General features: G+C 42.6%; 2 protein-coding genes across 2 annotated transcripts in view; both read left to right on the top strand.

Moving 5' to 3' along the window:
• LOC139544153 (uncharacterized) overlaps positions 1–6,200 on the top strand; it is an 11,196-nt gene extending 4,996 nt beyond the window's left edge. Inside the window, exon 2 of the mRNA XM_071350953.1 lies at positions 4,036–6,200. Within this exon, the coding sequence (XP_071207054.1) occupies positions 4,436–5,809 (1,374 nt within the window). The 5' untranslated portion in view covers positions 4,036–4,435 and the 3' untranslated portion in view covers positions 5,810–6,200. The remainder of the gene's footprint in view (positions 1–4,035) is intronic.
• Positions 6,201–41,988: 35,788 nt separating this feature from the next.
• Positions 41,989–64,637, top strand: LOC139544152 (septin-5-like). Its single transcript, XM_071350952.1, has 11 exons — positions 41,989–42,280; positions 53,387–53,477; positions 53,581–53,667; positions 53,777–53,900; positions 55,615–55,749; positions 55,988–56,105; positions 61,812–61,913; positions 62,170–62,266; positions 62,377–62,512; positions 62,746–62,848; positions 63,251–64,637. Exons 2-11 carry the CDS (start codon positions 53,468–53,470, stop codon positions 63,314–63,316), a joined length of 978 nt encoding a protein of 325 aa, XP_071207053.1. The 5' UTR covers positions 41,989–42,280; positions 53,387–53,467; the 3' UTR covers positions 63,317–64,637.
• The last annotated feature ends 7,452 nt before the right edge of the window (positions 64,638–72,089 follow it).

The raw sequence follows: 72,089 nt of genomic DNA, 5'->3' as shown, positions 1-72,089 counted from the left end.
TGGTATCTCTGTTTTGTTCTATTCACATTCATTTGTTCACATTGTTACTATTCTAAGCCAAACTGGTATTCAGTATTTTTGTTTGCATGCATGAATAACTACGCTACTACTTTCAGCATTTAGTTTAAATTATTTTGGTAAGAAAGCTGTGTGTACGGCTGCATTCACTTAGGCTGTTTGTAATAGGGGAATTGCTCCATCTATCTATCTTGTAGCCTATATTCTTTACCAAACGGCCTTGTTGTAGGGCGCTGTCCATTGTGCTGATACAGCGCAGCAGAGATAGGCTACAGATTTCAAAAGCACTCAATGATTTCGGAGTCTCTGCATTTAAACTTTGTTTATTGTGCAGTGGCAGTCGGGGACATTTAAGATGAGGGAGGATGATTTTTTGTTGTTGTTGAGCATGGCCTTATTTCTATTACAGCATATTGGAGGACTGTCATTCATGATCCATTCACCCAGCTCTATGTAACATCGGTATGTTTAGGCTACTACATGATACTCAAATTTTCCCTACACCTATCATGAGGTTGCTACAACCTAGCCTAAGAATGAACATTTACAACATAGGTGCACAGGTTGAGAGAAATTTGAGAAATCAAGGTGACAGACACTGACACATTCAATACTGCCTTGCACACTCGTTTCTGCATCTAGCTGATCTAGGGTGCAATCATTAGTCCAACAGTTGCAAAAAATAGTTTCTATTGGACAAATTAAGGTATATTTATCCCCGTTTCGTTCTGTTTAGAAATGTTTTTCAACAGAATCGGCGGAATGAATACACCCCTGTGTAAGAAGGTGAGTGTAGCTGGTGCATGAAGTCAGGCGCAGGAGAGCAGAATGAGTGAGCAACGTACTTTACTCAACAAGGCACAAGGTAACAATTACACTTGACCAAAACAAGACGGTAAAGATAACGCACGGGTGAACCCAGCATCCGTCAAAAAAACAGCCATCAAAATAAACCTAACTGAACAGGTAATAATCCAGCACAACACCATGGGGGAAACAGAGGGTTTAAATACAGGAACAAATAATTGTGAAATGGAAAACAGGTGTGTGAAAACAAAGAAAAAAACAAAGGAAAAAGAAAAGTGGATTGGCGATGGCTAGTAGACCGGCGACGCCGACCGCCGAGCGCCGCACGAACAAGGAGAGGCAGCGACTTCGGCGGAAGTCGTGACAGTAGCCTCCCCTTGACGCCGGCCTCGGGGATGACCCGGAGGACGAGGTGCAGGGCGATCCGGATGGAGACGGTGGAACTCCCTCAGCATTGACGGGTCCAACACGTCGTCCACCGGCACCCAGCACCCAGGACTTAGAAAACCGATCCACAATGACCAGGATCGTGGTGTTGCCCTGTGAGGGAGGAAGATCCGTCAGGAAGTCCACCGACAGGTGCGACCACAGCCGTTGCGGAACGGGTAGGGGTTGTAAATTCCCTTTGGGCAGGTGCCTGGGAGCCTTGCACTGGGCGCACACCGAGCAGGAGGAAACATAAACCCTCACATCCTTGGCCAAGGTGGACCAGCAGTACTTCCCACTAAGACAGCGCACCGTCCGACCGATGCCAGGTTGACCAGAGGAGGGTGACGTGTGGGCCCAATAGATCAAACGATCACGGACAGCAGACAGAATGTACAGGCGCCCAGCTGGACACTGGTGGGGAGTGGGCTCTTTGCGTAACGCCCGCTCGATGTCCGCGTCCAGCTCCAACACCACCGGTGCCACCAGGCAAGAGGCCGGAAGTATGGTAGTGTGATCCATGGACCGCTCCTCTGTGTCATACATCCGAGACAGTACGTCTGCCTTAGCGTTCTGGGAACCTGGTCTGTAGGATAGAGTGAAAACAAAATGGGTAAAGAACATAGCCCACCTTGTCTGGCGAGGGTTCAGTCTTCTCGCCGCCCTGATGTACTCCAGATTGCGGTGGTCAGTTAGCCCCCTCAAACAAATGCCTCCACGCCTTCAGAGCCTTGACAACAGCCAACAGCTCCCGGTCCCCCACATCATAGTTTCGCGCCGCCGGGCTGAGCTTCTTCGAAAAGAAAGCACAGGGGCGGAGCTTTGGTGGCGTGCCCGAGCGCTGAGAGAGCACGGCTCCTATCCCAGCCTCGGAGGCATCCACCTCCACTATGAACGCCAAAGAGGGAAACGGATTAGCCAGCACGGGAGCCGAGGTAAACAGAGCCTTCAGGTGACCTAAAGCCCTGTCTGCCTCAGCCGACCACGCAGCCGCACCGGTCCACCCTTCAGCAGTGAGGTAATGGGAGCTGCTACCTGACCAAAACCCCGGATAAACCTCTGGTAGTAGTTGGCAAACCCCAGAAACCGCTACACTTCCTTTACCGTGGTGGGAGTCGGCCAATTACGCACGGCTGAAATGCGGTGACTCTCCATCTCCACCCCTGACGTGGAAATGCGGTACCCTAAGAAGGAGACGGACTGTTGGAAGAACAGACATTTCTCAGCCTTGACGTACAGGTCATGCTCCAACATTCGACCAAGCACCCTGCGCACCAGGGACACATGCTCGGCGCGTGTAGCAGAGTATATCAGAATGTCATCAATATACACCACTACACCCTGCCCGTGCAGGTCCCGGAAAATCTCGTCAACAAAGGCCTGGAAGACTGATGGAGCATTCATCAACCCGTACGGCATGACGAGGTACTCATAGTGCCCTGAGGTGGTACTAAATGCCGTCTTCCACTCGTCCCCCTCCCGGATACGCACCAGGTTGTAAGCGCTCCTGAGATCCAATTTTGTGAAGAAGCGCGCCCTGTGCATTGACTCGATCGCACTGGCGATGAGAGGCAGCGGGTAGCTGTACCTCACACTGATCTGATTGATCCCTCGATAGTCAATACATGGGCGCAGACCCCCATCCTTCTTCTTCACAAAAAATAAACTTGAGGAGGCAGGTGAAGTGGAGGGCCGAATGTATCCCTTCCCCAGGGATTCGGAGACATATGTTTCCATAGCCACTGTCTCCTCCTGGGAAGTGCTGTGTCTACCAGGAGATTTATCGCACAATCCCCTCGTCGATGAGGTGGTAATTCTTACAGAAGGCGAGAGCCAAATCGGCATATTCTGAGGGGATGCGCACGGTAAAGACCTGGTCTGGACTTTCCACCGTAATCGCACTGATGGAAACTCCAACACACCTCCCTGAGCACTCTCGTGACCACCCCTTGAGAGCCCTCTGTTGCCACGAAATAGTGGGGTCATGACATTCTGATCACATGCAAACACAGTTCACTTTCATAGCAGCCACATACAAACAGCATGATCCCTTTGACCGTTGTATAATTCCTTCTCGCATCAACATGCTCTTCTCCTCTCACCTTTTCCCTTTCCTTGTGGAAAGTGCAGTGCAAAACACATCAGCTGTCTGTGACCAGGCAAAAAAAACGTTCCAAGCCAAACCTTCATATCATAACCGCTATCCACTACACATAGCCTACATCGTTATTACCATATTATCTAACGTCATAATCAACAGAACTAACACATGCAGTACAGTGTACAGTCAGCAAGCAGTTTAGCAGTTACACCGGCGGGCCCGGTGGCAATACATTTATAAAACTCAAAGCTTACATTGACTTGGAAGAGTTCCACTGTTGGATAGCCATAGCCAGCTAGCTACCATAGCACCCCTCTCTGTTTGAGCTGGGTGTCACGCCCTCACCTTAGTTCCTTTTTTATGTCTCTAAGTTGGTTTGGTCAGGGCATGAGTTGGGGTGGGCATTCTATGTTTTGTTCTATGTGGTCCTTTTCTATGTGTTTGGCCGGGTGTGGTTCTCAATCAGAGGCAGCTGTCTATCGTTGTCTCTGATTGAGAACCATACTTAGGTAGCCTGTTCCCACCTGTGTTTGTGGGTAGTTGTTTTCTGTTTTGTGTCTGCACCAGACAGGACTGTTTCGTTTCGTTCACTCTCTTTGTTGTTTTTTGTTGTTTCAGTGTTCAGTTTATTTATTAAATAAAAATGAACACTTACCACGCTTCGTTTTGGTCTCCTCCCTTAGACGATCGTTACAGAACTACCAGCCACCAAAGGACCAAGCAGCGTGGTGGAATGGACTCCTGGAAATGGGAGGAAATCTTGGACGGCAAGGGACCCTGGGCACAACCGGGAGAGTATCGCCGTCCTAAAGAGGAGCTGAGACGCTACGAGGAGTTGGCTCGAGGAAACGTGCACGAGAGGCAGCCCCAGATTTTTTTGGGGGGAGGCACACGGGGGGATTGGCGGAGTCAGGTAGGAGACCTGAGCCAACTCCCCATGCTTACCGTTGCGAGAGAGTGACCGGGCAGGCACCGTGTTATGCGGTGAAGCGCACGGTGTCATCAGCGCGCACTCATAGCCCGGTGCGCTACATCGCAGCTCTTCGCATCGGCCGGGCTAGAGTGGGCATCGAGCCAGGAGGGATGATGCCGGCTCAGCGCATCTGGCCTCCAGTGTGTCTCCTCGGCCCGGGTTATACTGCACCAGCCCTACGCACGGTGTCCCCGGTTCGCCAGCACAGCCCAGTGCGGCCTGTTCCAACTCCCCGCACTTGCCGGGCTACAGGGGGTATCCAGCCAGATCGAGTTGTGCTAGCTCTGTGCTCGAGACCGCCAGTGCGCCTCCACGGCCCAGTGTATCCGGTGCCTCGGCTAAGGAAGAGGCCTCCTGCATGTCTCCCCAGCCTGGTGAGTCCTGTGCCTGTGCTAAGCCCTAACCCTCCTGCATGTCTCCCCAGCCTGGTGAGTCCTGTGCCTGCTGCCAGAGCCAGGCCTCCTGTGTGTCTCTCCCCTCCAGTGATGATCCATGGCACGAAGTCTCCACTGATGATCCATGGCACGAAGCCTCCAGTGATGATCCATGGCACTAAGCCTCCAGTGATGATCCATGGCACGAAGCCTCCAGTGATGATCCATGGCACGAAGCCTCCAGTGATGATCCATGGCACGAAGCCTCCAGTGATGATCCATGGCAAGAAGCCTCCAGTGATGATCCATGGAAAAAAGCCTCCAGTGATGATCCATGGCACGAAGCCTCCAGTGATGATCCATGGCACAAAGACTCCAGTGATGATCCATGGCAAGAAGCCTCCAGTGGTGATCCATGGCAAGAAGCCTCCAGTGATGATCCATGGCACGAAGCCTCCAGTGATGATCCATGGCACGAAGCCTCCAGTGATGATCCATGGCACGAAGCCTCCAGTGATGATCCATGGCAAGAAGCATCCAGTGATGATCCATGGCAAAAAGCCTCCAGTGATGATCCATGGCAAGAAGCCTCCAGTGATGATCCATGGCACGAAGCCTCCTGTGTGTATCTCCACTCCAGTGACGCCCTTCAGTCCGGAGCCTCCAGCGACGATCCCCAGTCCGGAGCCTCCAGTGACGATCCATAGTCCGGAGGCTCCAGCGACGATCCCCAGTCCGGAGCCTCCAGCGTCGATCCCCAGTCCGGAGCCTCCAGCGTCGATCCCCAGTCCGGAGCCTCCAGCGTCGATCCCCAGTTCGGAGCCTCCAGCGACGTCCTCCTGTCCGGAGCTGCCAGAGTCGCCCTCCTGTCCGGAGCTGCCAGAGTCGCCCTCCTGTCCGGAGCTGCCAGAGTCGCCCTTCTGTCCGGAGCTGCCAGAGTCGCCCTCCTGTCCGGAGCTGCCAGAGTCGCCCTCCTCTCCGGGGCCCGCTGCGAGGGTACCCAGTCCGGGGTCGGCGGCGAGGGTCCCCGCTCTAGAGGCGCCACCTAAGTGGGCCAAGCCAGAGGTGGAGCGGGATCTACGTCCCGCACCAGAGCCGCCATCGCGGTGAAATGCCCACCCAGACCCTCCCCTATAGGTTCAGGTTTTGCGGCCAGAGTCCGCACCTTTGGGGGGGGGGGGGGGGGGGGGGTACTGTCACTCCCTGACCTTAGTTCCTTTTTTATGTCTCTATTTTGGTTTGGTCAGGGCGTGAGTTGGGGTGGGCATTCTATGTTTTGTTCTATGTTGTCTTTTTCTATGTGTTTGGCCGGGTGTGGTTCTCAATCAGAGGCAGCTGTCTATCGTTGTCTCTGATTGAGAACCATACTTAGGTAGCCTGTTCCCACCTGTGTTTGTGGATAGTTGTTTTCTGTTTTGTGTCTGCACCAGACAGGACTGTTTCGTTTCGTACACTCTCTTTGTTGTTTTTTGTTGTTTCAGTGTTCAGTTTATTTATTAAATAAAAATGAACACTTACCACTCTGCGTTTTGGTCTCCTCCCTTAGACGATCGTTACACTGGGTGTTTTATGTAGATTAAACTAGCTAGCTGCATTGGCTAGCTAAGTAAGTGAGAGTGAAAGTTAAAAAATATACAACAAAATATCTTTCTCTCTCTCTCTCTTGCTTCTACTTCATTTTTTAAGAAATTAATTTGTCTAAAACTGTTCAACTGTTGTCTTTCTCTCTCTTTGAGTCAACTACTCACCACATTTTATGAACTGCAGTGCTAGTTAGCTGTAGCTTATGATTTCAGTACTAGATTCATTCTCTAATCCTTTGATTGGGTAGACAACATGTCAGTTCATGCTGCAAGAGCACTGATAGGTTGGAGGACATCCTCCGGAAGTCTTAATTCGTGCTGTTGCTGTGAAGATACTGTTGCCACACCGGCGGTCAAGAGTCATGAAGGCAGTCAAATTCCATGTGACCGTTTAATCACAGTAATTAGGCTTCTCCAAGCACTGATGCTGCTGCTGGTCATTAGTAACCTAACAAACTTGCTAACTGCCTGGTAATCAGCGCTCTATTGTCCCTCTAATCACTCTGACATCAATGCAAATGTCTTCGAAAATCGAATCAAACGCTTCATGAGAGCCCATGAGATGTTGCACAAAATTTCTATCAGCTAGGCAATTGCGCAATTAAAAAAAGAGTGATGGCCTCTACTAAAAAGGATCACATCAGCTTTCTATAGGCTAGGCCTACTATATTTATTTCTCAACTTTCCTAATATTAAGCACATTGCTTATATATTCAACAGGAGTATAGCCTACCTGGCTGTGCATGAAAATAAACCATGGGGAAAAGCATCCTCCATTCGCTATTTAAGTGCATAGATGACATGTAATTTTTTCCACTGCTCCTGTTTCAATATAGGTGCATGATAATGGTTCGTTCTAAATCAAAACAAATTTCACACATATATTATTTAGTGTATGTAAAGACAAGATTAAATCAAGAACAGTTTGATGGGTAACAATATTAGCTTATCACTTGTGAATTATATATTATCACTTGTGAATGATGCCCAACATAAGAAACAATGCGTTTTTTGCGACTTTTTCTAATCATAGTTGCACACCCATAGGCCTATATGTTTTAATAAGGTTTGTATCACAACTATCCGCTTTACAAGGGGTGTAGAGCCTAGCTGGCATACATAAGCATTGACAAAGGCCATCTCCCGGGTGGCGCAGTGGTCTAGGGCAACTATGCTAGTTGCGCCACCAGAGTCTCTGGGTTCGCGCCCAGGCTCTGTCGCAGCCGGCCGCAACCGGGAGATCCGTGGGGCGACGCACAATTGGCATAGCGTCGTCCGGGTTAGGGAGGGTTTGGCCGGTAGGGAGGGTTTGGCCGGTAGGGATATCCTTGTCTCAGTATGTAAAATAATTTAATAAAAATGTATGCACTCTACTGTAAGTCGCTCTGGATAAGAGCGTCTGCTAAATGACTAAAATGTAAAATAAGCAGCATGTTTGTTTCAAGTTTGGGGGAAGATCATTTTCACCATAAAAATGCACCTTTATAATAAAATAATGACATGCATAATTGCATTTGCGATAACTTTTGATAATGGTGTTTTCTGCTCATGGAACATTTGCTCTTAATGCTTCTACCATGTGCGCATTGTTGCACTTATAATGTGAAGAAATAGGCTAATAGTTGATCAACATTTTAAGCTAAATGTTCTGATCTGTTGTGTCAGCCACATAGGGATCTATTGCATCACACAACTGTCCCAGACAATGTTTGGAATATTTATTTCTCGCACAGAATAGAATAGTTAGACTTTTGTACTATGGGGGATAGTAGATTGACAAAGGCTAGTGCTTTTGCTGTTCGTTAGGCCTACTCATCTTGTTGGCTGATAAAAAGTAAATGTGGACAGTTCTTCCAATATTTGCAATATGCACCTCGGAATTGGATAAGGATGCATGCAGTTGCGTCCTTGGTGTGTCTGTCTTCACTTGTAGCCTGTGAGAAAGACCTGGGCCCTCATTTATCAATGTTGCGTATGAACAGAAAGGTTCGTAAACCTAGTGTGCAATCATTTCTAAGCAAAGTGTGGGATTTATCAATTTGTACTTATACTTGAGAATGTGTGGGATTTATCAATGTGTACTTATACTTGAGAATGTGTGGGATTTATCAATTTGTACTTATACTTGAGAATGTGTGGGATTTATCAATGTGTACTTATACTTGAGAATGTGTGGGATTTATCAATGTGTACTTATACTTGAGAATGTGTGGGATTTCTCAATTTGTACTTATACTTGAGAATGTGTGGGATTTATCAATTTGTAACTTATAATTGAGAATGTGTGTAAATTGAAGCACACCTCTGACCATGCGTACCCACAGCACCTTGTGGTAGAAAGTCAAACTGCTAATGAAATACCATCCACCAAATGGAGAAAGGATTGACATACTGGACCAAATCATAAAATATGAAGAAAAAAGATAATACATGAATCGTTTATTTCGTATTTATTTTATAGACACTTAAGCTACTAATATTTTTCTCAGGGTGCTATCGAATTCATAAACATGAAACCATTTAAGCCTAATTGAATAATAATTGAATAATAAAGTCAATTAGAAAGAGAGTGGAATGTAAGGTTGGAGGCAATTTAGTTAAACCAGTTAAATAATATAAAAGGCAACACAGGCATTGTGACTTGTCCAAAATGGCAGATCTTGCATTGCTGGAGGATCTGGCACAAGCTGCATTACGCAGGGAGCGTGTTTTCAATGAGCGTGCAGATTTTTTTGCTGAGAGTGACGCTTGGCTTATTAGTAGATTTTGTTTTCCAAGGCATATTTTATTGTATCTCTGCAACCAACTCTCTCCAGTATTAGAAAGGGAGACGAAACGCACCAATGCCATCCCAGTGCATACCCAAGTCCTCTCCACCCTGGGATTTTTGGCCACTGGAACATTCCAACGGGAGATTGCGGATCGGTCTGGCATTTCACAACCAACCATGAGCCGAATATTGCCTGCAGTCCTTCATGGCATTATTTCATTGACCCCCACAATACATGCAGTTTCCGTACACTGCTGTGCAACAGGCCAGAGTGAAAAAGTATTTCCATACCATAGCTGGATTTCCTAATGTCATTGGAGCAATTGACTGCACCCACATCGCAATAAAATCACCATCAATGAATGAATTCAACTTCGTCAAAAGAAAAGGTTTCCATTCTGTCAATGTGCAGGTCATCTGTGATTCACATTTGGCTTTGTTGAATGTAGTGGCCAAATGGCCAGGTGGGACACGATTCATTCTTTGTGCGGAACAGTTCAGTCGGCCTTAACCTCCAGGAAGGAGCTGTTGAGGATGGATGGCTTATTGGTAAGTGACTTGTTTTTTTATTTTCAAGGTTTTATTTGCCATGTTAGACCTCTACTGGGAAACAATATCTGAATGGTGTGTTTCATAACTGCAGGAGACCGGGGTTACCCGTTAAAAACATGGCTGATGACTCCCCTCACAAACATCTCAAACCAACAAGAGGCAAGGTACAACCAAGCCCACGCAAGCACAAAAACAACAGCGGAGTGCACCATAGGCCTGCTGAAAGGGCCTTGTGCTTGTCTGGAACAGGAGGCACACTGCAATACTAGCCGAGCAAGGTTTGCCTCTGAAATGCCATTCTTTCAAATGCCATTACGTGAATGTAATACAATGTGCAAATTCCTTTTTAGGTTTGTTACATTGTCAAGGCTTGCAGTGTGCTCCACAACATTGCAATCAAAAATGGCATTCCACTGAATGATCCACCAAGACCCGATGAGCCCATGCCTGACGGAGTGTTTCCCACAACCCATAGCTCTGGCACTGAGGACAAGAGTCAATATCATACAACGGTTTTAGATATCTGTTCTTCCAAATATTGTAATCAAATCGACAAGGAAAACACATTTACATTGCACCAGAATTTATTGTCTCACATGTTTGACACAATCAAACAGTTCTTTCAATGATTGATTTATCTCTCTTAGGCCGTTGCATACATCCTCCAGCTGCTGTTTGAGTCCAATAATTGATACGTTGATCTCTTGTTTCAGGACTGCGTCAGTCAAAACATGCGGCGCAGCTGAATCGCTCCATAAAGAGGACACCCTTCTGGTAGGCCTGGGACTGAGGGGTCAGGCAAATTTACATTTACATTTTACTTTTAAGTCATTTAGCAGACGCTCTTATTCAGAGCGACTTACAAATCACCCACATCTGTCAAGATTTATTTTTTTGTTATTTTTGTAATATTCATTTTGTTACATTAATTTTGCTATATATATTTCTTACATTTATTGTCAACAAAAGATATTTAAATGTGGTCCATGTCTGAATATGGTTGCGAAAATAAAGCTTGACTTTCTAAATTTCATTAACTGTTCTGCACTCAGATGAGGCAGAATTTACCATAGCTCAAGCCTGCTCCCAAGCAATATTTTGTTTGTTATTTGTCAAGCCATTGCTGAGGGCTCCAAAAGTATGGCTTGTTTTGCTTCCACTTCAGTGATCAAAAGTAATATTTCTGTGTACTAAAAAAGTTTTTTTTCTTTGTCTTCTTTGATTTCTCCATGTTGGCGGACAGAAATTAGTGACATTTCTTGCAGCTTTAAAGGGAAGGTTTGTGACCATAAATGGTCATTTAGGGCGGTTCTTTATGTAAATGAGACTTCACGTGCACTAGCTGTAACGGGTGTCATCGTCTGAAGAGGAAAAATCGGACCAAAGCGCAGCGTGGTAAGTGTTCATGACTTTTATTTAACTTCTTATGGCTGCATCCCTCTACCGGGATCGATATGACAGCAGCCAGTGAAAGTGCAGGGCGCCAAATTCAAACAACAGAAATCTCATAATTAAAATTCCTCAAACATACATGTGTCTTATATAATTTTAAAGTTGATCTTGTTGTTAATCCCACCAAAGTGTCCGATTTCAAATATGCTTTTCAGCGAAAGCACTACAAACGATTATGTTAGGTCACCACCAAACGACAATAAGCACAGCCATTTTTCCAGCGAAAGATAGCTTTCACAAAAAGCAGAAATAGAGATAAGATTAATCACTAACCTTTGAATATCTTCATCAGATGACACTCATAGGACTTCATGTTACACAATACATGCATGTTTTGTTTGATAAAGTTCATATTTATATCAAAAAATCTGAGTTTACATTGGTGCGTTACATTCACTAGTTCCAAAAACATCAAGTGATTTTGCATAGCCACATCGTTTCAACAGAAATACTCATCATAAATGTAGATGATAATACAAGTTATACACATGGAATTATAGATATACCTCTCCTTAATGCAACCGCTGTGTCAGATTTTAAAAAAACTTTACGGAAAAAGCAAATCATGCAATAATCTGAGATGGAGCTCAGAACAATAGCCAAATTAGCCGCCATGTTGGGGTCAACAGAAACCAGAAAATACATGATAAATGTTTCCTTACCTTTGATGAACTTCATCAGAATGCAGTCCTAGGAATCCCAGGTCCACAATAAATGCTTGATTTGTTCGATAATGTCCGTTATTTATGTCCAATTAGCTACTTTGGTTAGCGCCTTAGTGGTAAACAATTCCAAAGTCACAAAGCGCATCCACTATAACGTGACGAAATGTCCAAAAGTTCAGTCAGTAACAGTAACAGTCAGTAGAAACATGTCAAACGATGTACTGAATCAATCTTTAGAATGTTGTTAACATACATCTTGAATAACGTTCCAACCGGAGAATTAGATTGACTTCAGAAGAGCGGTGGAACGGAGGTCCTCCTCATGTGAAGGCGCGTGTTCAATGCGTGGTTACCTCATGGCAGTGATTACTAATTCCTGTCTCCTTCGGCCCCCCTTCACATTAGAGTCATCAGACAAAGTTCTATTGACTGTTGACATCTAGTGGAAGCCGTAGGAAGACTCATCAATATCTCGCTGTAATGTCAATGAGAGCTTGGTTGAAAATCTGCCTCCTCAGAAACAATTCAAACAGGAAGTGGAACTTCTCAGGTTTTTGCCTGCCATATGAGTTCTGTTATACTCACAGACAATAATATGCATATATTAGCAACTGGGACTGAGGAGCAGGCAGTTTACTATGGGCACCTCTGTGCACCTTTCATCCATGCTACTCAATACTGCTCCTGCAGCCATAATAAGTGTTAAACTGAACACTAAACAAAATAACAAAGTGCAAAAACGAAACCGAAACAGTCCTGTCAGGTGCAGAAAACACTAAACAGAAAACAACTACCCACAAAGCATAGGTAGGAAAAAGCTACTTAATTATGATTCCCAATCAGAGACAACGATAGACAGCTGTCCCTGATTGAGAACCATACCCGGCCAAAACACAGAAATACAAAACATAGAATGCCCACCCAAATCACACCCTGACCAAACCAAAATAGAGACATAAAAAGCTCTCTACGGTCAGGGCGTGACAGTACCCCCCCAAAGGTGCGGACTCTGGCCGCAAAACCTGAACCTATAGGGGAGGGTCTGGGTGGGCATTTCTCCGCGGTGGCGCCTCTAGAGCGGGGACCCTCGCCGCCGACCCCGGACTGGGGATCACTCGTAGCGGGCCCCGGACTGGGGACCCTCGTAGCGGGCCCCGGACTGGGGACCCTCGTAGCGGGCCCCGGACTGGGGACCCTCGTAGCGGGCCCCGGACTGGGCACCCTTGTAGCGGGCCCCGGACTGGGCACCCTTAGCACCACTCCTCCAGGCTGAATGCCCACTTTAGCCCGGCCCCTCCAGAGTGCAGGCACAGGTCGAACCGGGCTGTGGGGGAGCACTGGAGATCTGGTGCTTACCACTCGCACCTCTCCACTTGGCTCATTGCCCACTTTAGCCCGGCACGGGCGGAGCGCAGGCATAGGACGAACTGAACAATCCCAGCGCCCCGGAGACACAGTACACAGAGCCGGCGCAGGATACCCTGGGCCAAAACGGCGCACCGGAGACCAAGCGCACTGAGCTGGCACAATCCGCCCTGGCTGGATGCCCACTCTCGCATGGCGCTCCGGGCTATGAGCGCGCACTGGAGACACCATGCGCTTTACCGCATAACACGGTGCCTGACCAGTACCATGCTGCTTCCGGTAAGCACAGGGAGTTGGCTCAGGTCTATCGCCTGACTCCGCCAATCTCCCCGTGTGCCCCCCAAATTATTTTGGGGGGGGCTGCCTCTCGTGCCTGCCGTGCTGCCTTGCCTCATATCGCCGCCTCCCATTTTTAGCTGCCTCCAGCTCCTTTTTCGGGCCGGCGATATTCAGGGCGTGACAGTAGCACAGTGTTTTAGAACGTGTCTGATTTATCAAGGCAAAATAAATACAGGTGTGTGTAAATCTGTAAACGATGGGTGCTGAGAGTCAGGAAGCAAGTTCAGGGAGTGAGTGTTTTAATAAATAAACGGAACAGGTGAGTGTCATAATGCGCTGCTGCACGTAACGATGGTGACAGGTATGCGCCATAACGAGCAGCCTGGTGACCTAGAGGCCGCAGAGGGAGCACATGTGACATAATCAAGCGTACGAGCAATTGATTAATACCACAATTTTTGTACTTGTAAACATTCTAAATTTTCTTTGTACGAGTTAATTTAAAAGCTTTCTATGCAACATTGATAAATGAGGGCCCTGATCACGTGATGGAGTGCGCAGCACTAAGGGAGAAGGCCACAACGGCCACTGGCAGCAAAAGGCATGGATTTTTTTAGGGTGCATTACGGCCAAACAAAGGGGATGCCGCCGTGAAATTCTAGGCATTATCAAGTGCTTGTCAAATTGTGAATGAGTGACTGATGTAGTGTGTACAGCCTGCGCAAAAATCTGAGCTCATGCCTTTCAAGCAACTTTTTTCAAATCATCATTAGAGTCGCATCATGCAACTTAACATGTATTAAAAATCAAAACATATAGCCAGACGTTTGTAGAACAACTAAAGTTGCATTAATAACTCTAAATTAAGCACATAGGAATACCTGTTTCTTTGTTAACCGCTCAACACAGACTAGCTGCTTGTGCGCACTCCCTCAAATTGTTTGGAGAAAACATCCTTTCTATTTTATTCAGCTATGTTCAATTGTATTCTTCATACTATAAAATAATGCCATGGAATTCTAAGAAAATCTTGACTGCTAAATTAACTAGTGTAGCACACAGCCATTTGGAATAGCCAGATCAGGATCTAACATTGTAAGGTTCTGCTTTTATTTTCTTAGTCAACCTTGTGTTCTTTTTCTTCATGTTCTTGAACTTAGCCCTGTTTCTTTGTATTCTGGAACGTAGTCTGTCTTTCATTTTTGTTAATTGATTTCACCTGTGTTCGTTTCTCACCTGGTCTCATCAGTTCCCTATTTAGTTCAGTTCTTTCTGTTTGTATGGTTGTAAGGTATTGTTTGTTTTTGACTGCCTACCTGTGTTTGACCATTGCCTGCCTGTGACCACGATTCCTGCCTTCTGTGAAGGCGTAATAAACATCTGCCTGTGAATCTACACCTTTTTCTCCCTGAGGATTCATTACAAACATAAGGACAACTCAGAGTATGCTATTCTGTTCTTCTGAAATATATGACATTTTATTAATATCATGCTTCTTTAGACCTGTCTAAAATAAATAAGGGATTTATTGTGAAGGTGTAGGCTATATTGCATTGATTTATTAGACTTTTTAAATGAAGATGTTCAAAAGGTCTGCATTAGTGGCTTGTATACTATGTGTGGAAGCCAGGAGATGCTAAATGTGTTTATGTTAATTAACAGTCAATTACCGTGAGACCGACAGTTATTTGCTTGACAATCCCCCACTGACAACATTTTGTGACCGCCACAGACCTAGATAATTACTGTGTAAGTCTACGGAAGGGGGTGAGAACCACGAGCCTCCTAGGTTTTGTATTGAAGTCAATGTATCCAGAGGAGGACTGAAACTAGTTGTTCTTTGGCTACACCATGGTGCTACCCTACAGAGTGCTGTTGAGGTTACTGTAGACCTTCATCGCAAAACAATGTTTTAGTCAATTATTTGGTGAGGGGAATATATTTAGTATAGTTTTATCTAAAAAGGATAACTTTTTTAAAACTTCTTCAGCCTAGGGTCCTTTTTTCTCTCAATTTCTGCCTGACTGACATGCCCAAAGTAAACTGCCTGTTGCTCAGGCCCTGGAGACAGGATATGCATATAATTGGTACCATTGGAAAGAAAACACACCACAGGGTGTCAGCACTCTATGTTCAAGATTTCAGGCTTGTTTCTTCCAAAACAAGTAAGAAATATGAGTTTTAGTACTGGGACACAATATTAGAAATTCGTGTTTGGGCGCACGAGGAAGACAAGACGCACCTGCTAATATCGGTTTCCTATTGAACATACTTCTTTCCATATGAAATATTATAGTTTGATTACATTTTAGGGTATCTGAGGAGTCAATAGAAACGAATTGTAATGACTCTGGGTTTATAAGCGCGGATATCGACTCTGCCGCTCGAGCATGCTTTTGCGGTATGGTCGATAGCGCGCTGGACTTCGAGCTAGAAGGTTGAGGGTTCGAGACCTGCTCCCTGCCGGTTTCATTATAGTATTTTGACTTGTTTTAACAAAGTTTAGAGGTAGATTTTTGGATTCCTTTCTCTGCATGTTGAACGGGTGGATTACGCAAATCGATGACGCCAACTAAACAGACTTTTTGGGATATAAAGAAGGATTTTATCTAACAAAACGACACTACATGTTATAGCTGGGAACCTTTGGATGACATATCAGAGGAACATTTTCAAAAAGTAAGTGAATATTTAATCGCTATTTGTGAATTTATGAAACCTGTTCCGGTGGAAAAATATTTTGATGTGGGGCACCATCCTCAAACAATCGTATGGCATGCTTTCGCTGTAAAGGCTACTGTAAATTGGACAGTGCAGTTAGATTAACAAGAATTTAAGCTTTCAACTGATATAAGACCTATGTACCTACATGTTTAATATCCATAATTTTTATGATTATTTATTTGAATTGTGCACCCTCCCGCTAGCGGGACGCCTATCCCAGAGAGGTTTTTTAATGTTTCACTATTTTTCTTTAAGTAAATTCACTGAGGATGGGCCTCCCCTTCCTCCTCTGAGAATCCTCCATTGTTATTGTGGTAGAGCGTGTTTATATAAGCAGAATTCAATATAAATCCAATGCAAAAAACAAATAAAATGTAGCCCCTGAGCCGATTTTAACTGCCCCCTTCTCCTGTTCTTCTCTGCAGATCCTCTCAAGCTCTGTCAGGTTGGATGGGGAGCGTTGCTGCGCAGCTATTTTCAGGTCTCTCCAGAGATGTTTGATCGGGTTCAAGTTTGGGCTCTGGCTGGGCCATTCAAGGACATTCAGAGACTTGTCCCGAAACCACTCCTGCGTTGTCTTGGCTGTGTGCTTAGGGTCGTTGTCCTGTTGGAAGGTGAGGTTTCCCAGTCTGAGGTTCTGAGCGCTCTGGAGCAGTTTTTTAAAATTAATTAATTAATTATTATAATTTTTTTTACCCCCTTTTCTCCCCAATTTCGTGGTATCCAATTGTTAGTAATTACTATCTGTCTCATCGCTACAACTCCCGTACGGGCTCGGGAGAGACGAAGGTCGAAAGCCATGCGTCCTCCGAAACACAACCCAACCAAGCCGCACTGCTTCTTAACACAGCGCGTCTCCAACCCGGAAGGCAGCCGCACCAATGTGTCGGAGGAAACACCGTGCACCTGGCTACCTTGGTTAGTGCACACTGCGCCCGGCCCGCCACAGGAGTCGCTGGTGCGCGATGAGACAAGGATATCCCTACCGGCCAAACCCTCCCTAACCCGGACGACGCTAGGCCAATTGTGCGTCGCCCCACGGACCTCCCGGTCGCGGCCGGCTGCGACAGAGCCTGGGCGCGAACCCAGAGTCTCTGTTGGCACAGCTAGCGCTGCGATGCAGTGCCCTAGACCACTGCGCCACCCGGGAGGCCCTGGAGCAGGTTTTCTATCAGGAATCTCTCTGTACTTTGCTCGGTTCATCTTTATCTCAATCCTGACTAGTCTCCCAGTCCCTGCCACTGAAAAACATTCCCACAGCATGATGCAGCCACCACCATGATTCACTGTAGGGATGGTGCCAGGTTTCAGACATGATGCTTGGCATTCAGGCCAAAGAGTTTCATCAGACCAGAGAATCTTGTTTCTCATGGTCTGATTCTTTAGGTGCCTTTTGGCAAACACCAAGCAAGCTGTCGTGTGCCTTTTACTGAGGAGTGGCTTCTGTCCAGCCACTCTACCATAAAGGCCTGATTGGTGAAGTGCTGCAGAGATGGTTGTCCTTCTGGAAGGTTGTCCCATCTCCACAGAGGAACTCTAGAGCTCTGTCAGAGTGAACATCAAGATCTTGGTCACCTCCCTGACCAAGGCCTTCTCCCCAGATTGCTCAGTTTGGCCGGGCGGCCAGCTCTAGGAAGGGTCTTGGTGGTTCCAAACTTCTTAAATTTAAGAATGATGGAGGCCATGCGTTCTTGGGGACCTTCAATGCTGCAGAAATGTTTTGGTAGCCTTCCGCAGATCTGTGCCTCGACACAATCCTGTCTCTGAACTCTACAGACAATTCCTTCGACCTCATGGCTTGTTTTGTTGCGCTGATGTGCACTGTCAACTGTGGGACTTTATTTAGACAGGCGTGTGCCTTTCCAAATCATGTCCAATCAATTGAATTTACCACAGGTGGACTCCAATCAAGTTGTAGAAACATCTCAAGGATGATCAATGGAATCAGGATGCACCTGAGCTCAATTTCAAGTCTCATAGCCAAGGGTCTTAATGCTTATGTAGATAAGGTATTTCATTTTTTTTTTTTTTTTTTAAATCTAAAAACCTGTTTTCGCTTTGTCATTATGGGGTATTGTGTGTAAATTGCAGAGGGTTTATTTTTATTAATCGATTTTAGAATAAGCCTGTAACATAACAAAATGTTTAAAAAAGTCAAGGGGTCTGAATACTTTCCGAAGGCACTGTATGTACTTTGGGTGGTGCCTATATTGATCTTGTCCCTGCTTACAAATATCTGGGCATCTGGATAAATGAAAAGCTGTATTTTAAAAAGCATATTGATGAGTTTATTAAGCTGAGAGTAAACATGGGCTTCTTCTATAGAAATAGATCATGCCTCTCGCTAAATAGTAGAAAGTTGATTATTCAGTCGACGTTCCTCTCGGTCCTAGACTATGGCGACACCATCTATATGAACACAGCTGCCACGTCATTAAAGCCATTAGATGCAGTTCATCATAGAGCACTGTGCTTTATTATGGGCAACAATTTTAGTACGCATCACTGCATTCTCTACCAGAAAGTTGGTTGGCCCTCTTTGATGTCACATAGGTTGATACATTTCTATATGTTAATTTATAAAGCCCTTTTACAAAACCTCCAACTGTACCTAACATCATTATTATTATTAAACTTTAGACGAGATGGCCAGCTCTGGAAATGCCTTTGGTCTCTACTGAGTTAGGTAAATCAGCTTTTAGTGTTCTTGCACCTTATTTGTGGAACAATTCAGAAAGCTGATTGAGGACCCTGTTACTGATGAATGTTTATATGTTGGTAGTTCTGGTGCCTCTAGGGTAATTCAGAAAGCTGATTGAGGACCCTGTTACTGATGAATGTTTATATGTTGGTAGTTCTGGTGCCTCTAGGGTAATTCAGAAAGCTGATTGAGGACCCTGTTACTGATGAATGTTTATATGTTGGTAGTTCTGGTGTCTCTAGGGTAATTCAGAAAGCTGATTGAGGACCCTGTTACTGATGAATGTTTATATGTTGGTAGTTCTGGTGCCTCTAGGGTAATTCAGAAAGCTGATTGAGGACCCTGTTACTGATGAATGTTTATATGTTGGTAGTTCTGGTGCCTCTAGGGTAATTCAGAAAGCTGATTGAGGACCCTGTTACTGATGAATGTTTATATGTTGGTAGTTCTGGTGCCTCTAGGGTAATTCAGAAAGCTGATTGAGGACCCTGTTACTGATGAATGTTTATATGTTGGTAGTTCTGGTGCCTCTAGGGTAATTCAGAAAGCTGATTGAGGACCCTGTTACTGATTAATGTTTATATGTTGGTAGTTCTGGTGTCTCTAGGGTAATTCAGAAAGCTGATTGAGGACCCTGTTACTGATGAATGTTTATATGTTGGTAGTTCTGGTGCCTCTAGGGTAATTCAGAAAGCTGATTGAGGACCCTGTTACTGATGAATGTTTATATGTTGGTAGTTCTGGTGCCTCTAGGGTAATTCAGAAAGCTGATTGAGGACCCTGTTACTGATGAATGTTTATATGTTGGTAGTTCTGGTGTCTCTAGGGTAATTCAGAAAGCTGATTGAGGACCCTGTTACTGATGAATGTTTTTTTTCTTTCTTCTTGCATGATGTATTTATATTTTGATGTGTGGATTTTCTGTATTTTCTGTAATTTCAGGGCTCATTTGTAAACGAGACCTTGGTCTCAGTATGACTCTCTGATAAAATAAAGGTTAAATAAAATACAAATTCTGAGGAGGAAATAAAAAAATAACAGTGATGTGAGGTCAGAGCAGAAACAAACATGGTCAGCTATTTATGCTATCTGATATTGTTTTGATTAGGAGAAAACAGATGTAATTTGTTGTTATATTTGCAAACTATAGTGTGTGTGTGTTCCCCAAGCCAATGTCGGACCAAGTTTGTTTCTAGTTCCTTTCCCTGCTTGTGTCCACTTCGTCTATCTGGAGACATTTGGGAAATGCATAGACAGGAAGTGTTGTCCGCTGTGTCATTCTCTGCCCTAGCCCTGGACACAGCTGTGCGGAGAATGAGGGATGGAAAGAGTGATGGAGAGGGAGGGAGAGGCAGTGGTGGAAAAATATCCAATTGTCATACTTGAGTAGAAGTAAATATACCTTCATATAAAATGACTCAAGTAAAAGTAAAAGTAAAAATTCTACTTGAGTAAAAGTCTAAAAGTATTTGGTTTCAAATATACTTAAGTATCAAAAGTAAATGTAATTGCTAAAATATATGAAAGTAAAAGTATAAATGATTTAAAATTCCTTATATTAAGCAAACCAGACGGGACCATTTTCTTGTTTTTATTTTATTTACGGATAGCCAGGGGCACACTCCAACAATCAGACATCATTTACAAACGAAGCATGTGTGTTTAGTGAGTCCGCCAGATCAGAGGCATTAGAGATGACCAGGGATGTTCTGTTGATAAGTGCGTGAATTGGACCATTTTCCTGTCCTGCTAAGCATTTAAAATGTAACGTGTACTTTTGGGTGTCAGGGAAAATGTTTGGAGTAAAAAGTACATTATTTTATGTTAAGGAATGTGGTGAAGTAAAAGTAAAAGTTGTTAAAAATATAAAAAGTAAAGTAAAGTACAGATACCTGTTGGAGGGATGGTGAAAGAAAGACGATAAGAAGGAATGTTAACTTCAGCAAGACAATGGAGAGATTCCAAGAGTTTTGAATCTGTGATATCTGGATATCTGGTCTGCATGGAGGCAAGCTAACTGTTGACTTAGTAGAGAAATGCTACTGCACTAATGGAGGTTGTCACTCATATCAGTCTGACAGGCCAGACAAACAGAGGCAGACAGGATACTATCCATAGGGCTCTGTTGGTCCTCACTATTGTGTTCCGACAGGGTTGATGAAACGTTCTCTCAACGCTCTCTTATTAGTGTCTGGTGACACTGGACTTAAGTGACCATTTAGTCTAAGTAACAATCAGACTGATTTACTGTGTTCGTGTGTCTTCTTACACATTGTAAGAAGATGCAAGCTCAGCATTGTGTGTGTGTTTGTGTGTGCATGTGTGTGTGCATGTGTGTGTGTGTGTGTGTGTGTGTGTGTGTGTGTGTGTGTGTGTGTGTGTGTGTGTGTGTGTGTGTGTGTGTGTGTGTGTGTGTGTGTGTGTGTGTGTGTGTGTGTGTGTGTGTGTGTGTGTGTGTGTGTGTGTGTGTGTGAGGGTTACTGTGGACCCTACAGCGTTTACTGCAGAGAGAAGTGATGTGTGTTGATAACTATGTGGACAATGCCTAATTACTAAATTAACTTGTGGCAAAACGAAATACTCTTAACCACACTAATGCCTTCCGCGTTCTTGTAAAAGTGAGCTGTGGGGCTGATCTATTGTAGAGGCATATTTCTCAGTCAGTGGCACCATGCCCGATAAACACACACACAGACACACAGGCAGACAGGGATGGAGGGGGGAAGCCCGGGGCTCACAGATAACAACTCTGTCTTAAACAGGAGAGAGAATGACAAAACAAGACGTGATGTTTGTGTTTGTTGTGGATGTTTTGTTGGTCTACACCACTGCCTGAACTGCCTGCATGAGAATCAATGAGAATCATAGATTTGGTTTATAAAGTTCCTTATAACCAACTTACTTATATATATAAAAAACGATCGATAGTTTTGTGGATTTATCCAAAGCGATTTACAGGGTTAATAACTCAGGCAAACATTAATATATGACCCATGCAGGAATAAAACGCAACTGGTGTTGCCAGAACCATGTTATAACTCACTGATTCAATGGATCTACAAAAACAGGAACAATTAACAAATACTTTACAGTAAACTCAGTCTGATTTTCTTAATGATGTTCACGTGATGTATGATGAATGGGTTTTATAAGAAAAGTAATTTATGGATTAGAGCAACATTCGCAGGTGCACTAGATGTTTGTTCATTAGGGGATGTCAACATTCGCAGGTGCACTAGATGTTTGTTCATTAGGGGATGTCAACATTCGCAGGTGCACTAGATGTTTGTTCATTAGGGGATGTCAACATTCGCAGGTGCACTAGATGTTTGTTCATTAGGGGATGTCAACATTCTGACAAACAACATTCCATTTATATGACACACAAGTAGCTCTTGTCTGTATGGAAATTACATTAGTGAAGCATGCACGCACGCATGCACGCACACACACACACACACACACACACACACACACACACACACACACACACACACACACACACACACACACACACACACACACACACACACACACACACACACACACACACACACACACACACACACACACACACACACACACACACACACACACACACACACACACACACACACACACACACGTGTGTGTATTTGTGGGTGTGTATATGTGTATGTTTGTATGTGTTGTCTTAGCATCCTGGCCAGGCCAGATGTTTCCTCTGCTTGGCTAGGGTGTGTGTGTGTGTGTGTGTGTTGCATGCCTATATGTGTATGTGTGTGTGTATTGCTTGAGCACCAGGTGTCTGTGACTTACCCTTCTGGGCCTCATTAGCTACGTCAGAGCCTGGGGTACGTGTAGTTGGCTGTGCCCAGACAAACACACCACAAGGCTGGGAGGTCTGGTGAGAAGCTGGGGGAGGGACAACAGGACAGGGGGAAAGGTTGTGAAGCCAAGTCTATAGGTAGTGGGACAATACTGTATGCTGCTCAGTTGAAGACTTTTGGAGCCTTACAACAAACCAATATGTGGGTAGAGAAATGAAGCCCAGGAGTTAGCCACGGGGTCAGAGTGACAGTTCCTCCAGGCCTGGGGGCAAGGGGTAATGTGTTGCGGGGGCCAGCTGAGACAGACAGAGAGGAGGATGAAGTAGCTGTTAGGATGTCCTGCCTCTGTCCTACTGTTTCCCTTGAGTCTATTGTTCTCTGGCCCCAGTGACAATCCCCCCTCCTCACTTTCCACATTACTGCTTTATTACTGCCTCACAGAACACACACACACACACACACTGAAAAATCACCAGCCGTGACGTATGTGGCTGAGATTTGGCACTGAAACGTCTCTTGGCATTAATGTGTTTTGCATCTGGAATTTGGTATATGTGTGTGTTAATGTGTATGTGTTGGGTCTGACATTTGGTGTGTGTGTTGTGTGTGTGTGTTTGCTTGTCTGAATTAGTGGTCACTCTTTTCTCTGTAGTTCTGTTTCAGCGCAGAAGCGCATCCACTTCCATGACCACAGATGACCCTGTATCAGTGGTTCCCAAACAGTGGCACAATGGGGCCACATCGCAGCCTGTCCCTCTTGGGTCACTGCTAAGGACTGGGTTGTGGCTAGAAACATGGTTTTGGGTGAGTAACAAGAACATTCTTAGGACTTTAGGTGAGTCACAATATGTCTTATGTACAATTACTGCTATCACACCAATCTGTGTACCATCACATAGGAAGGGTTACGGCCAAACAGGACATGCAGTCTTTGATGAGTCACATGCAATCCCAGAGTTTATGTTATGTTAATCGTGCCATTGGTCAGTCCCAGTGGTGGCCCGTTATTCAGGGCTGGTGGGGCAGAGCACCACCTGTTTTGAGCCCCACATCTATTTTATAAAAATAAAAATGGGGGGGGGGGGCTTGCCTGTTTTACATGTTATTTTGGCATTAATATGTGTCACATATCAGTTTGCAAACAATGTAAAAAAATAATAATCATGAAGTTAATAAAGCCGCATACAAACATGGCCTCTTTTTTGTTTTCTTGAGTGAGGCAGCTCCAAAATGCAGGTGTTTCAACCTAGCTCAGTGCTTTCTGTGGTGGTGGGGCAACCCAGCAGAAAATACGGAGTGTTGCGCCGGGATTGACTCAGTGTTCTGTCACTCATGGGGACACTACGTCACTACGTCACAAAAGGTCTCAAGTTGTTTTATTAAACCCTCAGTCTAGCCTGGTGATGTCACTACCTACGTCATTACCTTTTTACTCCTGAGACCAAAACCCTGCCTACCAAGCTATATAAACAATGGCTTTTAGTGTTATCAAAAAATTTGCAGTAAACATCCACTCGCCAAAGTTGATTTATTATGGAATGTTTGACTAGTCTTATCTCCTCCACTCCCCTGCAGAGCTCCTTCTTCACAGTCACACCTTTCTCAGTGGGACCTCTTTATAATGAGGCAGAGAGAGAGAATTAGAAAACAACTGTGGAACAATATTAAAACCTCATAATGTATATATATTGTTCATCTGTCACGTTCTGACCCTAGTTCTTTTGTATTTTCTTTGTTTTAGTTGGTCAGGGCTTGAGTTGGGTGGGTTCTATGTGTTGTGTTTCTATGTGGGGTTTTCGTTTGGCCTGATATGGTTCTCAATCAGAGGCAGGTGTTTGTCATTGTCTCTGATTGGGAGCCATATTTAGGTAGCCTGTTTTGTAGTGTGTTTTGTGGGTGATTGTTCCTGTTATGTTGTTCATGTTCGTGTGTTCACATTTTCGGGACTGTAGCGTCTTCGTTCATTTCGTTTGTTTATTGTTTTGTTCTTTCTTAAAAGTATTCGAAATAAATATGAATACTCACCACGCTGCATCTTGGTCCGACATTTCCTACTCCTCAGTAGAGGAGGACGAAGACTATTATTACATCATCTGTAGTCTAGGACCCTATAAATGTAAGGAGGGAGGGGTTTTATAACTGTTAATATAACATAAGTATAATCAATTATAATAATACATCAAACATTTTGGTACAAACCTTATCATGACCCCTAAGTGAACCCGACACTGCCATAGAGTTACATTAGAAGTGCCCATCCAAGAAGGCTCAAGGTCATTGGCCACAGATCAAATGACGTCATATCACATTATATGTACTGTAGCTTTGATTGGACTGATCTTGTCAACATCTTACTTCAAAATCTTAGCTAGCAGTCATCATTGTGAGTCAAGTCGACAATCTATTGGAAAATCCTTTTTAATCCTTGTCATATGAAGAGAAATAATGAAGAGAAATTATAGATAAAATGTACCGGTGCTCATTGGACATAGGACATAAACATTACACAACAAGACGGAAATCGCAAATTCAACAATGAGTGGTTTGGAAGGAATCAGTGACAGTGGCTGTGTGGTCCCAAATCTGGGATTAAGGGGCTCTTTTCTAAGTTTAATATGATAAACATTCAACATTGGCCATGCTGTCAATGAAGCATGATTTGTGCCACGCTCAAAACAAATGTTAACTCGGAACTGCGAAAACTTGACTTCAGTGAGTTCAAGACAACTGCGAAGTCGGGAATAAATGAACTCCGACTGGGAAAATATGTTTTGACCGGTCATCCAACTCGAAATTGTAAATAGAGCTACGACCTGAACATCAATGACGTCATCATGATTCGACCATGTTTTTTTCAGAGTTCCCAGTTGTTTTGAGAGCACCATAAATCCAGAGAATGCCAGACTTTGATGACAAAATTTGCCAACTAAGGACCGTCATGCCACCTTCCTGTTCAAGTGAGCACAGCACAACAAGGTGAGTCCAAAGATGTATTGTATGCTGCTGCATAAATAATGTAATATGCCAGAGAGATATGCATACTGTAGCTAAGAAAGTAACAATAAGTGTATGTTGTGTATTAAGATGTTATTAGTCTATGTGCCTCACCCTAATAATTTGGTCTATTTACCCCTCTTAATTTCGCCTACTGTTCTGACTTGGTGGTGCACATTTAGCCTATAACCTGTTTTATAGAAATGCAATCTTAGAATATTGTATGAGCTTTCATTGTCTGCTTATATGCCCCCTTAATTTATCCTACGGTTCTGACTTGGTGTACAGGGAGAATACCGTAAGAACGGCCCATGTTCTGAATTCTATCGCTGTACATTTCAAATGTGCTAAACGAACAGTTATATTGACTACGTCCGTCCTAGCTTGCTCATTAACACTCCTTCCGTGGCCTCCAACTGCTCTTAAACGCTAGTAAAACCAAATGCATGCTTTTCAACCGTTCGCTGCCTGCACCCGCACGCCCGACTAGCATCACCACCCTGGACGGTTCCGACCTAGAATATGTGGACATCTATAAGTACCTAGGTGTCTGGCTAGACTGCAAACTCTCCTTCCAGACTCATATCAAACATCTCCAATCCAAAATCAAATCAAGAATCGGCTTTCTATTCCGCAACAAAGCCTCCTTCACTCACGCCGCCAAACTTACCCTAGTAAAACTGACTATCCTGCCGATCCTCGACTTCGGCGATGTCATCTACAAAATAGCTTCCAACACTCTACTCAGCAAACTGGATGCAGTTTATCACAGTGCCATTCGTTTTGTTACTAAAGCACCTTATACGACCCACCACTGCGACCTGTATGCCCTAGTCGGCTGGCCCTCGCTACATGTTCGTCGTCAGACCCACTGGCTCCAGGTCATCTACAAGGCTATGCTAGGTAAAGTGCCGCCTTATCTCAGTTCACTGGTCACGATGGCTACACCCACCCGCAGCACGCGCTCCAGCAGGTGTATCTCACTGATCATCCCTAAAGCTAAAACCTCATTTGGACGCCTTTCCTTCCAGTTCTCTGCTGCCTGCGACTGGAACGAATTGCAAAAATCTCTGAAGTTGGAGACTTTTATGTCCCTCAACAACTTTAAAAATCTGCTATCCGAGCAGCTAACCGATCGCTGCAGCTGTACATAGTCCATCTGTAAACTACCCACCCAATTTACCTACCTCACCCCCCATACTGCTTTTATTTATTTACTTTTCTGCTCTTTTGCACACCAGTACCAATATCTCTTCTTGCACATGATCATCTGATGATTTATCACTCCAGTGTTAATCTGCTAAATTGTAATTATTCGATTTATTGCCTACCTCATGCCTTTTGCACACATTGTATATAGATTCTCTTTTTTTCTACCATGTTATTGACTTGTTTATTGTTTACTCCATGTGTAACTCTGTGTTGTCTGTTCACACTGCTATGCTTTATCTTGGCCAGGTCGCAGTTGCAAATGAGAACTTGTTCTCAACTAGCCTACCTGGTTAAATAAAGGTGAAATAAAAAAAATAAAAAATAAAAATGTCTTAATCAAAATGACGGATTGCCTCTTATCCGCTTGTCGTCCCCTTGCCATAGTTTGTAAATCTCAATTGTCATTAGGAACCACATTTGTTTAAGCAAGTCAGCCATATCAGCTATGTTTTTTTAAAAGGCAGTAAATGAGCCTGAATGAACTGTTTCGCTGCCAGGCAAGGCTCCGCTGATAGCCAGGTGTAGCAGTGGTAAGGTGTTGGGACTGCTGTTGGGACAGCTTTATGTAGGCCCTAACAGTTTGTGGGCACGGTTTGTCACCGTTATAGTGCAATTCATGTGTTGTTTAGTGTTGTGTAGTGGCATTGCTGGCATGCATCCCACTTTTTTTGTTGATGTTGCCCCACCAAGATTTACATGCTAAAATCACCACTGGTCAGTCCGATAACCCATCAGTAACACATTTAGGTTTCTTTGATTGACTTTGTGATAACAAGCATTCTTTCTCCTGATGACGCATCCAGAAGGTTACTCACAGCGAGAATGAGAGCATTTCCACCCTATTGTCAAGCCCACCATTCACTCCTGCTACACATATCTCAGTGAGTCAGTTTCCAACTACCCCTCTATGTACCCCTAGGAATTCCCGGTACCTCTCATCCTTAGGATGATTTATGATCTAGTACCATGGGAGTTAGCGGGACGTTATGTCAGTTGTTCCATGAACAACGTTTTTTGTTTGTTCACAAGAGTATTGTGACGTTTTTTTAGGACATTCAGTTTACCATAATAATATCCATAGCAGAGCTACCATGAGCTTATAATGCTAACTTTGCTAATGTTACTAACTATGCTCATGATGCTAGGAGTAATTAGACAAATGCTGTGTGTTTCCTGTCAGGATAATCACTGCAGTGATAGACATGTCACTGTTTACATCGGCAGTGTATATTTATAGGCTCTTTACCGTCACGTTTAAACACTCTGATGATCACGATGCTCTCATGGGAAAGTCATCTTGATAGTGTGTCTTAGCCCCAACAGTTCTCTTAGACCTAAGTGGCCTCAAGGCCTTTAAGTAGTTGCTATGATTGTCTTAATAGTAGAAAGCCTGTCTCCAGGGGATATGACTAAGGCTGCGATTCAATCCGAGGTGCATTTGTAGAATGCTTTTCTAGACAATGTGCCTTTTAAAGGCAATGTTCCTGCATTCAATCGGAAATTATCTGTACGTGTGAAGCACTCTACAACCTGCCTCGGATTGAATCCCGGCCTAACATTATGGCCAATCAGAAAAAAGGCATGGGGATAGCCCACACTGTTATGCTACCTCAGGATGCATTAAACCACCTCATAGCTTTGTTTACCACCCGGCCTAATGGACTTCTAGCCTGTATTCGTCTCTGAGTTACAGTCATTACAGGAATCATCTGTGAGTCATCATAGATAGGCTACTTTCTCCTGCTGGGTTCCACCATTATTTGAACAACCCCTCCCTGGTCCCCAGTAGATGTTTCTCGTCATGACCCTGGCCTGTTTTACTTCTGGAGTCATATTCCTCCCCTTCCTATCATTCCATCAGCCCATAACAACACTGTTTCCTGGCCCCATTAAGCACAATAGCTACTGTTTATAGGCCTCCTGGGCCATATACAGCGTTCCTCTCTGAGTTCCCTGAATTCCTATCAGACCTTGTAGTCATAGCAGATCATATTTTAATTTTTGGTGATTTTAATATTCATATGGAGAAGTCCACAGACCCACTCCAAAAGTCTTTCGGAGCCATCATCGACTCAGTGGGTTTTGTCCAACATGTCTCTGGACCTACTCACTGCCACAGTCATACTCTGGACCTAGTTTTGTCCCATGGAATAAATGTTGTAGATCTTAATGTTTTTCCTCATAATCCTGGACTGTCGGACCACCATTTTATTACGTTTGCAATCGCAACAAATAATCTGCTCAGACCCCAACCAAGGAGCATCAAAAGTCGTGCTATAAATTCTCAGACAACACAAAAATTCCTTGACGCCCTTCCAGACTCCTTCTGCCTACCCAAGGACGTCAGAGGACAAAAATCAGTTAACCACCTAACTGCGGAACTCAATTTAACCTTGCGCAATACCCTAGATGCAGTTGCACCCCTAAAAACGAAAAACATTTGTCATAAGAAACTAGCTCCCTGGTATACAGAAAATACCCGAGCTTTGAAGCAAGCTTCCAGAAAATTGGAACGGAAATGGCGCCACACCAAACTGGAAGTCTTCCGAGTAGCTTGGAAAGACAGTACCGTGCAGTACCGAAGAGCCCTCACTGCTGCTCGATCATCCTACTTTTCCAACTTAATTGAGGAAAATAAGAATAATCCAAAATTTCTTTTTGATACTGTTGCAAAGCTAACTAAAAAGCAGCATTCCCCAAGAGAGGATGGCTTTCACTTCAGCAGTTAAATTCATGAACTTCTCTGAGGAAAAAATCATGATCATTAGAAAGCAAATTACGGAATCTGCATATTCCTCCAGGGCTTAGCTGTCCTGGATCTGCACAGCTCTGCCGGGGCCTGGGATCGGGAGAGACACTTAAGTGTTTTAGTACTATATCTCTTGACACAATGATGAAAATAATCATGGCCTCTAAACCTTCAAGCTGCATACTGGATCCTATTCCTACTAAACTACTGAAAGAGCTGCTTCCTGTGCTTGGCCCTCCTATGTTGAACATAATAAACGGCTCTCTATCCACCGGATGTGTACCAAACTCACTAAAAGTGGCAGTAATAAAGCCTCTCTTGAAAAAGCCAAACCTTGACCCGGAAAATATAAAAAACTATCGGCCTATATCGAATCTTCCATTCCTCTCAAAAACTTTAGAAAAAGCTGTTGCGCAGCAACTCACTGCCTTCCTGAAGACAAACAATGTATACGAAATGCTTGAGTCTGGTTTTAGACCCCATCATAGCACTGAGACTGCACTTGTGAAGGTGGTAAATGACCTTTTAATGGCGTCAGACCGAGGCTCTGTGCTCGTGCTACTAGACCTTAGTGCTGCCTTTGACACCATCGATCACCACATTCTTTTGGAGAGACTGGAAACCCAAATTGGTCTACACGGACAAGTTCTGGCCTGGTTTAGATCTTACCTGTCGGAAAGATATCAGTTTGTCTCTGTGAATGGTTTGTCCTCTGACAAATCAACTGTACATTTCGGTGTTCCACAAGGTTCCGTTTTAGGACCACTATTGTTTTCACTATATATTTTACCTCTTGGGGATGTTATTCGAAAACATAATGTTAACTTTCACTGCTATGCGGATGACACACAGCTGTACATTTCAATGAAACATGGTGAAGCCCCAAAATTGCCCTCGCTAGAAGCCTGTGTTTCAGACATAAGGAAGTGGATGGCTGCAAACTTTCTACTTTTAAACTCGGATAAAACAGAGATGCTTGTTCTAGGTCCCAAGAAACAAAGAGATCTTCTGTTAAATCTGACAATTAATCTTGATGGTTGTAAAGTCGTCTCAAATAAAACTGTGAAGGACCTCGCGTTACTCTTGACCCTGATCTCTCTTTTGACGAACATATCAAGACTGTTTCAAGGACAGCTTTTTTCCATCTACGTAACATTGCAAAAATCAGAAATTTTCTGTCCAAAAATGATGCAGAAAAATTAATCCATGCATTTGTTACTTCTAGGTTAGACTACTGCAATGCTCTACTTTCCGGCTACCCGGATAAAGCACTAAATAAACTTCAGTTAGTGCTAAATACGGCTGCTAGAATCCTGACTAGAACCAAGAAATTTGATCATATTACTCCAGTGCTAGCTTCCCTACACTGGCTTCCTGTTAAGGCAAGGGCTGATTTCAAGGTTTTACTGTTAACCTATAAAGCGTTACATGGGCTTGCTCCTACCTATCTTTCCGAGTTGGTCCTGCCGTACATACCTATACGTACGCTACGGTCACAAGACGCAGGCCTCCTAATTGTCCCTAGAATTTCTAAGCAAACAGCGGGAGGCAGGGCTTTCTCCTATAGATCTCCATTTTTATGGAACGGTCTGCCTACCCATGTGAGAGACGCAGACTCGGTCTCAACCTTTAAGTCTTTACTGAAGACTTATCTCTTCGGTAGGTCATATGATTTAGTGTAGTCTGGCCCAGGAGTGTGAAGGTGAACGGAAAGGCTCTGGAGCAACGAACCGCCCTTGCTGTCTCTGCCTGGCCGGTTCCCCTCTCTCCACTGGGATTCTCTGCCTCTAACCCTATTACAGGGGCTGAGTCACTGGCTTACTGGTGCTCTTTCTTGCCGTCCCTGGGAGGGGTGCGTCACTTGAGTGGGTTGAGTTACTGACGTGATCTTCCTGTCTGGGTTGGCGCCCCCCCTTGGTTTGTGCTGTGGTGGAGATCTTTGTGGGCTATACTCGGCCTTGTCTCAGGATTGTAAGTTGGTGGTTGAAGATATCCCTCTAGTGGTGTGGGGGCTGTGCTTTGGCAAAGTGGGTGGGGTTATATCCTTCCTGTTTGGCCCTGTCCGGGGGTTTCTTCTGATGGGGCCACAGTGTCTCCTGACCCCTCCTGTCTCAGCCTCCAGTATTTATGCTGCAGTAGTTTTTGTGTCGGGGGGCTAGGGTCAGTTGGTTATACCTGGAGTACTTCTCCTATCTTATCCAGTGTCCTGTGTGAATTTAAGTATGCTCTCTCTAATTCTCTCGTTCTCTCTTTCTTTCTCTCTCTCGGAGAACCTGAGCCCTAGGACCATACGTCACGGCAAACCGGGCATGATGACTCCTTGCTGTCCCCAGTCCGCCTGGCCTTGCTGCTATTCCAGTTTCAGCTGTTCTGCCTGCGGTTATGGAACCCCTACCTGTCCCAGACCTGCTGTTTTCAACTCTTAATGATCGGCTATGAAAAGCCAACTGATATTTATTCCTGATTATTATTTGACCATGCTTGTCATTTATGAACATTTTGAAAATCTTGGCTCTCTCTAATTCTCTCTTTCTTTCTCTCTCTCGGAGGACCTGAGCCCTAGGACCATACGTCAGGACTACCAGGCATGATGACTCCTTGCTGTCCCCAGTCCACCTGGCCTTGGTGCTATTCCAGTTTCAACTGTTCTGCCTGCGGTTATGGAACCGCCACCTGTCCCAGACCTGCTTTTTTCAACTCTTAATGATCGGCTATGAAAAGCCAACTGAAAATTATTCATGATTATTATTTGACCATGCTTGTCACTTATGAATATTTTGAACATCTTGGCATAGTTCTGTTATAATCTCCACCCGGCACAGCCAGAAGAGGACTGGCCACCCCTCATAGCCTGGTTCCTCTCTAGGTTTCTTCCTAGGTTTTGGCCTTTCTAGGGAGTTTTTCCTAGCCACCGTGCTTCTACACCTGCATTGCTTGCTGTTTGGGGTTTTAGGCTGGGTTTCTGTACAGCACTTCGAGATATTAGCTGATGTACGAAGGGCTATATAAAATAAACTTGATTTGAATCAGTGAGATCTCTCTCTCTCTCTCTCTCTCTCTCTCTCTCTCTCTCTCTCTCTCTCTCTCTCTCTCTCTCTCTCTCTCTCTCTCTCTCTCGCTGTTATATTATCAGCTATGTACAGTATTTTAGCAATGTGCAAATAGTTGTAGTACAAATAGTGCTCTCTCTGACTTTCTCTCTCTCTCTCTTTCCCTCTCTTTTTTTCTCTCCAACTCGCCCCCTCATCTCCTTCCTCTCCCTCTCTCTCTCTTCTCTGTACACTCATTTAAGATTCGTCATTTTGGGAAACCCATGTGAGGATACAGCTAATGAGTCTGTGTGTCTCCATCATGCCATCCCCCTGTCCCACCCTCACCCTCTTATCTACTCTGTCTTGTTGACTCATACCAGACTAACAGAAAGATCAGTCTTTCAAAAACGAACAACTAACAGTTACGGTAAAACAGAAACTGGAGTCTTGACCTAAGAAAGTAAATTTCTTTACAAGTGGTAGCAGAGAAACTCCCATCCTCTGGGTTTGGAGAACAGAACTAAACGTACTGAGAGGAACACTCCCAAGTGCCTGATTCAACTGCCAGCACACCATCCCTCACGCTCCTTTTCCTATACATCAGTCTGCACAAAAAAAGAAAAGAATAATAATGTTTTCCTTCTTGTTCTCTCCCCCCTTTACCCGTATCTCCTGCAATTGTTTCTCTGCTAGGGGGAAACTGAGAAAGAGCTCATTGAGAACAATAAACGCTTCCTGCAAATGAGTTAGGCTAGTCTGAAGAGGGGTGTGATTCAGGGCAGTACACATGCCATGGGCTATTGTATGTGTGTGTGGGCCAAAGCACTGGCTTTCCTGAGGTAACCCATTTCCCAGTCATTGTGTTACCCTGGGATATAGCTCTGTCTGTAGGGAGGAAAAACTCAGAAAATGTTTACTCACACACACACACACACACGCACAACTGCACGTGAGTAGGCTATGTGTAACAGAGTAGGTTTCGTCTCTCTTCCGGCCTAAGGTTGAACCACGGACCTTCTGCAGAATAACACTTCACATGACCAATTGAACACAAATGATGGTGGTATACAAAAAAGGCAGAAGAGACAATTTCCTCAGGTCTCAGATCATCAAGGGGTCTCGTGAGCTGGGCATGATTAAGAGAAATTATACTCCTAATCATCAGTAAAGTTGCAAAGGAAATGGTGAGGGAGGGGCACTTTGCCTGGCCACTGTGCACATACATTGTTGATAAAAAAGGCCTCCAAAAAAGTTAATGAATCCATATAGCTGAATAATAATTCATAATAGATCAATCATTTGTTCCCATACATATACATATTTCATATCAATATTAATATAGTTCGAGTTTGTATCATAATAGTAGAAAAAAGTGTCATTAATCACCCATGGACTGGTTGATAATAAAGGACTATTCCACCCTGACAGAGTTCCCGTGCATTGTTTCACGCAGCAATGAGGTGCTTTCAGGTGCAACTCAATATTAGGAAGGTTCCCTTAATGTTTTGTACACTCAGTGTATAATAAGACACAGGGGCGCTGTTTTGCTTGCTCAGATGCTTTCTCCGGTGAGATAGTTTCCGTCACTTGAAGGAAGTTGGCAGGTGCACTGTTCGGATCAATGATGTATATAAACCTGTATTGCTGATGCTATATATTGGCCATTGAGAGCCTTTGAAGCCACTGGTCTGCCATATTGGCACTCCCCATTAGGAGCAGTCCTCCATAGGAATGAGTGGAATTCTACAATATTTCAATTAAATGTTTCAAGGACAAAATTACATGTATTTAAGTATTTTTTGTTATTGTAGTGGGGACAGTAACATTATTACTCTCATTATTAAGTCCGCCCCTGGTGATGTCATTGGGGGAAAGTGATGACCATCTTACCTCAGCTACAACAACACATAGAGGAAAATTAGATTTGTTTGTACAGCATCCTCACATTAAGGTAACCTGTGGCAGTTATGCTCTAGCACCCTGATTCTGCCTGCAGCCACACATTTCCATCACTGTTCTGCTGCTGTGCAGCACCAGACTCATTCCTATCACCATTGTTGAATTGTGCAAAACCAATATAGTATAAATACAGGTATATACCATTAAGCAAACACTTTTATACTAATCGACTCACAGTACAGTGAGTGCAGACATTTTGTATGGCCCCAGGGGAATCAAACCCACAGCTCTTATCAACTGAGCCACACAGGACCACAACGACTCCTGTCTGCATTGTTGAAATGCAATGAAAGTCATTCTCGGGTATCTGTCAACCTCACTGTAGTTGACGTCTGCTTGTCACTTCTGTGTTTCTGCATGTCTTTGTTAGTGACCACAGAGTTGTGTCCCGCACAAACCTTACACCAGTAAAACCACCAGTAAAAACCATTATAATGTACCAGCCATAGGGTTTATGGTACCAATGGTTCTTAGTAGTAGTAGCAGTAGCAGTAGTAGTAGCAGTAGTAGTAGCAGTAGTAGCAGTAGCAGTAGTAGCAGTAGTAGTAGTAGCAGTAGTAGTAGTAGCAGTAGTAGTAGTAGTAGTAGCAGTAGTAGCAGTAGCAGTAGTAGTAGCAGTAGTAGTAGCAGTAGTAGCAGTAGCAGTAGCAGTAACAGTAGTAGTAGTTGTAGCAGCAGTAGTAGCAGAAGCAGTAGTAGTAATAGTAGTAGTAGTAGTAGCAGTAGTAGCAGTATCAGTAGTAGTAATAATAGTAGCAGTAGTAGCAGTAGCAGGAGTTTTATTAGTAGTATTAGCAGTAGCAGTAGTAGTAATAATAGTAGCAGTAGCAGGAGTTTTATTAGTAGTATTAGCAGTAGCAGTAGCAATAATAGCATTAGCAGTAGTAGTAGTAGCAGTAGCAGTAGTAGTAGCAGTAGTAGTAGCAGTAGTAGCAGTAGCAGTAGTAGCAGTAGTAGTAGTAGCAGTAGTAGTAGTAGCAGTAGTAGTAGTAGTAGTAGCAGTAGTAGCAGTAGCAGTAGTAGTAGCAGTAGTAGTAGCAGTAGTAGCAGTAGCAGTAGCAGTAGTAGCAGTAGTAGCAGTAGCAGTAGTAGTAGCAGTAGTAGCAGTAGCAGTAGCAGTAGTAGTAGCAGTAGTAGCAGTAGCAATAGTAGTAGCAGTAGTAGCAATTGCAGTAGTAGCAGTAGTAGTAGCAGTAGTAGTAGCAGTAGTAGCAGTAGCAGTAGTAGTAGCAGTAGTAGCAGTAGCAGTAGTAGCAGTAGTAGTAGCAGTAGTAGCAGTAGCAGTAGTAGTAGCAGTAGCAGTAGTAGCAGTAGTAGCAGTAGTAGTAGCAGTAGTACTAGTAGTAGTAGCAGTAACAGTAGTAGTAGTTGTAGCAGCAGTAGTAGCAGAAGCAGTAGTAGTAATAGTAGTAGTAGTAGTAGCAGTAGTAGCAGTATCAGTAGTAGTAATAATAGTAGCAGTAGTAGCAGTAGCAGGAGTTTTATTAGTAGTATTAGCAGTAGCAGTAGTAGTAATAATAGTAGCAGTAGCAGGAGTTTTATTAGTAGTATTAGCAGTAGCAGTAGCAATAATAGCATTAGCAGTAGTAGTAGTAGTAGTAGCAGTAGTAGCAGTAGCAGTAGTTGTAGCAGTAGTATTATTATTAGTAATAGCAGTAGCAGTAGCAATAGTAGTAGTAATAGTAGTAGTAGCAGTGGCGTGTATTCATGGATGCCAAGGGAAGCCAGGCTTCCCCCAAAAATGTACCAATAATAAATACAAAATAATAATAATAATTGTATCTTTCCCAAATAGCCATGGATGGAGATAGGGATTTGGATTTGTGGTTGTACTTAATTCTCCGTACTGGCCAATGATTATAATGGCGATTCTGTGCCAACCATTAATTCATACATTACAGTGCCCGTGGCCTGAGAGAATGGAAGTTCAATATGTAACTAGATGTAGAAGTCTAATGTTAACTAGATAAAGTTGCCCATGAATGGAAGTTAGGCTTGCGAGCATGCATTTTAGCCAGGTAGCCTAAGACAACAAAAAATAAAAGCGTGTACTGTATGACAGAGGAATAGACCGTTTCGTCAACATGAAAGAGAGGAGGATGGCATTGGCGTTTCTCTACAAGTAGGGTGAGTCAACATGTTTTTCTACTTGCATGAATGCGCACACACACACACGCACATACACAGAAATCAGAACAATGGACAGCCACATCATATTTAGCTTACCTTGATTAGACTAAATTGTTTTTGGTATCTTTTAGTTTTCACTGTATTAGACTAAGCAGAGGTGATTTGATGATGTTGAAATGTTGAAGTTGAAATGGTGCTGGAATAGTGGAGGCAGCTCCTGTTTTCTTTGGGACTTGCATTAACTGTGGTTCTAAATCAATAGTTCTTTGGTGGTCCGAAAATGTTGGAAACATTAACTAGCTTGACCATGCTGTAGGTCATGTACGATTGAAGTCGGAAGTTTACATACACCTTAGCCAAAAACATTTAAACTCAGTTTTTCACAATTCCTGACATTTAATCCTAGTAAAAATGTCCTGTCTTAGGTCAATTTAGAATCACCACTTTATTTTAAGAATGTGAAATGCCAGAATAATAGTAGAGAGAATGATTTATTTCAGCTTTTATTTCATTCATCACATTCCCAGTGGGTCAGAAGTTTACATACAATCAATTAGTATTTGGTAGCATTGCCTTTAAATTGTTTAACTTGGGTCAAACATTTTGGGTAGCCTTCCACAAGCTTCCCACAATAAGTTGGGTGAATTTTGGCCCATTCCTCCTGACAGAGCTGGTGTAACTGAGTCAGGTTTGAAGGCCTCCTTGCTCGCACACGCTTTTTCAGTTCTGGAAACAAATTTTCTATAGGATTGAGGTCAGGGCTTTGTGATGGCCACTCCAATACCTTGACTTTGTTGTCCTTAAGCCATAACTTTGGAAGTATGCTTCGGGTCATTGTCCATTTGGAAGACCCATTTTCGACCAAGCTTTAACTTCCTGACTGATGTCTTGAGATGTTGCTTCAATATATCCACATAATTTTCCATCCTCATAAAGCCATCTATTTTGTGCAGTGCAGTCCCTACTGCAGCAAAGCACCACCACAACATGATGCTGCCACCCCCGTGCTTCACGGTTGGGATGATGTTCTTCGGCTTGCAAGCCTCCTCTAACGTCCTGACCAGAGTTATTATGTGTTGTGCTTGTTTTAGTGTTGGTCAGGACGTGAGCTGGGTGGGCATTCTATGTTGTGTGTCTAGTTTGTCTGTTTCTGTGTTCAGCCTAATATGGTTCTCAATCAGAGGCAGCTGTCAATCGTTGTCCCTGATTGAGAATCATATATAGGTGGCTTGTTTTGTGTTGGGGATTTGTGGGTGGTTGTTTCCTGTCTCTGTGTTTGTGTTCTGCACCAGATAGGACTGTTTTCGGTTTTCACATTTATTGTTTTTTGTTGTTTGTAGTGTTCACACATTCTTTATTAAATATGTTGAACACTAGCCGCGCTGCATTTTGGTCCTCTCCTTCACCAATGGAAGAAAACCGTTACACCTCCCCCTGTCACGGCCGTTTAAAGGAGTGGACCAAGGCGCAGCGTTTTGAGTGTACATACTTATTTATTTACCGATGTCGCCAACAAAAACAATAAATATCACAACGACACGTGACGCCAACGTAGTGCATCCAGGCAACTAACAAGGACAACTACCCACAAAACCAACTTGGAAAATGGCAACCTAAACAGGCTCCCCAATCAGAGACAACGAAAAACAGCTCTCTGATTGGAACCCATCCAGGCCACCATCAACCTACATACCCCTAGACAATACAAAACCCCTAGACAATACAAAACTAAACAAACTACCATTGTCACACCCTAACCTAACCAAATAATAAAGAAAGCAAATATAACTAAAGTCAGGGCGTGACACCCCCTTTTTCCTCCAAACATAACGATGGTCATTATGGCCAAGCAGTTCTATTGTTGTTTCATCAGACCAGAGGACATTTCTCCAAAAAGTACGATCTTCGTCCCCATGTGCAGTTGCAAACCGTAGTCTGACTTTTTTATGGTGTCTTCTTCCTTGCTTAGCAGCCTTTCAGGTTATGTTGATTTAGGACTCGTTTTACTGTGGATATAGATACTTTTGTACCTGTTTCCTCCAGCATCTTCACAAGGACCTTTGCTGTTGTTCTGCGATTGAGTTGCACTTTTCGCACCAAAGTACGTTCATCTCTAGGAGACAGAACGCGTCTCCTTCCTGAGCAGTATGACGGCTGCGTGGTCCCATGGTGTTTATAATTGCGTACTATTGTTTGTACAGATGAACGTGGTACCTTCAGGCATTTGGAAATTACTCCCAAGGATGAAACAGACTTCTGGAGGTCTACAATTTTCTTTCTGAGGTCTTGGCTGATTTCTTTTGATTTTCCCATGATGTGAAGCAAAGAGGCACTGAGTTTGAAGGTAGGCCTTGAAATACATCCACAGGTACACCTCCAATTGACTCAAATTATATCAATTAGCCTATCAGAAGCTTCTAAAGTCATGAAGTCATTTTCTGGAATTTTCCAAGCTGTTTAAAGGCACCGTCAACTTAGTATATGTAAACTTCTGACCCACTGGAATTGTCATACAGTGAATGATAAGTGAAATAATCTGTTTGTAAACAATTGTAGGTGTCCTAACCGACTTGCCAAAACTATAGTTTGTTCACAAGAAATTTGTGGAGTCGTTGAAAAACTAGTTTTAATGACTCCGACATAAGTGTATGTAAACTTCTGACTCCAACTGTAACTGTTTGTTACTGTACATGCGATATGCTTTGTGGACTTCACTGGACAGAGGTTGCTATCCGGTTTTGTGATGAAACAAAGGTGTGGTTGAATTTATTCTGCCACTGTGTCTTATTGTCCCGGCCTTTAGGCCTACTGTATATATCACAGTCACAAGGAATATGAATTAACAGGTTGTAGAGCAAACAGTGCAATTATCAAAACACATAGGTTGTAATATGGCTTGGCTTCCCCCAGTCATTTTACTCCCGCACCGCTACAGAGTAGTAGTAGTATTACTAGTGAGTAGGCAGGATCTCACACCATGTCAGAAACAATACTTCATTGTCATGCTTTTTCCTTAAAAACACTGAGAGTTCCCACCAGGATAACTACATTTAGACCAGTGAGCAGGGGGATGTTGATGGTAAATACTGCTGAACACTGCCCTGCTGTGTGTGTAAGATAGAGAGGGGGGGGGGGTCGTTGACCCAACCAAATCACGAGAAAACTAAATATAATTACTTCACACATTGGATAGAATTAACAAAATAACAGCGCAAACTAGAGTGTTATTTAGCCCTAAACAGACCAGGCTCTCAAGAGAAGACAGGCTATGTGCAAACTGCCCACAAAATGAGGTGGAAACTGAGCTGCACTTCCTAACCTTTTGCCAAATATATTACCATATTAAAGACATATATTTCCATCAGATTACACAGACCCACAATTATTTCAAAAACAAATCCAATTTTGATAAACTCCCATATCTACTGGGTGAAATACCACAGTGTGCCATCACAGCAGCAAGATGTGTGACCTGTTGCCACAAGAAAAGGGCAACCATGCAAGAACAAACACCATTATAAATTCAACCCATATTTATGTTTATTTATTTTCCCTTTTGTACTTTAACTATTTGCACACTGTTACAACACTGTATATAGACATAATATGACATGTCTCTATTCCTTTTGAATTTTTGTGAGTGTAATGTCTACTGTTAATTTTATGTTGTTTATTTCACTTTTGTTTATCAATTTCACTTGCTTTGGCAATGTAAACAGGGGCAGAGAGAGGGGAAAAGAGTGCGATGGAGAGTGAGTTCTGTTTAGGTTAAGAGTACAGTTCTAAGGCAACGTCCCTTTAATGTTTTAGGTAAATAAACCCTTATATATCTGTTCCCAGGAGAGGAGTCAGAGAATAGGGGTATTACTGAGTGGTCAACTCTGAGTACCCATCAAAACACTTCCTCTTTGTGTCACAACTAGAACAATAATAATTTACTCATTTTTTTTTACAACATTTACTCATTGAGTCCTACTGACTTAGTGAGTCACAGCTCTTCCTCGCTGTGTAGCCACATGGGTTGTATCAGACAGACTACCGTTGTGCAGCACCATACACAGTCTCTATCCACATGGCAATCTCTCTCAATTCAATTCAAGGGACTTTATTTATTATTCTCTCTCTCTCTCTCTCTCTCTCTCTCTCTCTCTCTCTCTCTCTCTCTCTCTCTCTCTCTCTCTCTCTCTCGCTCTCTTATTGTTCTAGTTCTCTCTCTCTCTCTCTCTCTCTCTCTCAATTCAAGGAGCTTTATTGGCATGGGAAACATATGTTAACATTGCCTTAGCAAGTGAAGTAGATAATAAACAAAAGTGAAATAAACAATAAAAATGAACAGTAAACATTACACTCATAGAAGTTCCAAAATAATCAAAACATTACAAATGTCATATTGTATATATACAGTGTTGTAACAATGTACAAATGGTTAAAGTACATAAGGGAAAATAAATAAACATAAATATGTGTTTTATTTACAATGGTGTTTGTTCTTCACTGGTTGACCTTTTCTTGTGGCAACAGGTCACAAATCTTGCTGCTGTGATGGCACACTGCGGTATTTCACCCAGTAGATATGGGAGTTAATCAGAATCGGCTTTGTTTTTGAATTCTTTGTGGATCTGTGTAATCTGAGGGAAATATGTGTCTCTAATATGGTCATACATTTGGCAGGCAGTTTCTCTCTCTCAGCTCTTCCATTGTGATGATACAGCCCCCTCTACTCTACTTGTCAGATAACGGCCAAAGCCCTTCATAGATCTGCTGGTTTAGGACTGGTGTTAGACTACCACTCTGTGGCCATAACAACCAACTACAACTTGACACAGTTCTGACAAATGTAATTCACTGAGGTCTCAAGATGACAGAAAACTAGGCTATTGTTTGTTTTGTACTCGACAATAATGTCAAATAAATGCAGTATTTTTCATGTATCTCTCTGGCTTTAGGCTATATTTATAGAGATTGTTTGTTGTATAGTGCTCTTCTTGTGTTTATCTGCTACAATTACGAAAAAAGCACTCTTTTTGAGATTTTTGAGATTCCATGTTCTTGTTTTTAATATGGCCTATTTGCCTATATGTTTTCATTAAGATATAAGTGTCTTGAAAATGCAATCTAAAAATGCACAATAGCTTACACTTTTCCAATGCTATGTCATTCATCTGTTTCTAATCAGGTCAAGTCTGTAATCTAATAAAACATAACTACTATTTTAGTGACTGCCCACACTGTAGCCCATCGTGAACGCGGGCGCGCGACCTTATCCAGCTGTTTTTGCAACCAAGATGACGAGCAACACCAGGTACAAGAGCCGAGCACTCAGATCAGGTAGGCCTACGCGCACTTCTCCAGCTGATCGCCAATCAGTTAATGGCACATTGATAATGATTTGTAACATATAATTATTAATAAAGATAACTGTGCTTTATCTATTTGCTATAACCTTTTATTTTTTCTCTACGCTCACGCGCCCATCGCTATGACTCGATGCGGCTCCATCTCCGTCTTTAATCTGCCCCACCGTGTCTCTCGTGCTGCCGTTGCCGCCTCCAATGGAATATAACTCCAACGGATACCGTTTCCATTAACAGAGGATGGAAGAGAGGTAACCGTTTATAACAGCTCTATCGGCCCATGACTAGTCTGTCTGTGTGGCATGTGCATGGTAAATACTGCAAAGTGCGGTTCGAATTTCATTATCTATTCATAATCTAGTCATGTACAAATTAGGCAATAATCGAAATTGTATTACCACATCTGAAATTAGATTGAATAAATTCAGAAAGAGAGGAATATTTCCTCCTATATGGCACCTTTGAAGCAATTACTACCCTATTATGAATGACCGCATTACGCCTGCATAGTGCGGTTTATCTTTTGTATGATGTTTTATGTTTCATCGCGGCAGCGAGCGGGAGCTGCAGCCAATTGCTGCACTAGAGAACATAAAGACTAAATCTGCTCCGTGACCCCAATTAGGACAGGCACCATGTATTGTTCGATCTTTTCACAGACAGACACACACACACACACACACACGCACGCACGCACGCACGCACGCACGCACACACACACACACACACACACACACAGTTTTATTGTGTTGTCTGTTTGATTACCAGGGGTGTGAGCCCAGAGGTGGTCTGCTCATTCATTCCAGCTGTGCACAGATCACAGAGACAGGTGTCTCTATAGATTTCTCTATGGGTCTCCACCAGGCTGCTAAGGGGAAGACGGCTCATAATAATGGCTGGAACAGAGTAAATGGAATGGCATAAAACACGAAGAAACCATGTATTTGATACAATTCCGCTCCAGCCATTACCACAAGCCCGGACTCCCCAATGAAGGTGCCACCAACCTTCTGTGATCTCCACCTCGGTGGCTGTCTGCTTACATCCTGCTGTCTGCTAAGGTGTTCACTGCTCATCTTACAACTCTCTAGTACAGGGTTGGCAGTCCTCCAAGCTCCCAAAGAGAGCTGGGTGTGCAGGATTTACTCAATTCTTTAAACACCAAATTGGCCACTGTAATTTTGGATCCTCGTTAGCTGTCTCCATAGCAACCCCTGCTAATGCGATTGTCTTTCAGCACTGCCAGAGGGGATACAGTAGCATGAAATCAAAGAGACGGATGGGCTTTCTCTCTTCCAATCTCTCCCTCTCTATCCCTATGCTCTCTCTCCTCCCAATCTCTATCCACATTATCTTTGTTCCCCCTCTCTACACCCCCTCTCTCTCCCCCTGGCCGAGTTCTCCTGCTGCTCCCATAAGGAGTTGGCCTACTACTAGATGCTTACATCCTGTATAATATCATAGATGTTGCACTACACTGCAGTACCCAGTCACAATCCTCCACTCTCTCTCTCTCTCTCTCTCTCTCTCTCTCTCTCTCTCTCTCTCTCTCTCAATTCAATTCAATTCAATTCAAGGGGCTTTATTGGCATGGGAAACATGTGTTAACATTGCCAAAGCAAGTGAGGTAGATAATACACAAAAGTGAAATAAACAATACAAATTAACAGTAAACATTACACATACAGAAGTTTCAAAACAAGAAAGACATTACAAATGTCATATTATATATATACAGTGTTGTAACAATGTACAAATGGTTAAAGCACACAAGTTAAAATAAATAAGCATAAATATGGGTTGTATTTACAATGGTGTTTGTTCTTCACTGGTTGCCCTTTTCTTGTGGCAACAGGTCACAAATCTTGCTGCTGTGATGGCACACTGTGGAATTTCACCCAGTAGATATGGGAGTTTATCAAAATTGGATTTGTTTTCAAATTCTTTGTGGATCTGTGTAATCTGAGGGAAATATGTCTCTCTAATATGGTCATACATTGGGCAGGAGGTTAGGAAGTGCAGCTCAGTTTCCACCTCATTTTGTGGGCAGTGAGCACATAGCCTGTCTTCTCTTGAGAGCCATGTCTGCCTACGGCGGCCTTTCTCAATAGCAAGGCTATGCTCACTGAGTCTGTACATAGTCAAAGCTTTCCTTAAGTTTGGGTCAGTCACAGTGGTCAGGTATTCTGCCACTGTGTACTCTCTGTTTAGGGCCAAATAGCATTCTAGTTTGCTCTGTTTTTTTGTTAATTCTTTCCAATGTGTCAAGTAATTATCTTTTTGTTTTCTCATGATTTGGTTGGGTCTAATTGTGCTGTTGTCCTGGGGCTCTGTGGGGTGTGTTTGTGTTTGTGAACAGAGCCCTAGGACCAGCTTGCTTAGGGGACTCTTCTCCAGGTTCATCTCTCTGTAGGTGATGGCTTTGTTATGGAAGGTTTGGGAATCGCTTCCTTTTAGGTGGTTGTAGAATTTAACGGCTCTTTTCTGGATTTTGATAATTAGTGGGTATCGGCCTAATTCTGCTCTGCATGCATTATTTGGTGTTCTACGTTGTACACGGAGGATATTTTTGCAGAATTCTGCATGCAGAGTCTCAATTTGGTGTTTGTCCCATTTTGTGAAATCTTGGTTGGTGAGCGGACCCCAGACCTCACAACCATAAAGGGCAATGGGCTCTATGACTGATTCAAGTATTTTTAGCCAGATCCTAATTGGTATGTTGAAATTTATGTTCCTTTTGATGGCATAGAATGCCCTTCTTGCCTTGTCTCTCAGATCGTTCACAGCTCTGTGGAAGCTACCTGTGGTGCTGATGTTTAGGCCGAGGTATGTATAGTTTTTTGTGTGCTCTAGGGCAACGGTGTCTAGATGGAATTTGTGGTCCTGGCGACTGGACCTTTTTTGGAATACCATTATTTTGGTCTTACTGAGATTTACTGTCAGGGCCCAGGTCTGACAGAATCTGTGCAGAAGATCTAGGTGCTGTTGTAGGCCCTCCTTGGTTGGTGACAGAAGCACCAGATCATCAGCAAACAGTAGACATTTGACTTCGGATTCTAGTAGGGTGAGACCGGGTGCTGCAGACTGTTCTAGTGCCCGCGCCAATTCGTTGATATATATGTTGAAGAGGGTGGGGCTTAAGCTGCATCCCTGTCTCACCCCACGACCCTGTGAGAAGAAATGTGTGTGTTTTTTGCCAATTTTAACCGCACACTTGTTGTTTGTGTACATGGATTTTATAATGTCGTATGTTTTACCCCCAACACCACTTTCCATCAATTTGTATAGCAGACCCTCATGCCAAATTGAGTCGAAGGCTTTTTTGAAATCAACAAAGCATGAGAAGACTTTGCCTTTGTTTTGGTTTGTTTGGTTGTCAATTAGGGTGTGTAGGGTGAATACATGGTCTGTTGTACGGTAATTTGGTAAAAAGCCAATTTGACATTTGCTCAGTACATTGTTTTCATTGAGGAAATGTACGAGTCTGCTGTTAATGATAATGCAGAGTATTTTCCCAAGGTTACTGTTGACGCATATTCCACGGTAGTTATTGGGGTCAAATTTGTCTCCACTTTTGTGGATTGGGGTGATCAGTCCTTGGTTCCAAATATTGGGGAAGATGCCAGAGCTAAGGACGATGTTAAAGAGTTTTAATATAGCCAATTGGAATTTGTTGTCTGTATATTTGATCATTTCATTAAGGATACCATCAACACCACAGGCCTTTTTGGGTTGGAGGGTTTTTATTTTGTCCTGTAACTCATTCAAGGTAATTGGAGAATCCAGTGGGTTCTGGTAGTCTTTAATAGTTGATTCTAGGATTTGTATTTGACCATGTATATGTTTTTGCTCTTTATTCTTTGTTATAGAGCCAAAAAGATTGGAGAAGTGGTTTACCCATACATCTCCATTTTGGATAGATAATTCTTCGTGTTGTTGTTTGTTTAGTGTTTTCCAATTTTCCCAGAATTGGTTAGAGTCTATGGATTCTTCAATTACATTGAGCTGATTTCTGACGTGCTGTTCCTTCTTTTTCCGTAGTGTATTTCTGTATTGTTTTAGTGATTCACCATAGTGAAGGCGTAGACTCAGGTTTTCCGGGTCTCTATGTTTTTGGTTGGACAGGTTTCTCAATTTCTTTCTTAGATTTTTGCATTCTTTATCAAACCATTTGTCATTGTTGTTCATTTTCTTCGGTTTTCTATTTGAGATTTTTAGATTTGATAGGGAAGCTGAGAGGTCAAATATACTGTTAAGATTTTCTACTGCCAAGTTTACACCTTCACTATTGCAGTGGAACGTTTTACCCAGGAAGTTGTCTAAAAGGGATTGAATTTGCTGTTGCCTAATTGTTTTTTGGTAGGTTTCCAAACTGCATTCCTTCCATCTATAGCATTTCTTAATGTTACTCAGTTCCTTTGGCTTTGATGCCTCATGATTGAGTATTGCTCTGTTCAAGTAGACTGTGATTTTGCTGTGGTCTGATAGGGGTGTCAGTGGGCTGACTGTGAACGCTCTGAGAGACTCTGGGTTGAGGTCAGTGATAAAGTAGTCTACAGTGCTACTGCCAAGAGATGAGCTATAGGTGTACCTACCATAGGAGTCCCCTCGAAGCCTACCATTGACTATGTACATACCCAGCGTGCGACAGAGCTGCAGGAGTTGTGACCCGTTTTTGTTGGTTATGTTGTCATAGTTGTGCCTAGGTGGGCATATGGGGGAGGGAATGCTGTCACCTCCAGGTAGGTGTTTGTCCCCCTGTGTGCTGAGGGTGTCAGGTTCCTGTCCAGTTCTGGCATTTAGGTCGCCACAGACTAATACATGTCCCTGTCCTGGAAATGATTGATTTCCCCCTCCAGGATGGAGAAGCTGTCTTCATTAAAGTATGGGGATTCTAGTGGGGGGATATAGGTAGCACACAGGAGGACATTTTTCTCTGTTAAGATAATTTCCTTTTGAATTTCAAGCCAAATGTAAAATGTTCCTGTTTTGATTAATTTAATGGAGTGAGTTAGGTCTGCTCTATACCAAATTAGCATTCCCCCTGAGTCCCTTCCCTGTTTCACACCTGGTAGTTTGGTGGATGGGACTACCAGCTCTCTGTAACCTAGAGGGCAACCAGTGGGTCCGTCTCCTCTATACCATGTTTCTTGCAGGATGACAATGTCTGCATTACCGATTTCTTTGGTGAAGTCCGGGTTCCTGCTCTTTAGGCCAAAGGCAGATGACCTCAGACCTTGGATATTCCAGGATGATATAGTGAAGGCTTTTTGTTCCATAAAGTGTCCAATGTTGTTGGTCGGGGTTTGGCCTCTCTCTCTCTCTCTCTCTCTCTCTCTCTCTCTCTCTCTCTCTCTCTCTCTCTCTCTCTCTCTCTCTCTCTCTCTCTCTCTCTCTCTCTCTCTCTCTCTCTCTCTCTCTCTCTCTCTCAAATTCAAATTCAAATTCAAGCTGCTTTATTGGCATGAAAAACATTGTGTCAATATTGCCAAAGCAACAATGTATACAATATACATTGTAATACAATTAAAACAATGGCAAATAATAATATAGAATGGCAGTAAATAATAATACAAAATTAAATATAAAAAATAGTAACAATAAAATGGTAACAGTCAATAGTCGAATGTAATGTATGGTGTAATGCACCACTACCACCACCACTATCATTAAACTGCTATCATTACCATTACCACCCATACCATTACTATTTGGAATGATAAACAACAATAATAATACTAATAACAATAACAGTAATAACAATAACAGTCATAATAAGTAAGTTACTGCTTACTATGCAGATGTTATTATTCAGTGTCCCTCAGGCTATGGCAGGCAAATACATATTTGGCTGCAAGAGGAGCCATTGCTCCTTCGCCCATGAGTATTTTTAGTTTTTCCTCTGGGTTTAATAAGTTAAAATTTGGAATAAATGTAGTCATTTCTGTGAATAATGAATCTCTTGGTGAGGAATATTTATCACAGTAAAGGAGAAAGTGCATCTCTGTTTCTACCTCCCCTGTCGTGCAGTGACCACATACACGCTCCTCTTTGGGTAGCCATGTCTTTTTATGTCTGCCGGTTTCTATTGCCAATCGGTGGTCACTCAGCCTGTACTTGGTAAGGATCTGTCTCTGCTTCGAATCTCTGACAGAGTAGAGATATTTAGCCAATTCATATTCTCTGTTTAGGGTCAGATAGCAATTTAGTCGGCTTTGGGATTTTGTTTCGTTTTTCCAATGTTGTAAATATGAGTCCTTTGATTGGTTCATGATTTTGTTTATTGGAATTCTTTCTTTTGAAGCAGTGCCGGTGTCAGCTTGGTTGGTTAGGTCCAACACCAGCTGACTGAGAGGGCTCGTTTCTGGGCTCAGTTCTTGGGTTTGAAGTGCTTTAAATTGCAGACTCGAATTTGGACTTGAATTTAGATGTAGCCAAAATTTTAATGATCTTTTCTGTATTTTTATTATTACTGGAAAGCGGCCCAATTCTGCCCTACATGCATTAGTTGGTGTATTTCTCTGGACTTGTAGGATTTTCCGACAGAATTCTGCATGTAGGGTTTCAATTGGATGTTTGTCCCACATTTTAAAGTCCAGTTTATTGAGTGGCCCCCAAACCTCACTTCCGTAAAGAGCTATTGGTAGGATTACACTGTCAAATATTTTGGTCCAAATTCTAATTGGGATGTTGATTTTGAATAATTTCATTTTTATTGCATACAATGCTCTGCGGGCTTTTTCTTTGAGTGCATTCACTGCCATATTAAAGTTTCCCGATGCAGATATGGTCAGACCAAGGTAGGTGTAATTTTTTGTGTGTTCAATTATGGTGTTGTTCAGGGTGAATTTATATTTGTGTTTCTGACATCTGTTTTGTTTTTGGAAAATCATGATTTTAGTTTTTGGGAAATTTACTGCCAGGGCCCAATTATGGCAATATTGCTCTAGAATATTAATGTTCTGTTGAAGACCTTCTTTGGTTGGTGATAGAAGTACCAAGTCATCAGCATATAGCAGGTATTTCACCTCTGTGTCAAATAGTGTGAGTCCTGGGGCTGGAGAATGGTCCAACATGTCTGCTAATTCATTGATATAAATGTTGAAAAGATTTGGACTCAAACTACAGCCTTGTCTCACACCTCGACATTGTGAAAAGAATTCTGTTCTTTGGTTTTTGATTTTTATTGCACACTTATTTTCTGTGTACATACATTTTATTAAGTCATACACCTTACCACCAAGCCCACTTTGTAGAATTTTGTAGAATAGCCCTTCGTGCCAAATAGAATCAAATGCTTTTTTAAAGTCAATAAAGCAAGCAAAGATTTTGCCCTCTTTTTTTTGGTGGACGTGTTTATTAATTAGTGTGTGTAAGGTGTATATATGGTCAGTAGTGCGATGGTTAGGGAGAAAGCCAATTTGACATTTAGTTATTACATTTTTTTCTTGAAGAAAGGTTTGGATTCTTGAATTCAAAATGCTACAGAAAACCTTTCCCAAGTTACTGTTTACACAAATTCCCCTGTAATTATTGGGGTCTGATTTGTCTCCACTTTTGTGGATAGGGGAGATGAGCCCCTGGTTCCAGACATCAGGGAAGCAGCCAGAAGTTAAAACCATGTTGAACAATTTAAGCACAGCATTTTGCAACTCAGGTGTGCTGTTTTTCAGCATTTCATTTCTGATGTTGTCTAGACCACAAGCCTTCTTTGATTTAATAGATTTGAGCTTTTCATTTAGTTCTTGTTGGGTTATTGGGTAATCTAATGGATTTTGGTTATTTTTAATGACTGATTCAAGGATTTTCAATTTTTCTTTAATTTCTAATTGGTTCTGTTTTAAGTCTTTTTGTGGGATGTTTTTGTATAGATTATCAAAATAAGTTTTCCAAATTCCTACATCTTGTATGGCTAATTCTTGTGGCTTTGTTGTGCTTAAATTGTTCCACATGTCCCAGAACTGATTTTGGTCAATTGCGTTTTCAATTTCATCAAGTGTCTTGTTGGTATAATTCAGTTTCTTGCGTTTCAGTGTATGTTTATACTGTTTCAGAGTTTCAAAGTATTCATATCGTAGCTCTGGGTTGTTTTGCTGCTTATGTTTTTTGTTTGACATTTGTCTTAGGTGTTTTCTAATTGTTTTACATTCATTATCAAACCATTTGTCAGAAACATTTTGTTTTTTGTTTCTGATGTTGCATTTCTTTGGTTTTCTCAAATTTGCTTTCGATGCTGCTTTTTGGAATATGCAGTTGATGTTTAGAGTAGCCGAATTGACACCATCTTTATTGTTTTGGTATTGTGAGTTATTGAAAAACTGTATAGAGTTCATCATTTCTTTTGAGTTCAATGTTTCAATGAATCCCTCTGCACTGTTTGGAGCCCATCTGTATGATTGGTTTATGTTGAAGAGTTTATTGGGCAGTTTTTTTGAATGAATATTGCCGGTTAATTTCTTCAAAAACACGTTGATCTGACTGTGATCTGACAATGGTGTCTGTGGTCTGACAGTGAATGCACTAATGGAGGAGGGGTCAATGTCCGTGATGGCATAATCGACTACACTTGTCCCAAGAGCTGAGCAGTAAGTAAACTGACCTAAAGAGTCCCCTCTGATTCTACCATTAAGCATGTACAGGCCTAAGGCTCGACAGAGATGCACTAACTCCTTCCCATTTTTGTTCAGTATTTGGTCAGGACTGTTTCTATTATTTATAATAGGGCTGCTGTACAAGGAGGGGTGACCAAATATGTGGTGGTTACCTCCCGCATCAGTGTAGTCAGGCTCAGAACCTGTTCTTGCATTGAAATCTCCACAAAGAAGCACTTTACCCTCTGCCTGAAATGTAATGATTTCTGTATGGAGATTGTCAAAAAACTGATCATCATAATATGGTGAATCTGAAGGAGGAGCATAAGCTGCACATATGTACACATCATTGTCACAATAGATTGTACCTTTGTTAAGTTTTAGCCAAATGTGACTGGTACCTTTTTTCATTTCATTCAGTGCCAAGTCCTGCTTATGCCAAATGATGATTCCACCTGAGTCTCGGCCCCGTTTAACATTTTTATGTTTGATTGATGGTAGTAAACTTTCCAAGAGCTGATAGTTAATGATCTCATTTATAATAAGTGATATTCACTGGTTTGAGTAAAGTACATTGAAAACAATACAAAATAATATATATATATATATATATATACACATACATACATACACACATACATACACACACACACACACACACACACACACACACACACACACTCTCTCTCTCTCTCTCTCTCTCTCTCAATTCAATTCAATTCAATTCAATTCAAGGGGCTTTATTGGCATGGGAAACATGTGTTAACATTGCCAAAGCAAGTGAGGTAGATAATATACAAAAGTGAAATAAACAATACAAATTAACAGTAAACATTACACATACAGAAGTTTCAAAACAATAAAGACATGACAAATGTCATATTATATATATACAGTGTTGTAACAATGTACAAATGGTTAAAGCACACAAGTTAAAATAAATAAACATAAATATGGGTTGTATTTACAATGGTGTTTGTTCTTCACTGGTTGCCCTTTTCTTGTGGCAACAGGTCACAAATCTTGCTGCTGTGATGGCACACTGTGGAATTTCACCCAGTAGATATGGGAGTTTATCAAAATTGGATTTGTTTTCGAATTCTTTGTGGATCTGTGTAATCTGAGGGAAATATGTGTCTCTAATATGGTCATACATTTGGCAGGAGGTTAGGAAGTGCAGCTCAGTTTCCACCTCATTTTGTGGGCAGTGTGCACATAGCCTGTCTTCTCTTGTGAGCCAGGTCTGCCTATGCATTTCTCAATAGTAAGGCTATGGTCACTGAGTCTATACATAGTCAAAGCTTTCCTTTAGTTTGGGTCAGTCACAGTGGGGAGGTATTCTGCCACTGTGTACTCTCTGTTTAGGGCCAAATAGCATTCTAGTTTGCTCTGTTTTTTTGTTGATTCTTTCCAATTTGTGAAGTAATTATCATTTTGTTTTCTCATGATTTGGTTGGGTCTAATTGTGTTGCTGTCCTGGGACTCTGTGGGGTGTGTTTGTGTTTGTGAACAGAGCCCCAGGACCAGCTTGCTTAGGGGACTCTTCTCCAGGTTCATCTGTCTGTAGGTGATGGCTTTGTTATGGAAGGTTTGGGAATCGCTTCCTTTTAGATGGTTGTAGAATTTAACATCTCTTTTCTGGATTTTGATAATTAGCGGGTATTGGCCTAATTCTGCTCTGCATGCATTATTTGGTGTTCTACGTCTCTCTCTCTCTCTCTCTCTCTCTCTCTCTCTCTCTCTCTCTCTCTCTCTCTCTCTCTCTCTCTCTCTCTCTCTCTCTCTCTCTCTCTCTCTCTCTCTCTCTCTCTCTCTCTCTCTCTCTCTCTCTCTCTGTGTCTCTCTCTCCCTATCTCTGTAACCCCCTCTCTTCTGCTGCATATCTCTGTGTTGTTGAATTCAGACAAGTCATTTCCTTTGATATTTCACATGAACCCTCTGCCACATGATGCAGCCCTTTATGTAACAAGGAGTCAAAGGTACAGATAGTCTCACAGAGCTTAATGTGTGCTCAGATCTGTTGTAATATTGCAGCGGAGCGCAGTGACATATGAAATGTTAACATGTAAGAAGCAGGACACTCGCAGGCGCACACACACACACACACACACACACACACACACACACACACACACACACACACACACACACACACACACACACACACACACACACACACACACACACACACACACACACACACACACACACACACACACACACACACACAAACACACACACACGCACACACACACACACGCACACACGCACCACACAGCAAGAGCAGCATCACCTCAGGACATCCAGTCTTTGTTCTGGAAGATTCCATAGTAGATGAGCTAATGAAACTGCTGGCTGGGCTGTATCAGGCTATATCTCCTACAGTCCTGACAACAGTAATCACTCTTTCAGCTCTCCTCATTCCTCCCTTCTTCATCCCTCCATCACTGCCCCTCACCCCTGTCACCCTCAGCCTCTCCTCCCCATCTCCTCTCCTCTTCTCCTCTCCTCCTCTCCCAACTCTGTCCTCCAGCAGGATTTCCGTGTTAATTAATAGGGCATTCCCAGAATTCCTGTCATGTTTTATTGAAGGAGAGCTGTGATGGGAGGCAGAGGGAGAGAGAGAGAGAGCATGCCCTCAGGACCTGTACTGCACTGTTTCAGCCCTTCACAGTCCTGGTGTGTGTGTGTGGTGGGTGGGTGTTTCAAGATTGACCTGCTTCTAATGCACATGTGTTTATACCTGTGTGTGTGTGTTTCCTCCAGGAGAAGGAGTATGTGGGGTTTGCCACCCTCCCCAACCAGGTCCACAGGAAGTCAGTCAAGAAGGGGTTTGACTTCACCCTCATGGTGGCAGGCAAGAGATGCACAATCACACTCCCACAGTGTGTTGATTGATGCTTTTGACTGATGCTGACTGATGTATGTGTTGGGTATGTGGGTGTGTGTATGTGTTGTAGGAGAGTCTGGTCTGGGTAAATCTACTCTGGTCAACAGCCTTTTCCTCACAGACCTGCACAAGGACAGGAAACTACTCAATGCTGAGGGTGAGTTCAGTTGTTGCTGTTCCTCTCAGAGTGTATCACACAGTGTAGAACACATAGTGGATGTTGTATTGGACCTCTCTCTCTCTCTCTCTCTCTCTCTCCATTCCAGAGCGTATCAGTCAGACAGTGGAGATCACTAAGCACACGGTGGACATAGAGGAAAAAGGAGTTAAACTGAAACTGACCATCGTAGACACACCAGGGTTTGGAGACGCAGTCAACAACACTGAGTGGTGAGTGTGTGTGTGTTGTGTGTGTGCATATATGTGTGTGTGCTGTGTGCGTGTTGTAGCTGGAGGGGTATCACATACAATATGATCACATACAGTACCAGTCAAAAGTTTGGACACACCTACTCATTCAAGGGTTTTTCTTTATTTTTACTATTTACTACATTGTAGAATAATAGTGAAGACATCAAAACTATGAAATAACACATATAGAATCATGTAGTAACCAAAAAAGTGCAAAACAAATTAAACTAAATTTTAGATTTTAGATTCTTCAAAGTGGCCACCCTTTGTCTTGATGACAGCTTTGCACACTCTTGGCATTCTCTCAACCAGCTTCATGAGGAATGCTTTTCCAACAGTCTTGATGGAGTTCCCACATTTGCTGAGCACTTGTTGGCTGCTTTTCCTTCACGTTGCGGTCCAACTCATCCCAAACCATCTCAATTGGGTTGAGGTCGGGTGATTGTGGAGGCCAGGTCATCTGATGCAGCTCTCCATCACTATCCTTCTTGGTCAAATAGCCCTTACAAAGCCTGGAGGTGTGTTGGGTCATTGTCCTGTTGAAAAACAAATGATAGTTCAACTAAGCACAACCCAGATGAAATGACCTATAGATGCAGAATGCTGTGGTAGCCATGCTGGTTAAGTGTGCCTTGAATTCTAAATAAATCACGACAGTGTCACCAGCAAAGCACCCCCACACCATCACACCTCCTCCTTCATGCTTCACGGTGGGAATCACACATGCGGAGATCATACGTTCACCTACTCTGTGTCTCACAAAGACACGGCAGTTGGAACCAAAAATCTCAAATTTGGACTTATCAGACCAAAGGACAGATTTCCACCAGTCTAATGTCCATTGCCTATGTTTCATGGCCCAAGCAAGTCTCTTCTTCTTATCGGTGTCATTTAGTAGTGGTTTCTTTGCAGCAATTCGACCATGAAGGCCTGATTCACTCAGTCTCCTCTGAATGGTTGATGTTGTGATGTGTCTGTTACTTGAACTCTGTGAAGCATTTATTTGGGCTGCAATTTCTGAGGCAGGTAATTCTGCAGCAGAGGTAACTCTGGGTCTTCCTTTCCTGTGGCGGTCCTCATGAGAGCCAGTTTCATCATAGCGCTTTATGGTTTTTGTGACTGCACTTGAAGAAACGTTCAAAGTTCTTGAAATTTTCCGAATTGATTGACCTTCATGTCTTAAAGTAATGATGGACTGTCATTTCTCTTTGCTTTTTTGAGCTGTTCTTGCCATAATATGGACTTGGTCTTTTACCAAATAGGGTTATCTTCTGTATACCACCCCTACCTTGTCACAAAACAACTGATTGGCTCAAATACATTAAGAAGGGAAGAAATTCCACAAATTAACTTTTAACAAGGCACACCTGTTAATGGAAATTGATTCCAGATGACTAGCTCATGAAGCTGGTTGAGAGAATGCCAAGAGTGTGCAAAGCTGTCATCAAGGCAAAGGGGGGCTACTTTGAAGAATCTCAAATATAAAATATATTTTCGATTTGCTTACTACATAATTCCATATGTGTTATTTCATAGTTTTGATGACTTCTCTATCATTCTACAATGTAGAAAATAGTAAAAATAAAGAAATATCCTTGAATGAGAAGGTGTCCAAACTTTTGACTGGTACTGTACATCGAGCAGTGGTATTGACATTTCGCTGTGCGCATGTGTGTGTGTGTGTGTGTTACAGTTGGAGGCCAATCACAGATTACATTGACCAGCAGTTTGAGCAGTACTTCAGAGATGAGAGTGGACTGAACAGGAAGAATATCCAGGACAACAGAGTCCACTGCTGCCTCTACTTCATACCACCCTTTGGACACGGGTAACACACACACTCGCACACACACTCGCACACACACACACACACACACACACACACACACACACACACACACACACACACACACACACACACACACACACACACACACACACACACACACACACACACACACACACACACACACACACACACACACACACACACACACACACACACACACACACACACACACACACACACACACACACACTAAGCCCTGGCGTGTATCTCTCTACAGGCTTCGTCCAGTCGATATAGAGTTTATGAAGGCCCTGCAGGACAAGGTCAACGTGGTTCCTCTCATCTCTAAATCTGACTGCCTTACTCCCAACGAGATCAGGAAACTTAAAGACCGGGTGAGACAGATTACAATGACATGAATAAGCTGTGACTATATACATACTGTACTGACTGATACTATGTACATACTGACTGGTACTGTGTACATACTGACTGGTACTGTGTATTTACTGACTGGTACTGTGTACATACTGACTGGTATTGTGTATATACTGACTGGTACTGTGTACATACCAGTGGTGTAAAGTACTTAAGTAAAAATACTTTCAAGTACTACTTAAGTAGTTTTTTGGGGTATCTGTACTTTACTTTACTATTTATATTTTTGGCAATGCTTACTTTTACTTCACTACATTCCTAAAGAAAATAATGTACTTTTTACTCATTACATTTTCCCTGACACCCAAAAGTACTTGTTACATTTTGACAGGAAAATGGTCCAATTCACACACTTATCAAGAAAACATCCCTGCTCATCCCTACTGCCTCTGATCTGGCAGACTCACTAAACACAAATGCTTAGTTTGTAAATTATGTCTAAGTGTTGGAGTGTGTCCCTGGCTAACTGTCAATAAAAAAAATACAAGAAAATTGTGCCATCTGGTTTGCTTAATATAAGGAATTTGAAATTATATATATATTTTTACTTTTGATACTTAAGTACATTTTAGCAACTCCATTTACTTTTAATACTTAAGGAAATGTAAAATCAAATACTTTTAGACTTTTACTCAAGTAGTATTTTACTGGTTGACTTTCACTTTTACTTGAGTAATTTTCTATTAAGGTATCTTTACTTTTACTCAAGTATGACAATTGAGTACTTTTTCCACCACTGGTACATACTGACTGGTACTGTGTACATACTGACTGGTACTGTGTTCATTCTGACTGGTACTGTGTACATACTGACTGGTACTGTGTTCATTCTGACTGGTACTGTGTACATACTGACTGGTACTGTGTTCATTCTGACTGGTACTGTGTTCATACTGACTGGTACTGTGAACATACTGACTGGTACTGTGTTCATTCTGACTGGTACTGTGTACATACTGACTGGTACTGTGTTCATTCTGACTGGTACTGTGTACATACTGACTGGTACTGTGTACATACTGACTGATTGTAAGGACCGATGACGGAGATGAGAAGCCGGTATGGGGAGTCAACATTTAATCTTTAAACAGACAAGGACCAAGACAGGAACAGCGTCAGCACACGGGTACAAAACGACAGCTAATGCTGAAGCAGGGAACAGAGCGGGGGAACAGACAGATATAGGGGAGGTAATGACAGGTGATTGAGTACAGGTGAGTCCAATAATCGCTGATGCGTGTGACGGGGGAAGGTAGGTGTGCGTAATGATGGTGGCAGGAGTGTGCAATGCTGGGGAGCCTGGCACCCTCGAGTGCCAGGGGGGAAGAGCGGGAGCAGGCTTAACACTGGTAATGTGTACATACTGACTGGTACTATGTCATACTGACTGGTACTGTGTACATACTGACTGGTACTGTGTACATACTGACTGATACTGTGTACATACTGACTGGTACTGTGTACATACTGACTGATACTGTGTACGTACTGACTGGTACTGTGTACATACTGACTGGTACTGTGTACATACTGACTGGTACTGTGATAGTATTGTGTTTGTTCCTGACTCTGCTCCTCATGATCTCTCTCCCCAGGTTTGTGAAGAGATTGATCATCTTGAGATAAAGATGTGACTGGAGCTGTGGCGGTCATTACATTTTGTCAGCCAGTGATTGTTTTGCGAATAACTGCCTGTGTCACAGTAATTGAGCGTTAATTAACATAAACACATTTAGCATCTCCTGGCTTCCACACAGCCTACAAGCCACTGATGCAGACCTCTAGAACATCTACAAAATAACTTTCAAAAGCAATGAGGCTGATGCAACAGATCAGAACGTTTAGCTTAAAATGTTGATAAACTATTAGGCTATTTCTTCACATTATAAGCGCAGCAATACGCTATAGGCTATAAGCGCAAACGTTGCAAAATGCAATTAATTAGCGGGAAAACACCATTCTCAAAAGTAACCGCAATTGCGATTATTCATATAATGCTTTATTATAAAGGTGAAAATTATCTTCCCCAAACTTGAGACTCACGCGCTGCTTATATATGCCAGTTAGACTCTACACCCCTTGTAAAGTGGATTAATGTGCTTAATTTTAAGAAGTTATTTGGCCACTTTAGTTGTGATACAAACCTTATCAAAACATATAAGCCTATGGGCTAGGCTACATGAGGTGTGCGACTATGATTAGAAAAAGTTTGGGAAAAAAGGCATGTGCTATTTCTTGCCTTATTGCACAAGCTGGGCATCAAGTGATAATACATCATTCACAAGTGACAGGATAATATTGTCACCCATCAGACTATTTTTGATTTAATCTTGTCTTTACATATACTAAATAATATATGTGTGAAATTTGTTTTGATTTAGAAGGGACCATTATCATGTACCTGTATTGAAACAGGGGCAGCGGGAAAGAATGTCATCTATGCACTTAAATAGCAAATGGACTACGCTTTTCCTCGTGGTTTATTTTCATGCCCAGCCAGGTAAGTTGTAAAGAGAAGCAATGTGCTTAATATTAGGGAAGTTGAGAAATAAATATAGTAGGCCTAGCCTATAGAAAGCAGATGGGATTCTCCTTTTTTTAGTAGAGTCCATCAAAACTATGTTTTCTCTCGCAATTGCATAGCCTGTAGAAATGTTGCGCAACATGAGCTCATGGGCTTTCATGAAGTATTTGATTAGATTTTCAATCACATTTGCATTGATGTCAGATTGATTAGAGGGACAATAGAGTGCTGAGTACCGGGCAGTTAGCAAGTTTGGTAGACTACTAATGACCATCAGCAGCATCAGAGCTTGGAGATGCCTAGTTACCGTGGTTAAACGTTCACTTGGAATTTGACTGCAGTCATGACTCGTGACCGCTGGTGTGGTGGTAATACGGCCACCGTAACAGCCCTAGATGTAACTCCTATGGCTGGTTTATACGTTGTCTATCAACATGTCTGTAGACAATTAGAATGCGACAAGTGTCGCTGGTCAAAACCACATTTAATTTATACTGAAATGGAATATCTGTAGACCGTCGCTGCGACTGTCGGTTTCCTTGTGGCAGACAGAAGAATACAAGTTCTGGTCGTGGTTACCTGACTGAGCCAGCAACGAGACAGTGCCCAAGTTCTAACATTCTCAGATAGATTGCCCTGCTTTTATTCCATCACACTCTTTCATTAGCTCACCATTAACTTGTAAATATTTTCCTGTAATAATTATCTTAAGTGAAGATGTTGTCATCTATGATATGGTCATTATTTGAACTGGCTAGGCAGCTAACGCTAGCTAGCTAACAAGCTAGAAACAAACCAAAACATGGTTTAGAACGTTGCTTTAGGTTTCCTGGTTTCCAGTGGCCATTTTAGATTGTAACTCTTGGTGGGGGAAAATCAACATGCTTTTTTAGATGTATGCCAGCAAAGCCACAACACAACACTAAACAATACATTAATTGCACTGTAACGGTGACAACCGGTGCCCACAAACTGTTTGGGCCTACATAAAGCTGTCCCAACAGCAGAGCTTTCTTTTCAGCACCATGGAGTGAATCCCTACCACTGCTACACCTGCCTATCAGCGGAGCCTTGTCTGGCAGCGAACTTCATTCAGCCTCATTCGCTGACTTTTTAAAACCATAGCTGATATGGTTGACTTGCTTAAACAAATGTGGTTTCTACTGACTCCTTTTGGATTTGTGTGAGTCGATAAGAACCGCATTGGCCTTCAATAATAACGAACGCCAAAATGAGTTTTGACTTTTGAACCATACACAAACATTATTACATTTATGTTCAGTAAATGTATAATGTTTATTCTTATATCATTAACACTTAGCTGTAAGTATAACAAAGTGCAAGCAAACGAGCTGCGACAAGGCAGGCCTGTTCGTTCAGCCCTTTCAAAATAGACACAGGCAGAAATTCAGATAGATGTTAGTCCAGACAAATTCAGCCAGATTTTTAGGCCTTCATTTGACTTTTCTTTATGTCACCACAGAGAGAGAGAGAGAGAGAGAGAGCGACAAGGTTAGCCTACTATTTGAAGTATTTTATTAGGCCTATGTGGTCTAAAAAGTAAGTAAATACAATCAGGAGGATCCACTTTTATAGACAATATACCGACGCACAGACAGCGCATTGCACAAACTAAACAACCCTCGCAATATCAATTGGAATTACATGGGTCGATCACTGAACTTCTTGTTGAAAATAAATATTTGAATGGGAAGAGACTGTCACTGGTAAACATGGTTACAGACCAAACAACATTATATAGTATCCCCTCCTCATAGTTACATACCCAACAACATTATATAGTATCCCCTCCTCTTGAAGAAAAGCACATGAGCTAATTTATGCAGCAGCATACAAGATATTTATTCCGTTGTTGTGCTGTGCTCACTTGAACAGGCGCGACGGTCCTTGTGGGCAAATTTTGTCATCAAAGGTGCTTTCAAGACAACTGGGAACTCTGAAAAAAACAAGGTGGAATCATGATGTTAGTGATCTTCAGGTCGGAGCTCTAGAAAGAAGCCTGAGTTCCCGGCTTGGGATTCCGAGTTTGATGACCGTTCAAAACGTATTTTCCCAGTAGGACCTAGTTTTTTTCCGAGTTCCCAGTTGTCTTGAACTCAATGAAGTCTGAGATTTTCCAGTTCCAAGTTTCCAGTTATTTTGAACGTGGCAGAAGTCATGCTGGATTGACAGCATGGCCAATGTATTCAACCTTTTCTGGCCCATGGTGTTGCGAGTGAATGCTTATAATTTTAAGCTTAGAAAAGAGACAATTTCAGACAGATGTTTTAAATCCTTGAACCCAGTCTTGGACCACACACCCACTCCACTGAATAGCAGGCTAGTGATCGCTTTGCAACGCATGTAGTTAGCCACTGATTCCTTCCAAACCACTCATGGTTGAATTTGCGATTTCTGATGTTGTGTAATGTTTATGTCCAATGGGCGATGAGCACCGATACCTTTTATCTATCATTTATCTTCATATGATAAGGGTTGAAAAAGATTTGCCAGTAGATTGTTGACGTGATTCATGATGATGACTGCTTGTCTAGCTTGCTAGCTAAGATTTTGAAAGTAACATGATCAGTCCAATCAAAGCTACGGTAGATATAACGTGATTTGACATCATTTTATCTGTGTCCAATGACCTTGAGCCTTCTTGGATGTGCACCTGTAATGGAAATCTATGTCAGCACCTAAGGGGGCTTGAATTGCCTAGCTCTCCCTGCAGATTCTGCGGGGCTCACCTGCCCCTGAATTCCGGGTCGCCACTGCTGGTTTACTAGATTGACATATACTAAATTCATTTTTAAACAGATGGGTTTATTGGTGTTAAAATACACCAGTTATGCTATTTTGACCACCTGTCTGTCGTTTTTTGTGTATATAGTTTTTCATAACGACAAGTTTGATATTGAACGACAATATAATGTTCATGATGTCACTGCGACAACTGTCTACAGACATGTCTATCGACGAATTATAAACCAGCCTTAACTCTCCTTGTCTGTATGTGTGTGTGTGTGTGTGTGTGTGTGTGTGTGTGCGCGTGTCTGTGCGTGTGTCTGTGCGTGTGCGTGTGCGTGCGTGTGCGTGTGTCTGTGCAAGTACCGTTTGTGCGCACGTGTGTGTGTAGGTCCGTGAGGAGATAGATACGTTTGGGATAAAGGTGTACCAGTTCCCAGACTGCGACTCTGATGAGGATGAGGAGGCCAAACAGAAGGACAGAGAACTCAAGGTGAGCCTAAAACACATGATCACACCGTTGACTTATTTTATTTTAATCTACATCCCTAACATTTCCAAGAAAGTTTCTTAAGCTAATTAGCTAAATTATTATTATTGCAGTTCCACAATTTTTTTAAACTGAATAACTTTTTTTGTGTTTGTGCATGTGCCTATCTGTGCTGCCGTCATTGTGTGCGTGTGTCCGTGTGTGTGTGTGTGGTAAATGCGTGCTGACACCTGTGTGTGTGTGTGTGTGTGTGTGTTAGGAGAGCACTCCGTTTGCTGTGATTGGCAGTAACATGGTGGTGGAGACCAGAGGTCAGAAAGTCAGAGGGAGACTCTACCCCTGGGGCATCGTAGAGGGTAGGTGCATGGGAGTTGGGTGTGTATGTTAACATTTATGTGTAAATGTGTGTATACACATATTAATGTGTGTGTGTATTAACATAACATATCTGTATGTGTGTCTGCAGTGGAGAATCAGTCTCACTGTGACTTTGTGAAGCTGAGGACCATGCTGATCAGGACCCACATGCATGACCTGAAGGACATCACCTGTGACTGTCACTATGAGAACTACAGGGCTCATTGTATACACACCATGACCAGGTACAGGCTTTCTTTCTTTCTCTCTCTCTCTCTCTCTCTCTCTCTCTCTCTCTCTCTCTCTCTCTCTCTCTCTCTCTCTCTCTCTCTCTCTCTCTCTCTCTCTCTCTCTCTCTCTGTCTCTCTGTCTCTCTCTCTCTCTCTCTCTCTGTGTGTGTGTGCACGGTGTATGTTTGTGCACGTGTGTGTTTGTGTGTGTGTGTATCAGAGCTAACCCTCCTGTTTCTCTATTCCAGTAAAATGAATACAGATAACCGTGTGGAGAGCCCAATCCCCATCCTACCCTTGTCCACCCCAGACGTGGAGACAGAGAAACTCATCAAGATGAAGGACGAGGAGGTAATGGATAGTTAATTATATATTCATATGATTACATTTTCATTCAATTACATTTATATGATAATGATATGATAGTGGATTGCATTGATATAGTGCTATATAGTCACATATCAGTATACATTGTGTGGGGCAAGTATCCACATTGCATATCTTATTTTCTTTCCTCTCTCTATACCTCTGTCTTTTCACTCGCTCAATCTCTCTCTCCCTCTCTTCCTCCCCCCTCTATATCTCTCTCTGTCTCTCCCTCCCTTCCCCCCCCCTCTCTCTCTCTCTCTCTCTCCCTCTTTTCCTTCTCTCTCTCTCTCTCTCTCTCTCTCTCTCTCTCCCTCTCTTCCTTCTCTCTCTCTCTCTCTCTCTCTCTCTCTCTCTCTCTCTCTCTCTCTCTCTCTCTCTCTCTAGTTGAGGAGGATGCAGGAGATGCTTCAGAAGATGCAGCAGCAGATGCAGCATGAGCAGGACCTGTGAGCCCTGACCCCTAACCTCTCACTCCTGACCTCTCACCTCTCTCTTCTCACCTAATGATATGTGGAAGGAGTAACACAGGGTCAATCACGTGCTGGCCAATCACACTGCCACCTCACTCCAACTGAAACAGTACAATTCTATCTGGATGTTCTGTAATATTACACTCTCTTCTCAATAATGTGCAACCCTAACAGAGACACTGGACACAGAGTAAAACCAACACCAAACACTCTCCAAACCATGGACATTATGGATGGGCCCCACACCCTACACTGGAGAAACACTTTTAAACAGGGACAAACATTTTGTCAACGATTTGTTGGTGGTGTTAAAACCCCTCAAAAACGATGCTTTGTTGGTTGCAGTCAGAAGCCAAGACTATAGCCAAGCTTTATAGCATTATAGTAGATTTGCACCTTAGATTGCAGTTGGTGTACAAGCCTGTTTTTGTATTTAAGGGAAGTAGTGAATTAGACTGTTTATGATTATTGTTGAATATGTATTTTGCACTCTACTGGCTCACACAGTTAGAATGTGGGTCAGATTAATTTATTCTGTTTATAACATTATTCATGTTGAGTTCTGGGTTATTTATTCACATTTAAATGTGTGTATGAGAGAGAAAGAGAGAGAAAGTGAAGAGTGATTACAGTACGTGTGTGTGCATGTGTGTGTGTGTGTGTATATATTTTTGTGTGTGAGAGAGAAAGAGAGAGTGTCTTTAAGTCAGCATTGACATAGAGACAGGCCACAGTGTCATTTCCTGTCCAACAAAAGTTGTGAGACAAACCAAAGTTTTGAGAGATTCTCAATCCTTCTTGTCCCTTTGCTCCGTTGACAGACTGAGGCTTTCTAAAGCATAGCTTCTGTCTCTGAGGGTGCACTTATTGAACAAGGGCAACGTGTTGCAGCACAATCAATATTCTGAGAGTCTACTGAAGATTCTAGGAGATAAACACATTAGATCAAATTAAAATGAAATACACCATAGACCCATAACCCATCCACCTGAGTAGATTAGATTACATCCTGGAAAATACTGTGTGTGTGTGTGTGTGTGTGTGTGTGTGTGTGTGTGTGTGTGTGTGTGTGTGTGTGTGTGTGTGTGTGTGTGTGTGTGTGTGTGTGTGTGTACCTGTGTGCACCTGTGTGCACCTGTGTGTTAATGTGGTGCTGATTAGCCTGTATGATGGTCCATCCTGTTGTAGTACGTAACATAGATGAATAGATATCTCAGCATGGTCAAGGTTGTGTCCACACAGACACAGTGATGTCTCACACTGGTCCATATCACTCAATAAAAGCCCACTGTTGTACCTTTGATGCTAGCTGTTATTACAGTGTGTGTGTGTGTGTGTGTGTGTGTGTGTGTGTGTGTGTGTGTGTGTGTGTGTGTGTGTGTGTGTGTGTGTGTGTGTGTGTGTGTGTGTGTGTGTGTGTGTGTGTGTGTGTGTGTGTGTGTGTGTGTGTGTGTGTGTGTGTGTGTGTGTGTTTTCTCCCTGATATGTGGCTGTGCCGTGTGCAATCACAACAAATAGTCTCATCATAGGTCAGTTTTGTTCAGTGCTGGTAAATTACAGTCAGATACTCTACTACATCATCATAACACATAGCTACTTTGGAAAGTGAAGCTATTTATCCCCAGTCACACCCCCTCTGGATGAAATTTAACATAGACACTGATCTAAGGTCATCCATATATTTCCCCCCTCTAATGGTTAAGGTTAGGATTTGGTGAGGGTAAACTGATTTGAGATCTGTGCCAAAGGACTGCTTTGTGTTCTTGTATGAGGAAGACGTGACGAGGCCTGTTGACGGGTCCCCCATGATGGGCAAAAACATGCCTCACGTATGGCTGACCAAAATCAAGGAAACGTTTAACCAGTCTGGTTTTTCTTGGGTTGACAGTAAGAGACAGAGACAGTATCTTGTTTCCTTGTTCCTTGTTACGTGATAGGTCCTGGGAATGGGACAATACATTTTCCTAGTGCTCTCTCAGACCAACACAGACCAAGACACTGAGACTTACACAGATTTACTGAAACCACATTTCTGGGTTTTACCAAAATTCAGAGAAAAATGAAGGCAAAGTCTGAATCTCTCCCATCTCTTATTCGACTAGTAGTTAGTCTGAAATGTTTATTGCTTGCCTACATTTTACTCCCTCATCTATGTTTAATATAACACACATACATTAATTATTAATTTAGGTTGCCTATCCTGATGTGAAGTTTGTTCTATAGAAAGTATTTGACTCTGATGTGTGCCACAGAAAGTATTTGACTCTGATGTGTGCCACAGAAAGTATTTGACTCTGATGTGTGTCACAGAAAGTATTTGACTCTGATGTGTGCCACAGAAAGTATTTGACTCTGATGTGTGTCACAGAAAGTATTTGACTCTGATGTGTGCCACAGAAAGTATTTGACTCTGATGTGTGCCACAGAAAGTATTTGACTCTGATGTGTGTCACAGAAAGTATTTGACTCTGATGTGTGCCACAGAAAGTATTTGACTCTGATGTGTGTCACAGAAAGTATTTGACTCTGATGTGTGTCACAGAAAGTATTTGACTCTGATGTGTGTCACAGAAAGTATTTGACTCTGATGTGTGTCACAGAAAGTATTTGACTCTGATGTGTGTCACAGAAAGTATTTGACTGATGTGTGCCACAGAAAGTATTTGACTGATGTGTGCCACAGAAAGTATTTGACTCTGATGTGTGCCACAGAAAGTATTTGACTCTGATGTGTGTCACAGAAAGTATTTGACTCTGATGTGTGCCACAGAAAGTATTTGACTCTGATGTGTGTCACAGAAAGTATTTGACTCTGATGTGTGCCACAGAAAGTATTTGACTCTGATGTGTGCCACAGAAAGTATTTGACTCTGATGTGTGCCACAGAAAGTATTTGACTCTGATGTGTGTCACAGAAAGTATTTGACTGATGTGTGTCACAGAAAGTATTTGACTGATGTGTGTCACAGAAAGTATTTGACTCTGATGTGTGCCACAGAAAGTATTTGACTCTGATGTGTGTCACAGAAAGTATTTGACTGATGTGTGTCACAGAAAGTATTTGACTCTAGCCACAAAATTAAGGAAATTAGAGGGGGGGGGGGGGGGATTTCGGCAAGGACATTCTATCTTGGGACTTTAATGAATTTTGGCAAAGAGATGTATTTATAGACTAATACACCGAAAACTGCAGACATTACCAGTGCCTCCCCAATGATCAAACCACCATAAAACGCAGCCTAACGTGATCAGAAATCTCTACTAGCAAGCAAGTAGCAGAAATGAAGAATTGAGTGCGTGTGTGTTCACACGGGGGGGGGGGGGGGGGGGGTGTTCGGCACAACACAGGTACAGGCAGCACTCTGTTGGCCTCCTGTTGGCTGTTGGATGGACTAGTTTTGGAACATCTGGACAAAATGCAAACCCCCTTTGCAAAGTGAGTGCCATTCGTTCACTACACAGGAGCCTACTTTCGTATAAAGCAATATATTCACTCAATCCAATGGTCAACAATACAGAAAACATCTAACAAGAGTTTAGGGAGTCGGACTTCAAAGGAAGCACGTTCATCAGCCGTGGAAGTTCATCAGGTTTGCTGCCCCCACGATAGTAGCAGCAGCACGCTACAGAGAGAGAGAGAAGGGGGGGTGGGTAATGGAGAGAAGAGAAAAGAACAATGATGAACGCCCTCAACTCAGCGCTTAAAACCCAGACGAGAAAAAGGAGAGGAATCGGTGTCGATGTTTCGTAAGAAGAAAAAGCACCCCTTGAACCCGATGATCTCCTCCACACAGCCCGACCTCCTCTTCTTGGACTTGCAGGAGCTGCTCCTCTGTGGCAAAGAGGACCACAGCTTCAGACCTCTATGCCACATACAGGAGGGCTAAAAGACGAATCAGCCCGACACACAGAGAGTCGACGGCGGTTCGGGCAGCCTGAAGCCCACGTTGGTACAGTCCCACCACAAGAGCTCTTCGCTGGGGTTGGTGTGCCTGGAGAGGCTGGTTGCGAAACCTTGCAGCTAGACGGTAGTGACAGCGATGAAGGGGAGACACAGCCACAGCTGAATAAAACTGATCTGCAGGTAAGAAATGGGATCAATGAAACAGAGAGAGACTAGACTACACTATAGTAGTCTATCATTATTATCCCCGATGGAGTAGATGTCTTTGCAGCATGTAGCCTGTAGACATCATGTAGACTAGGTTAGTAAAGGGTTCCAACATATTATAGGTAGGCTATATGTCATAGCTGTAATACTCCTCATCAATGGATAATAATATGCTGGTGTAAAATAGCACCAGCATCATCAGAGGAAGTTACCTTTGATTTAATGGTCATATGATTCACCTATTTGTGTGTGCATTTGTGTGCGTGTGTGAGAGAGTGTGCATGCATGTGTGTTTTCCAGCTATGACAGCTGTAGGCTATACCAGCAGCCTGACCAGACAATGTTGACTACAGGTTACAGACCATTCTTAACACAGTGAAAAGACAGATGATATTCCATTAAAGAAGAGGAACACAATCCCTGGGTTATGGGAGGGGTAGTAGAAGTGTATACTGAGAGTTAACTGTGAGAATTGGTGCCCAAAGGGCAGGTCCTAGATCAGACAGTTTAATACCATAGTGACTGTGTAAATAAGAGGAGAATGTATGTGTTTGTTGTGTGGGGGATAGAGTCGTAGAAGTGCATGATAAAAAAGTCTCCTTTGTTTTGGAAAAGCTCTGAAAAAAAGAGTGCCCTTAGAATGCACAGAGCAACAATCACAGCCAGACTATTTGGCACTATTTTCTATTTCCTTTGCCTTGTGACAGTCAGCTTGATTTGTCAAGTTTGGTTGTGTTTATGTGGCCAAATCGACTGTATCCATTTCATAAATACAGTGAGCTCCAACAGTACTGGGACAGTGACACACTGTTTGTTGTTGTCTTTGCGCTGTACTCCAACACTTTGGATTTGAAATGACACAATGTTAAAGTGCTGTCGTGTCTTTGGCATCATTAAACTGAAGACTTATTTATCAAATAACTCTCTGTAATTATTATTATGCGATTAAACTGATTAATCATGGATAGTTCAGAGTGACATTCATTCATGTCGTTATAGAATAGATGTTTCGGCGGTTGTCGGTCTTCGCGTTCAATGATACCGAATTCCTAGCTGCAGACTAGTAATTAATATCAAAGACTTGTTCTTATTCTGTCGGTATCGATAGTCTAATGGTTTAACCACGTGGGATGGTTAAAAGATTCAGTAATCGTCTCAAACCTTGGCCCTCTCGTTATCGAGGTAAGTTGGTCTGCAACCTTTGTCCTCTCGTAATTGAGAGAAACATGGTCTGTTGAGAAATTCTCAAGGTGGGGGTTTTATTCGGAAGAGCAGAAAAAGGCTGTCTCATGACGCCAGGTCCTAACTGTGTTCATGGGGGCGTGCCAGTGACTTAAGTGAAACTTTACACAGAAATACAATTCTCTCACATTACATCATTACATAGCATCCCATAATTTCACAAATAGTTTAATCTTTCCTCATTCATCCTGTACAACACTTAGATGTAAGCCTCATATCTGAGGCTATTGTATAAACAGCGTTATGGTTATGTGGCCGTATTGTCTCCCATGAGTTTCACGAAATTGTACCAAACGGACCAGTTCGTAGCTGGATTCTTCACCGATCTTTTATACCTTCTCCAGAACATAAATGTTGTTCGGACCTCAAGTTCTGTGAGGTGGAAGAAATTCCTTTGTTCTCTCTATGAAAACTTCACTCTGTCTCTATACTGTCTGGCCATGAGGAGATAATCTCCTCCAGGAATTTATGACCTGAGATCGCAGCTGTACCCAAAAAGGGCAACATCATGACAGTGCAGACTGTTAGTTTTAATTTGAGGGTATTTTCATCCATATCGGGTGAACCGTTTAGAAATTACAGCACTTTTTGTACATATTCCCCCCATTTTAGGGGACCAAAATTATTGGGACAAATTCAGTTATATGTGTATTAAAGTAGTTAAACTCAAAAGTGTAATATTTGGTCCCATATTCTTAACATGCAACGGCTACGTCAAGCTTGTGACTCTACAAATTTGTTAGATGCATTTGCTGTTTGTTTTGGTTGTGTTTCAGATTATTTTGTGCCCAATAAAAAATGATTGTAAATAATGTATTGTGTCATTTTGGAGTCAGTTTTATTGTAAATAAGAATATAATATGTGGATGCTACCATGATTACAGATAGTCCTGAATAAATCGTGAATAATTATTAGTGACAAAGTAACAGACGCACAAATATCATACCCTCCCAATAAATGTTAACCTCCAGTGTTGTTGTAATGGTGAGAGGTTAGCATGTCTTGGGGGGATGACATTTAGGCTACATGCCAGGGCATGGCTGTCTCTATCTGTGTAGGCAGAGGGAGGGTTCGGAGACAAATGCAGCCCAGGAGCTATCCAGGGCACATACACACGCACACGCGCACGCACACACACAGCTTCTCTTGTTGTTTGATTGGCTCCTGGTTTGACCCCTGTCATTGGTTGGTACATCTTGGTTTGACCCCTGTCATTGGTTGGTTCATCTTGGTTTGACCGCTGTCATTGACTCAACTTTTCGTGAACCTTTTAATTGCCTTACCTCCCTTATCCTACCTCATTTGCACACACTGTATATAGACTTTTTATTTTGTATTATTGACTGTATGTTTGTTTATTCCATGTGTAACTCTGTGTAACTCTGTGTTGTTGTTTGTGTCACACTGCTTTGCTTTATCTTGGCCAGGTCGCAGTTGTAAAGGAGAACTTGTTCTCAACTAGCCTACCTGGTTAAATAAAGGTGAAATAAAAAAATAAATAATTGGTTGGTCTTGTGTCTCGTGAGACACTCTTCTTAAAAGTCCAATATCTTGACAACTTGACTGCTGACATGCAAAACATTCTGGGACTGTATCAACAGTGGACTAATGAAACAAATACCAAAACATAGTGGTTTCACAGACTTTTTTTAGTTGACTCAACTTTTCGTGAACCTGAAAATCACATTTTTGACTGCACTGGGACTTTAACATTATTAGTTGGCCAAATTTAGCTCCAACATGACAAAATACAGGCAAGAATTCAGTCAACTTAAAATGATGTGCTTGCTCAAATTGCCTCATATGTTCATTCAACTAGACATTTTTATTTGGACATCTTACCCCCCCCCCAAAAAAGGCTGTGGAAGTATACACACACACAGTGCTTTTAACATACAATGTTTTCAACTTACTTACAGTGGGGCAAACAAGTATTTAGTCAGCCACCAATTGTGCAAGTTCTCCCACTTAAAAAGATGAGAGAGGCCTGTAATTGTCATCATAGGTACACCTCAACTATGACAGACGAAATGAGAAAAAAAAATCCAGAAAATCACATTGTAGGATTTTTAATGAATTTATTTGCAAATTATGGTGGAAAATAAGTATTTGTTCAATAACAAAAGTTTATCTCAATACTTTGTTATATACCCTTTGTTGGCAATGACAGAGGTCAAACGTTTTCTGTAAGTCTTCACAAGGTTTTCACACACTGTTGCTGGTATTTTGGCCCATTCCTCCATGCAGATCTCCTCTAGAGCAGTGATGTTTTGGGGCTGTTGCTGGGCAACACGGACTTTCAACTCCCTCCAAAGATATTCTATGGGGTTGAGATCTGGAGACTGGCTAGGCCACTCCAGGACCTTGAAATACTTCTTACGAAGCCACTCCTTCGTTGCCTGGGCGGTGTGTTTGGGATCATTGTCATGCTGAAAGACCCAGCCACGTTTCATCTTCAATGCCCTTGCTGATGGAAGGAGGTTTTCACTCAGAATCTCACGATACATGGCCCCATTCATTCTTTCCTTTACACGGATCAGTCGTCCTGGTCCCTTTGCAGAAAAACAGCCCCAAAGCATGATGTTTCCACCCCCATGCTTCACAGTAGGTATGGTGTTCTTTGGATGCAACTCAGCATTCTTTGTCCTCCAAACACGACGAGTTGAGTTTTTACCAAAAAGTTATATTTTGGTTTCATCTGACCATATGACATTCTCCCAATCTTCTTCTGGATCATCCAAATGCTCTCTAGCAAACTTCAGACGGGCCTGGACATGTACTGGCTTAAGCAGGGGGACACGTCTGGCACTGCAGGATTTGAGTCCCTGGCAGCGTAGTGTGTTACTGATGGTAGGCTTTGTTACTTTGGTCCCAGCTCTCTGCAGGTCATTCACTAGGTCCCCCCGTGTGGTTCTGGGATTTTTGCTCACCGTTCTTGTGATCATTTTGACCCCACGGGGTGAGATCTTGCGTGGAGCCCCAGATCGAGGGAGATTATCAGTGGTCTTGTATGTCTTCCATTTCCTAATAATTGCTCCCACAGTTGATTTCTTCAAACCAAGCTGCTTACCTATTGCAGATTCAGTCTTCCCAGCCTGGTGCAGGTCTACAATTTTGTTTCTGGTGTCCTTTGACAGCTCTTTGGTCTTGGCCATAGTGGAGTTTGGAGTGTGACTGTTTGAGGTTGTGGACAGGTGTCTTTTATACTGATAACAAGTTCAAACAGGTGCCATTAATACAGGCAACGAGTGGAGGACAGAGGAGCCTCTTAAAGAAGAAGTTACAGGTCTGTGAGAGCCAGAAATCTTGCTTGTTTGTAGGTGACCAAATACTTATTTTCCACCATAATTTGCAAATAAATTCATGAAAAATCCTACAATGTGATTTTCTTGATTTTTT

This window comes from Salvelinus alpinus, chromosome 18, assembly GCF_045679555.1.
Source record: "Salvelinus alpinus chromosome 18, SLU_Salpinus.1, whole genome shotgun sequence".
Taxonomy (NCBI): Eukaryota; Metazoa; Chordata; class Actinopteri; order Salmoniformes; family Salmonidae; genus Salvelinus; species Salvelinus alpinus.
The sequence above is the reverse complement of the archived record's forward strand: the minus strand, read 5'-3'. Positions and strand labels throughout refer to the sequence as shown.

Coding starts and splice junctions, on each gene's coding strand:
- LOC139544152 (XM_071350952.1), top strand. Junction 55,750..55,987: donor ATACCACCCTTTGGACACGG/GTAACACACACA, acceptor ATCTCTCTACAG/GCTTCGTCCAGTCGATATAG. Junction 62,849..63,250: donor TCAAGATGAAGGACGAGGAG/GTAATGGATAGT, acceptor CTCTCTCTCTAG/TTGAGGAGGATGCAGGAGAT.